General features: G+C 43.5%; 2 protein-coding genes and 1 pseudogene across 3 annotated transcripts; 1 reads left to right on the top strand and 2 right to left on the bottom strand.

Moving 5' to 3' along the window:
* Positions 1 to 2,517: 2,517 nt before the first annotated feature.
* On the bottom strand, positions 2,518 to 8,408 carry Resp18 (regulated endocrine specific protein 18). Of its 2 annotated transcripts, none has more exons than XM_005330560.4 (6): positions 8,179 to 8,408; positions 6,020 to 6,124; positions 4,956 to 5,088; positions 4,693 to 4,732; positions 4,484 to 4,573; positions 2,518 to 2,669 (listed from the first exon to the last, which is right to left on the bottom strand). In XM_005330560.4, the coding sequence occupies exons 1-6, from the start codon at positions 8,282 to 8,284 to the stop codon at positions 2,619 to 2,621; spliced, it is 525 nt and encodes a 174-aa protein (XP_005330617.2). In that variant the 5' UTR covers positions 8,285 to 8,408; the 3' UTR covers positions 2,518 to 2,618. The 2 variants fall into 2 exon arrangements, with proteins under 2 accessions (XP_005330617.2, XP_077874184.1); XM_078018058.1 differs by lacking the exon at positions 8,179 to 8,408 and adding an exon at positions 8,025 to 8,145.
* A 5,850-nt stretch (positions 8,409 to 14,258) lies between these two features.
* Positions 14,259 to 15,318, top strand: LOC106145047 (SKA complex subunit 2 pseudogene; annotated as a pseudogene).
* A 26,590-nt stretch (positions 15,319 to 41,908) lies between these two features.
* Dnpep (aspartyl aminopeptidase) lies at positions 41,909 to 51,242 on the bottom strand. The gene is made up of 15 exons (XM_005330511.5): positions 51,097 to 51,242; positions 50,413 to 50,506; positions 50,241 to 50,329; positions 50,017 to 50,130; positions 49,641 to 49,766; positions 49,300 to 49,430; positions 48,943 to 49,018; positions 48,715 to 48,825; positions 47,960 to 48,037; positions 46,941 to 47,024; positions 45,763 to 45,923; positions 45,383 to 45,422; positions 45,176 to 45,277; positions 42,385 to 42,552; positions 41,909 to 42,050 (listed from the first exon to the last, which is right to left on the bottom strand). Exons 2-15 carry the CDS (start codon positions 50,498 to 50,500, stop codon positions 42,000 to 42,002), a joined length of 1,419 nt encoding a protein of 472 aa, XP_005330568.1. The 5' UTR covers positions 50,501 to 50,506; positions 51,097 to 51,242; the 3' UTR covers positions 41,909 to 41,999.
* Between the last annotated feature and the right edge of the window lie 282 nt (positions 51,243 to 51,524).

Raw genomic sequence — 51,524 nt, forward strand, 5'->3', positions numbered from 1 at the left:
TCTGACTATTCTTTCTTTTTCTTTAAGATAAAGGCATTAAATATACATATTTTAAAATAGATGATGTATGGTTCTCCTTGAAAGTAATTAAGATCATTAATTGGAAAGAAAAAAAAATCTAATGAAATTTGGAACCGCCAGGTGACAGGAGCTGCTTAATCCAGTACTGTCCCTGTTCCCCGCGATGGCACAGCACAGAGATGGCGTTACATGCTGTAGACAACAGAGAGTACCTGTAAGGATCTGTAATGTGGACAAAGGGCCCTCTTCAGAATGAGCACTGGAAATAGGTCAGTTCACTCTCTAGGGACGGTGTCTATACAGCCTCTAACAAAACCAGGCTGTCCCAAACCCCTGGTAATAGAATTGTTTACCTTTATACAAAGAAAGCTGGGAAAGCACCAAAATCTGCATGTGGTGTGTGCCCAGGCAGACTTCGAGGGGTTCATGCTGTGAGACGTGAAATCCTTATGGGATTGTCTAAAACAAACAAACAAAAACAAACAAAAAAATATGTCAGCAGGGCCTATGATGGTTCCATGTGTGCTAAATGTGTCCGTGACAGGATCAAGAGTGCTTTCTTTATTGAGGAACAGAAAATTGTTGTGAAAGTGTTGAAAGCACAAGCCCAGAGTCAGAAACTAAATAAAACAATGAAGCTTCTTTGAGCAATAAGAAAAAAGAAAGAAAGGAGCAGTTCAGCTCGTTGTGCGTGGCCTTGTTGGTCTTGTAGGTGAGCAGGGTCAAGGGGCTCTTCTCATGGGGCAGATTCCTGAACACCCACAAGTGCATGAAGTTTTTACCACCAGTGTTCACCTTGATGAAAAAGTTTGTGCCTGCTACCACCTGGCTCTTGAAGGACACAGCCTTTAAAACAGGGAACTTCTGGTTTTCTTTTTTCTTCCAGCTGGGACTTCACCTGGTTGGTGATGTCCTGCGTCTTTGCTGTGGCCATCTATGTGGCTCTGGGAACCTGGCACATACTGGTGGTGGAGCGTACAGCCAGGTGAGAGTATGGAACCAGGCTGATAGGACCAAATGGCCCTTCCTGACTATTCTTAACAATCTTTTTATGAGGACAGGAACCAAATACACTCATAGAATCAGGCACAGTGGAGCATAGGCTTACCAAAATGCAAGAATGAATGAGAAAGAAAGTTGTAAGGGGGGAAAGACGGATGAGTGGCTATGGTTAGTTGATTCGTTGAGAACTGGGAACAAAGGGATATGACTGGTCTAGTAGTTTTGGGTTTAGCTATGTCCTTGAAGTGAGGGTAGGCACAGCGGTATAACTGAGACTCTGTGTTACCAAGAACTAGTCAGTAAATTTCTCTGGGTTGTTTACCTGGGTGAGATGTGGTGTGGCCATGTCCCAATTCCTTAGAGCAGTCCAATCTTGATACCTGCCTGTTTGCTTACATCTATGAGTATCCAATGAATATGAAAGTGCTTTGAGGAAAATAAAGTTCTGTAAATAGGACCTTCTTGTGTTCAGTTGGGCTGAGTATGGGTCATCAGATTACCCACTCTCTTTTCCTGTTCTGTTTTGCTTTGGTACTAGGGATTCAACCCAGGGGTACTTTACCACTGCGCTATACCTCCAGCCTTTTCTCTTTTGAGACATGGTCTTTCTATGTTGCCTAGGCTGACCTCAAATTTATAATTCTCCTGCCTCAGCCTCCCAAGGAGCTGGAATTATAGGCATGAACTTCTATGCCTGGCTTCCACTCCCTTTTATTGAAAAAATTTATTTATTGATTGATTCTGAGGATTGAACCTAGGGCCTAGAACATGCTAGACATATGCTCTACCACTGGACTACATCCCCAGTCCTCCCACTCCTTTTTAAGATGTTAGACTATCAGAAGCAAACCAGCAATTACCCTTAAATGTTAAATGTGTGCATACTTTGATCTCAGCACTGCTTGGTTAACCCTTGGGGCACAATGGATGGGATAGCTCTGTCAGGGCTGGAGATCTTTTTTTTTTTTTTTTAACTTTTTTTAAGAGAGAGAGAGAGAGAGAGAGAGAGAGAGAGAGAGAGAGAGAATTTTTTTAAATATTTATTTTTTAGTTTTCGATGGACACAACATCTTTGTTTGTATGTGGTGCTGAGGATCGAACCCAGGCCGCACGCATGCCAGATGAGCGCGCTACCTCTTGAGCCACATCCCCAGCCTAGGGCTGGAGATCTTCATAAGATCTTCGTAAGACTGCAGGTCTAGGCCTGTGTGGCATGAGGGATGGAAGGATGACTGTGGCAAATATGGAGCCCATTTCCCCATAACTTGAAGGAAGGACAACTGGACCACACAGCTTGGCTAGGATGTAAGTGGGGAAGGCTGTCATTCCAGCTGTGTCCCACCTTCCCTATTTCAGGAATAACCAATGGAAGGAAAACCAGACAGAAGCCAGCCTTCTACCAGCCTCAAGGACTTACCCCCACTTCTCTCTCTTGAGAGTCTTTGACCAGTTCCCGCCCCCCAATTCTGCTTCAAGACAAGCTCACAGAAAGAATCACATAAAGGTCCACTTTAATGATATTTGGGTCATCAAAGATCTGCCCCTCTGAAGGGCAATGGTGAGGGCACTGAGGAAGGAAAGCTTCATATGAGGTCTCAATCAGCAACAAGGCTGTGGCCTGCAGTAGGAAGTGGCCCAGAGTATTCCTGAAAGAGAAGAAACAGGGATTAACCTGGAGTGTTAGTCCCTCTCACATGTCCTCCTTTTCCAAATGCTTCAATAAAGTAGGATTTAAGTAATTCTTTTTTGCAATGACTCAGCCCAGCAAGTGACAGCTTGATCCTTGGCTCCCACATATAGTTCCTCTTCCTGCTGTGATTCTCCCTCAGGTTGGGGGCTGGAGAAGAATGGCAGCACTTTGTTTGCATTCTTGAAAGTACCACGGCAACCAATTCCCCACAGGTAGGTCCTTGTCACTTATCTCTGATTATGTTGCCCCGGCAACCAATCCAGGTTTAAGAAGCCCAGCTGCCACTTTATGGGAGTAGAAGCCGGTTTCCTGGGAGAACATGAAGGGCTGAAATGCAGGTGGCCTCTAGATGAAGGGTGTGGCCAGTGGAGGGACCACCCAAGTCCAAGCTACCTCCATCTCCCTGGACCAGGTCAGCTGGCCTCTCCATTTTCATTCTTACTCTTCTCAACACTGATTCTCCAACATCACTAGAGTGGCCTTTTAAAATCATATGTAATGTTACAATATTCCTCTCCTTAAAATACCCTAGTTAACCTCCTATTGTACTTAGAATAATATCCAAACCTTTCACTGTGATTCGTGAGGCCTCAAGTGATCAGTCCTGGGCCGCCTTCTCCAACTTCATCTTATGATAGTGACTTTTCTGTCTGTTCCTCTGATATACCTTAGTATTCTAGTCTTAGGGCACTTGTGGTTGCAATGATTTCTGCCTGGGATGTCTCTCCTTTATATCTTCTTCTGGATTTCACCTTCTGATAGTTTAAGTCTTAGTCCAAATAAAGCACTATGGAGGCATCTGATGTTTGGAACAGCCCCACCCCTGCTACAGTCCTTGAGAGGAAGAGCAGGACCTATGTAGGGGAAAGAACTGGAAATCATGAGACCTGGGTCCAGTCCTGGCCCTGCCATGAACATTTTGCAATCTTGACTAAGTCTCGTAACCATCCTGGGCCCCAATTTCTCATCTATAAATATAGGTGGGAATATTAGATGGGTGGTTTCCAGTATAGATTCTGAAGAGTTCAAAGATCCCAAGGATCTTTGACAAGGAGATATCTCCGAACCTTACTCAGGTGACTTGCCCAGGCCACAGAGTAGAGCAAGGCAGGGACTAAATATGAGGCCTCAGGGTTGTGTTTCCCACTTATCCAAAGGAATTTTGCTATCACTTGATGAATACAAAGGAGTATATGGTAAAAGGAGGACCTTCTTATCTAATTTTGAGTACTCTGAAGATTTCAATGCCTATTGTAAATTCAATGGCCAAGTGAGTTATGGTGGCTTACACCTATAATTCCGGCTGAGGCAGGAGGATTGTTAAGTCAAGACCTCAACAACTTAGTGAGACTGTCAACAACTTAGCAAGACACTGTCTTGAAACTTAAAAAAAGTAAAAAAGGACTGGGGATGTTGCTCAGTGGTAAAACACCTCTGGGCTCAATCCCTAGTACCACCACTACCACCACCACCACCACCACCACCAACAACAACAAACTCAATGGTGATGCATGGTCTTGTAGTTCATCTCCTTAGAAGTTCTCAGCACCTGCACCATGTCCCATTCCTCACCTCTCATATGGATGCCTTATAAGTAGTCTTTGAGAGATACAGGAAAGCAGAACTACCCTTTGTCAGGGAAAGGAAAAAAAATTTTTTCTTCACTTAGTTGTTATCACCCCAATACCCATTTTCTCTTTCATACCTGCCACTCTTATTTAAACAAGTCCTTGATGATTCCAACTTCCTTAGAAACAATGAGTCCCTCACCTTGATGGGATTGGTCACCTCTTGTTTTAGGGCCTTTGGAACCACTTTGGAGGTAACGCACTGATCTCTGTTCAACTTGGACACTGGGCTCTATAGGCAAGAAGGCAGGAGTCAGAAAGGAGGCAGAAAAGGATTAGAGGATCCCAGAGGGAAAGTGATGGGTTCAAAGTCAGGGAGTCATAATTCCTGGGAAGATGCATGAATCTCACCTTGGGAAATAAGAGTTGAAGCTTTTCCTCTTGCTTGCCCCTAGAAGACACAAGAATGACAGTGGGCCGAGGCTTGCTAACCCACCAACCCCCCTTTTCAGGTATAGCTAAGTATCATGGGATTATTCCCTGATGGTCCCCAAAAGGACTTCTGAAGCAGCCACCCATAGTACTCCTGGTAGCTCCTACTCACCATTTTAGGACTGTTCCTTCCCTGCTCTGTGACTGCCAGATAGCAAGGGCCAACCACAGGCCTCACATACCTCATTGCAGTGGTTTTAGTGGGGAAAACTGCCTTTCCATCCTTCATGCATGCATCTTGGGGGTGAAGCAGGCTGATGTGCTTCATCTTTTGGGTCATCACATCCTGGGTGGTGTCTTCCTTCCAAAACAGACCTGCAGGGTGAAAGGATGGAGTGAGTTGCCACTTGGAACACTGACAGGGATCATGGAGAGGTTTCCCTCAAGTATGCATGGGATCACATTGTGTGGAGAAAATTAAATAAGACGTGTATAAAAGATGCTTAGCTTAATGCCTGGCATGTAATATTCAATTAAAATTCTGATTAGTTTCTTTGCTGACTCATTTGATGCTACCGTGAGGATTTAATGAAATTAGGAATGTAAAGAGTATTTAGAAAACTCAGAGGCAGTAATTCTCAAGCTTTAGGATGCATCAAAGTATCTTTCAAGGCTTATTAAAACTCAGATTCCTGTTCTCAAAATTCAGAGTTTCTGATTCAGTAGGTCTGGGATGGAAATCAAGAATTAATATTTCTGACGAGTTCCCTATTGATGCTGGTGTTGCTGGTCTGGGATGCACTTTGAGAACCACTGCTCTGAGACATGATAAGCACAGTAGGCATTAGCAGTAGTGATATGAACTTAAGGCAGATTTTCTATCTGACTTTCCCCTCCCCCATTCACAAAATTCTGCTCTAAGGAAGGGTCAGCATCTATCTCCAGTGGACTCCCTTTTATTCCTCTCTTCTATTTGTCAGATACTTTTCCCTGCTTCCTACACAGAGGCTGAGGTATGTGCATGTGCTTCTGGCTGAGTTCTGGCTCAGGAAAAACTCAGATAGTGCCAGGGAGTTGAGTCCCCAGGAATTTGATTAAGGCCTCTCTCAGGAGTTTCTTCTAGAAGCATCTGCAAGGCTATTCCAGAGTGTTCAAGTGCAAGTAGCTCATCCATCTAGATCCATCTCCACTCCAGTTTCAAGTAGAGACATTTGACAAAGAGAAACTGTCCCCAGGTCAGATAGCTCCTCAATGCTTGCCCCATATCTGATCAGGCCCCAACCTCGGCTCTTTGGCTTATACTTACCTTGAGGTACAATTTGGTGGAGTATGACTTGTAACTGCCGGAAGACTGAAGCAGTAAATCCTTGGACGGGCCAGGGCTGTCCTGCTCCTACTTGGCTCTTACAATCTAAGGGCAAAATAGTGGAATCAGCAAGCAGCTTGCCCCGAATCCCAGTGGAAGAGACGCAGTTAGCTTCTCTTCCCCCGCATTCCTGAACCAGGCCCTTTCCCCTCTTCAGGTCCTCTTTTTTCCAGTTCCCCTTCCCCCCATCACCACCTGCCCTGTTCTTCAGTCCCTGGGCCTCATTCACCCTTGGTGTAACTTCCAGATAGGAACCAAGCTTATAGGCAAAGAGCAGCCTGTGGATGTTCAGGTGAGGAGAGGCTCAGAAAGCTACCTCCTAGGATGGATAATCGATGGATGGTGTAGTACTGGAAGAAGGTGAGCTCCCTCTTAGAGAATCTTTAGAAGGGTTAAGGGGAAGACTTGGAATTTTTAGAGAAAGTATCATCACCTCAGAATCTTCAGGAAATTGGATCCAGGACCACCACCCCCACAACAAAATCCACAGATGTTCATGTCCCTTATAGAAAATGGCTTAGTATTTGCATATTACCTATGAACACTCTCCTGTATATTTTAAATCATCTCAATTACTTATAATATTAAGCAAAATGTAAATCGTTGTTTACTGTATTGTTTAGGGACTAACAAGAAAAAAACCTGTACATGTTCAGTACAGACACATTTTTTTCCAAATATTTTTGACTCACAATTGGTTGAATTAGAAGATACAGCACTCCCTCAAGTAGGACACGCAGACCCGGAGGGCCATCTGTATGGATATGTATAGGAATTGAGAGTATGGATACTTCTACTGAAAGCTAGAACTGTGCATAAGGGAAAGGGAGATTTGAAGAAATACAGTCCCTAATGCCAAACACACCTTTCTTATTACAGATAGATGGGATAGGAAGTCCACTGAGGGCGGGTGTACTGGGGATTGAACCCAGGGGCGCTTTACCGTTGAGCTATACCCACAGCCTGTCTGTCTGTCTGTCTATCTATTTATTTTAAGATAGGGTCTCGTTCAGTTGCAGAAGCTGGCCTCAAGTTTCTGATCCTCTGCCTCAGCCCTACTGCGTCCGAACTTTTTTTCTTTATTTTTAAAACAAATCTATCATGGAATTATCATGAATCTTTCTAGGCATGTCTTAGAAAAGGGAATTCTTCCTCTTCATATGGAGCCCTAATAACAATTTCCTGGCCTCAGGAAGGAGTGAAACCTCCAGAACTCCATGGTGAAGCAAAAGAGCTTCAGGAAACGGAGATGATTCTCTGAGATCCTGGAGCGGTGACAGGAAACGCCCCGCTGAGACCCTGCGAGCGCCTGGCGCTGCCCGTGGTGCTGGAGGGTCGGTGAAGCCTGACGTGGAGGCGGAGCTGGGCTTGGCGGTCCTTCCCCAGCACCCTTCATCACATCCGCCACCAGGCCTCCTCCCACAGCTCTTTGGGAGTCTTGTGCGTAGATCTCTAAACCCAAGATCGGGCCGGAAGAGTGGGCGCCAAACTAGGAGTCTGCTGCTCTCTCCTCCACGTGGTCTGGGCATTCTCCGCAGTCCCTCTCCAACCGCGTGAGTCAGCGCTGCGGCTCCCGCGATGGCGCAGAGCAGAGTGGGAGGAAGAAGGATGTTCTCCTTCCCCTCCCTCCTGATTTACCCGTCGTCACCCTTCCTTCTTTGGAAATCGGATCACAGTCACTAGACTGTGGTCCTACGCTGAGCCTTGGTCCGTCTCTCGACGTAGCCTTCTCTCTGGAGCCAGGACCCCATACCCGAAGACCAGCCCTCCTGGTCCCTTGCCAACACCTAACCCAGGCCATCTCTTCCCCGGCCCCTCAGCAAGTCTGGCTTCTCCTGTAGCCGCCTTTTCACCCATTTGTCTTCCTGACCTCCTCCCGAATTCCCAGTCTTCCCTTGAGCCCGCTCCCCTTGGGTCCAAGACACCACAGACATCCCAAGTCCACCTCTTTCTGCGATGCTCTCTCTATACATTCCTCTCTTCTCATGGGCCCGAACACATTATTTTCCTCCTGATTTTCCTCGCCTTGAGGCCTCCTGACCCTCTTCTCAGAATTGCTCTGGCCCTGCCCGCACCCCCCCCCCAGGTCTCCTCCTGACCGTGGCCACTAATGTCGCTGCAGCCCCCTGGACAGCTGTTCAACAGCAAGAAGCAGACGAGCAGGTGGAGCCCCCCGGGTCCCCCAGGCAACAGCCGGCGCTGCATCCTCTCGGGATCTACGCGCTCACTCCCCCGCTCTAAGTCCTAGTGAAAGTGGAGACAGCCGGCAGAGGGACTGTGCGGGGCTGTCTGTCGCTTTCCACCGGTTAGAGACGCGGGATCTGCGTAGCCCTCCTGTGCAACTCGGCCAATCGCTAGCGGGCCCTGCCCTGGAAGACGCCTACCCAATTTCTCCTTCCCCTTATCACCTCCCTCCACCGCGCACCTTCTGGAATTTCCAGTTCCGTTCCTTTTTATAATTTTTAAAAATTATTTTAAAAAGTTGTAGATGGACAAAATACCTTTATTTGCTTATGTTTTATGCGGTGCTGAGGATGGAACCCCCTGCCTCACACTAGCTAGGCAAGCGCTCTACCATGGAGCTACAACCCAGCTCCCCTATCCACCCCACTCTTTTTTTTTTTTTTTTAACAGAAACTGGGTCTCAAGGACCACCACCTTTATTTCCAGTGCACCAGTCCAAAGTTAGAGAAAATAATCGCATGTAAGATGTAGGTGGGAAATTGTGCCTACCTCATGCGTGTGTTGTGAGTCATAAATATGAACTGAGACGGAACAGTAGATCCTCAATGAATTCAGTATATTTTTGTTATCCTTGACCGTTATTTTATCCTCAACCATCTGAAAACCTTTAGCAATCATATGGTTCTGACCTGCAAAATATATTGCACATCCATCCACTTTTTTCCACATCTTTTGCCATCTCTCTAGTCCAAACCACTGTACTATTTTATAGAGGTCTTGCAATAACTAACTGGCTAACTGACCACTTGCTTCCAATGTGTATTTGTATGATAGGTGTGAGCTTTCTAAACCCTGGACTGGCATTTCAATATAATTTTTTTGTTGTACTCTGGACGTTTTAGGTTGACATTGTTAACGCTCTGAGTTACATTATCTATCTTTAAAAAGGGTTGTTTGTTCTGGAAGAAAAATAATTTTTTTTTTTGTAGAAAGCCTTGATCCTACAGCTGGTCAGAACAGGAGTATTTCAGTTCTGCTTTTAATCCTCAGCCATATCCTTCAGTCTTGGGATATGGTAATTTCACCTTAGGTGTGGTCCTTTCAGAATTCTACAGGAAACCCCAAGGTGTTTACCAATGCCCTCTAATTTTATGGGTTCTGAACTCCAGACTTGGTCTCCCTAATACTGTGGCAGCTGACAAAAATCCCTGTTCAGCTATCTGGCTTTCATATTAGATTCTTTGAAATCTCACCCTGTACCTGTGCCATTTAGAAGATTGATAAGGATTTGAGGAGAATTTGTAAGTAAATTTTGGAATCCCTCTCTGTAGATCAGTCATTTTCCCAAATTTTGACCTCAGTTTCCAGGTGCTGTGACATTTTTGTACACCCAACTCTACTTCTCAGCCAGTAAAATGTCCCTCCTGTAGTACACTTTCTCTGTGTACTACAGTATGAACTGTGAAGTATCTTTAGAGGGAAATCCTGTCAAATATGGGCTTCACCTGGTGAGGCTTCCCTTTTTCAAGGATTATAGACCCTCTCATTTTTCTTGCTTTTGGTTGGTCTCCATGCTTACATACAGTTATTTTTATTTTTATATTTGGTCTGGAGTATATATTCAATGTTAATAGGAGGATCTGACACAGCTGTTTTGCCCTGCCACAAACTGGAAATTTATCTGGTTATCAGTGATTGTGTGCTAGACATATTATTTTTATTTTTTATTAGAGCATTATAGTTATACATAGTAGCTGGGTTCATTTTGGCAAAATCACACCTACATGAAATTTGATTTCTATCCTCATTCTCCCCACTTTCCTTCACCTCCTCCATCCCTATATATTTTTAAAATTTTTAAATTTCTTCTTTTTTTTTCTACATGACAGTAGAAATATTTTAACTTATTGTACGTGATGTGGCGTTGCATAGTCATGTACGCATATATGAAAGTAGGAAAGTTATGTCCGATTCATTTTACAGTTCCCTCTTCATATTCTCCTTCCTCTACAGATCCTCCTTTCACTTGTTTATTGATTGATTTTTAAAAAATAACTTTTTATTCTATTTATTTATTTTTTATGTGGTGCTGAGGATCTAACCCAGTGCCTCACACATGCTAGGCAAGTGTTCTACCACTGAGCCCTAGTCCCAGCCCTATTCATTGATTTTCGATAGGTACTTTCTATATACATAAAGGGGAAATTCCCTTTAGCACATTTTTATATGTACAAAATGTGATTTGTTAAATTCATTCCATATTTCTTCCCTTTCCAGTCCTTTCTTCCTCACTCTTGATCTATTTCTTCTATTCCACCTACCTTCCTTATATACTTATTATATTCAATTCCTCAACACCCTGTTTTCTTTCCCTTCTTTTGTTCTAGCTTCCACATATGAGAGAAAATAGTCAATCCTTGACTTTCTTTTTTATTTTTCTTTTCTTTTTGGTACTAGGCATTGAACCCAGTGGCACTTAGCCACTAAGCCATATCCCCAGCCTATTTTATTTATTGAGACAGAGTCTCCCTAAATTGATTGCACAGGTCCTTGCCAAGTTGCTGAGGCTGGCTTTGCATTTGCAATCCTCCTGCCTCAGCTTCCTGAGTCACTGGGATTATAGTCTCAACTGCAACTCAATCAACCCTTGATTTTCTGAGTCTGGTTTCTTTCACTTACCATTATGGTCTCCATTTCCATCCATTTACCAGAAAATGCCATTATTTCATTCTTCTTTATGGCTGAGTAAAACTCCATTGTGTATATATACCACATTTTTTTGATCCATTCATCTATTGATTGACAGCTGGGCTGATTCCATAATTTGGCTATTGTGAATTGTGCTACTATAAACATCAAAGTGGCTATATCACTAAGGTATGCTGATTTTATTTTTATTTTTTTGATAAATACCAAGGAGTGGGGTAGCTGGGCCATATGGGGGTTCCATTTCTAGTTTTTTTTTTTTGAGGCATCTCCATACTGCCTTCCAGAGTGGCTTACTAATTTGCAGTCCCACTAACAATGGATGGCTGTTCATTTTACTCCACAGCCTTGCCAAAATTTATTATTCTTTGTGTTCTTGATAATTGCCATTCTGACCAGAGTGAGATGAAATGTTAGTGTTTTGATCTGTATTTCCTGATTGTTAGAGATGGACACATTATTTCTAATTATTTTATGGAAAAATTTGAGGCCGAGGAGCAAGTGAGTATGAACCTGCTTTGAAAAGTATAAAGCTCCTGTTGGCCTTCAGGTGGGATAAGCACAGTAGGTATGTTCTTCTCTCTCTTCTAAGCTTTCAGTCTGCCAGAAGAATACCTATCAAAATATGTGCATAAGCATTGACACTGCACTTCACTTTTGCCATTTATTGCATGGGGACTCCAGTGCTGAGGGCAATACCCTCAGAAGACAAGGAGGTTCTATTGAACTTGGGGTCCACAGGGAGGAAATTTCTTCCCACAGGATAAAAGACCCCCATGGGAAGATGTGTGGGATGACATCAGTCTGGCAATCATAAGATAGTTTATGGTGCTCTGCCTGTTCTCAGGATCCTTAGGTTGATACTGTCTCATTATCTTATCAATAGACAACATTTGGAATGGAACCTATATTATAGGTGTCTTAAAATTGTGCATCTCCCTTTGCTTAACTTACTAAAGAATACATGTATTAGTACATTGCACAAGGTTATTTCCATAAGTGAGCAAATTTACAGAATTTCAAGATTTTTGAGTGAAGATTTGCAGATTTCCTAGAAATTTAGGAATTACAATCTGGGGAAAAGCTAGCATAGCGCTTTACCACTGAGCTACAGCCCCAGCCGCTTAGATTCCATTTGTACCAAGGAAATGTGCTATTCCTTTCCCCCTCCTCAAATGTCCCCTCTGTATCTGTACTGGCCTTACATATTTTACTTCAGAGGCTCTGGCTGAGGCCCACTCTTTTGCTTCCAGATAGGTTCAAAGAGTTTCCAGGAAAAATCCAATAGCAGTTTTTCCTAGAATGGTCCCCTGAGGGATAGTGCAAAGACAGGGAGGCCTTGATCTGTTAGTTTTACTTAGAGGAAAGAGCTCAGAGAAGCTCTAACATGAAAGGAAAATGATGTTTGGAATTTGTGTGTTTATATGCCGGGTTTCCCCCTCCACAGTATAGAGCAGGCTGTAACTGTGGTCTTGGTTAGGGCAGATCTTGAGGCACAGGGACTCAGCAATTACCTGACAGCTGGCCTCCCCTTGGCTCCCAAGTCCTGATTCCCCTGCCCCACCCCCCACACCAACAGCCCCAATTCCCAATTTTCCATTAGGTATAGAGCTAGTCGAGGACCCTGAGCCTGGAGAAGAATGGCAGATTCTTGTTTTCATGCTTAGTAGCACCATGGTAACCAGTTTTCATTGTGGGAATCAGTCATTTAATGCTAATGATGTCACCCCTACTGCCAATTCAGGCAGAAGAAGCACAGCTGCCATGGTGACAGGATTCAGAAGCAGGTGTTTTTTTTTTTTGTTTGTTTGTTTGTTTAACATATGAGATTCTAGAGTCCCCTGAGGCTCAGGCTGCTCTGGCACAGCGCATGGCCCACTGGAGGTGCTCAGCTGGACTGCTGTTGCCTAGTTCAAGCCATCTCAGTGTTCCTTACTCAAATACAATTCTTCCTAACAAGTCTAGCCATTCCATTCTCATCCATATCATATGTTCTCCAACACTGTTATGGTAGCTTTTAAAATTATATGAGATATTCTATTCCCTTCCGTAAAATCCCCAGTGATTTTCTTCTGCACTTTGCATAAGCTCTAGACCCTTTACTATTATCTGGAAAGCCCTGTATGGTCAGTTTTGAGATTATTTCTCCAATCCTATTGCCTATCACTGGATATTCTTTTTGATCCTTTAACGTGCCCATTTGAGAACTAAAAAAATACAGCAACTAAAATAAAAGATCAATGGATGGGGGCTGGGTTTATAGCTCAGCAGTAGAGCACTTGTCTCCCATATGTGAGGCACTGGGTTCCATCCTCAGACCCGCATAAAAATAAATAAAATAAAGGTATTTTTTTAAAAAAAGTCAGTGAATGAGCTCAAAAACAGAATTGGAACAATAGAAAAGTCAATTCACTTGGTGGCGATGGATCAATAGAAATGATTCCATCAGCCAGGTGATGGCACATGCCTATAATCTCAGTGACTGGGGAGGCTAAGACAGGAAGATCACAAGTTTAAGGTAAGCTTCAGCAACTTAGTGAAACCCTGTCTTAAAATGAAAATAAAAAGGGCTGGGGATGTAGCTCAGTGGTGAAGCACCCCTAGGTTTGATCCCTAGAACCAAAATAAGATTTGATTATCATAATCAAAATCTCAAACAACACATTGCTTAGAGGAGAACAGTGATTTATTTTGTTTTGTTTTTGATATCAGGGATTGAACCCAGGGGCACTTAACCACTGAGCCACATCCCCAGCCTTTTTCTTATATTTTATTTAGAGACAGGATCCTGCTGAGCTGCTTAGGGCCTGGATAAGTTGCTGAAGCTGGCTTTGAACTAACAATCTTCCTGCCACAGCTGCAGGGATTACAGGTGTGAGCCACAGCACTCAGAGAGAACAGTGGTTTGAATGACTGGATTTTTCTTTTTAAGCCATTAGGACCAGAAGGAAGTGGGATAACATTTTTAAAGGGGTAAAATCCAGTTATAGTCTTAAAGGAATTGTCAGCAATAAAGCCTCAATATCAAACTTTCTGTATACAGAAAAAACATATTTTAGGAATGAAGGTGAAACAAAAATGTTCTTAGGTAAATAAAAACTGAGGTAATTCATTGCTTGCAGAAACATTAGGAGTGAAGGAAGACCAACAGAATTGGTCAGTATCTGAATAAATATTACAGATATTTTTCCCTTCCTGGGTTACTTGAAATATGGTTGGTTGAAAGCAAAAATTATGAGTTTTCAATGCATGTAGATGTAATTTATTCTAATTGACAACTGCAACATTAATGGAGGGTGTAGAAGAGAACTGTATGCTGGTAAAATTTCTGCATTTCACTTCAAATGATAAAATAGTGATTATAAGTAGACTATAAAAAGTTAGGTGTGGCTGGGTGTGGTGGCACACTCCTGTAATCCCAGAAACTCAAGTTTAAAGCCAGCTTTAGCAATTTAGCAAGGCCCCAGGCAATTTAGTGAGAACTTGGGTTTGATTCCCTGTACACACACACAAAAAAAATTAAGTGTGTATATTTATAATCCCTAGAGCAACCACTGAAAAAAATCTACACAAAGATGTAGTAAAAAGCATAATAGAACTCTTCTGGAGGTGGAGATGGATAAGCTCAAACTGATAATCCAGAAAGCTGACTTTGATTAGGATTACATTCAGAACAGGCTGGGATATGAAATCAAGACTAATAATCCTGATTCAGCAAGCCAGAAAAATCCAGTTATAGTCTTAAAGGAATTGTCAGCAATAAAGCCTCAATATCAAACTTTATATGCACGCTTAAACCAGTTGCTGTTGAGTGGAAAGAGACTAAGAGCTACATTTATGCTACTTAGAATAACACTATGACCATGATACAAAAAATACAAAAGCAAACAGACCTGGAGCTGTCACCACTGACTGAAAAAGAGAAAACTGTGAAAGCTCAATTAAAATCTCACATACCAGACATACTTGTAAAAGGAAACTAATGCAGAGATCTGTTCCAGAGAAATGGAGGATGTTTTGTTAACATTTGATAATTAGAGTTGGGGGACTGATAAAGGAGAAGGAGCTTTGGTTTGAGTGACAGGGTATGGATGCCTTTAATATCAGTGAGAAATATAAGAGCAGATATTATCTGTTTAAAATTTAGCCAAAAGAATTGGGAGTGAAAGGATTTATACACACACACTTAGTTTTATAGTTTTAACTAAGGAAGTCCCTTAATGCTATTTTGGACCTGTTTTTGTTTTTGTTTTTGTATAAGTTGAGATAATGTAGATATTCTTGCCTTTCATAAAAGAATGTTTATGTATATTTCAATCAATCAATGTTTGCAAAAGTGTGTTTTAGAAATTAAAGAACAGGCAGCATATTTGTTTTATATATACATATGTACACACAAAGATGTGTGTGTGTGTGTGTGTGTGTGTGTGTGTGTGTGTGTGTGTATAAGACTTACAGTTTTTGAAATGTCAATCCCAAATGGGAATCATTATTGGTGAGGTCACTAATATATGATGTATAATCTCTCACAAAACCTAGCTGATATAATGTTGGCTTTTCTGTGATAGCTTCACTTTTATATACTTTCCCCCTATTCCTTCTGCCTGCCTATGTTGAGCAACACGAACTTGTCTGCAAATGCTGTTTTAGAATGTCCCTGTGGTATTTCAATAATCCCTTTGTTTTCTTTCAGCCTATATTTGTAATTGCTTTTATTTGTTTTTGCAGCACTAGGGATTGAACCCAAGGCCTCACGAATACTGGTCAAGTACTGTACCATTGAGCTACACCCACAGCCCTGAAATTGTTCATTCTATTTCAAAGAGAGTCAAGTGCAGTGGTGAATGCCTATAATTCCAGCTACCCAGGAGACTGAGGCAGGAGGATTTTGAGTTCAAGACTAGCCTGTGCAATACAGAAAGACCCTGTCTCAATTAAAAGAAAGAAAGAAAGAAAGAAAGAGAGAGAGAAAGAAAGAAAATGAATAATACAATAGATGTAAATCCAAACATATTGATAATTGTACATGGCCTAAATACATCAATTAAAAGACAGGGATGTACAGAATGGCCAGGTGTGGTGGTGCACACCTGTAATCCCAGATACTCAGAAGACTGAGAGGCAGGAGCAGTGCAAGTTCAAGGCCAGGCTGGGCAACCTAGAGAGACCCTATCTCAAAATAAAATAAAACGTGTTAGAGGTGTAGCTCAGTGGTAGAGTACTTCTGGGTTCAATCCCCAGTATAGCAAAATAATGAATAAATAATAACCCAACAATGTATTGTCTATAAAAGGTTCACTTCAAATATAATAATATAAATGGAGAAAGATGGGTCATGCTAACACAAAAAAAAAACTGAAGTGGTTATATTAATACTAGATGAACTGACTTTTAGCAGAAAGAAAATTACCAAGGATAAAGAGGAATATTGCCTAATGATAAAAGGGTCAGTTTATCAAGAATGCATATGGCTTCAAAATATAATGATGCAAAACAAACAAACAAACAAACAAAAAAACAGTATTGAAAGGAGAAATAGGTCCACAACTATATTTGGATACCTCAACACTCTTCTCTCAGAAATCAAACAAACAAGTAGGTATAAAAGTAGCAATATGTACAAGAACTGAATCCCACCATTGCACAATTGATTCTTATTGGTATTTGTAGAACACTCCACCCCCTAAACAGCAGAACACACATTTTCCTCAAGTATAATATGGGACATTACCGGTAGCCTGGATATTAAAAAAACCTTAGTAAAATTTAAAATAATTGAAATTATGCAGAGTGTTCTACGACCACAATACAACTAAACTAAAAATCAGTAACAATGAAGTCTCCAAACACTTGGCCACTAAAAAAATGTTCTAAATACTCATGGGTCAAAAGGGAAGTTTTAAGTGAAATTAGAAAATATTTTGAACTGAACGAAAATGAAAGTACAACATATCTAAACTTGTGCAATGCAGCTGAAGCAGCTGAAGGAATGCTTAGAGTGAAGTGTCGGACATGAAATACCTACATTGGAAAAGTCGTCAGAGGAAAGAACTGAAGAGCAAAATCATAATCAATATAATTGAAAACAGAAAAAGAGCCAGATGCAGTGGTGTATGCCTGTAATCCCAGCAGCTTGGGAAGCTGATACAGGAGGATCACAAGTTCAAGGCCAGCCTCAGCAATTTAGTGAGGGCCTAAACACTTTGTCTCAAAATTAAAAAAAAAAAAAAAAAGGTGGAGATGAAGCTCAGGGGTAAAGCACCCTTGGATTGAATCCTCAGAACCAAAAATAAAACAAACAAAAACAGAAAAAGAGAAAAATTGATGAGGCAGAAAGCCATTTTTGTGTTTTTACACCCACACTCATAAGGGATGTTGGTTGGTCTTCGGTTTCCTTCCCTTGAGGTGTCTTCTCCTGATTTGGTATCCAGGCAATTATGGCTTCATATAATGAGTTGGGAAGTGTTTTGTCAACTTTTTCTTCACTGTGACGAAAACACAGCACAAATGTAGAGGAGGAAAAGTTTATTTGGGGGCTCACAGTTTCAGAGGTCTCAGTCCATAGACAGGAGGCTCCATTCCTTGGGGCTCAAGGTGAGGCAGGACATAGTGATGGGAGAGTGTGGTGGACGGTGGCAGCTCACACGATGATCAGAAAGCAGAGAGAGAGAGAGACCCCACTCACCAGATACAAAATATATACTGTTATACCAATACCGAGACCCTCAAATAACTCTCAGACCACACATTGCCATTCCAATTAAGCCTTTATTGCTGGCCAGTGGCAGACACTCTACTCTCTAAAAGCAAGATGGTCAGAGTGGCATGCACCCTTCAGTTTGGCCTCATATTTAAGTCAAAAACCACAAAAGCGACGTTTGGGGTTTTAGCCAATGCAAGCAAGCCAAGTCAAAGAAGTGGGAGATTGCAGTCAGGTGGCAGGAGTCTTAGCCAATCAGAATAAGCCCAGTTACTCCAGTTACAGAAAGAGAAGCCCAGATAGATAGTTCCAACTTCTTGAGGGTTTCCACAACAAAAGGAAAAAACAACTTGCCCCAGTCATGACCTTTCTGGTTGGCATGGCTCTTTCACAAAATGGAGTTACTAAACAAAATGGAGTCACTACAGTCAAGACTTCTGTCTCATCACAATACAGAAAGACACCCTACCTGCCTTCAGTTACTACTCAGTTAATCCCTACCAGGGGATTGATTCACTGATTGGATTAAGGTTCTTACAACCTAATCATTTCTCCTCTAAGCCTTCATGCACTATCCCATACGTGAGCTTTTGGGGGATACCTCACATCCAAACCATAATAGTATAGAAAACCATTTGTTTTCATTTGGATTTATCTAAGAGGAAACTTGAGGCGAGGATTCAGTACAGGTGGTCTAGGTGTCAGATTGTCCTTGAAAGTACAAGTGGAGGGAGGGGACAGTGAGAGAAAAGAAGGAGAAAAGCCAATAAGCAGAATGTTGGTGAGCAGGTCACTGCTGTGGGTCATTGGGAATCAATCTTGCTGGGACCTTTGAGGATCCATGTAAAACTTGACTTATCTCACCAAGAGAAGGATATTTATCCACTAAATTAGTCCTTAACTGTCAGGAGTTGTCCATGGGTTGCATGTGGGTCACTATGCCTGGAAGCCTCATGGATAGAGACATCTGGTATCTGGGAATGACCAATGGACCTTTCCTCTGGTAATTTGCCCAGGGATAATGTGAATCTCTATTCCACTCTGCCACAGCCTACATAGCACCCAAGATGGGTGTCACCTGCCAAGATGTCAATCAACCTGCTGACTGTAAGACATCACCAAGCAAGAACTCTGCCCTTGAAACTTTATCCCTGACTTTCATGTACCCCTTCAAATAAACTACTGGAGCCATTTTGTCTTTGTCTAGTTCTAGAACCCATGTGGACTAGATCTATCAGGAGTTTTGCCTTTTGTGAATATATTTTTGAGTATTTGTGTTTTGTTATTCACTAATTATTTGAGATTTTAAATTTTAGGGTGGCTTAAACCCTCCTGGGCAGGAAGAAGAAACCTCAGTGAGACTCTGGCTGTCAATCTAACATGTTAGGTGTTGCCTCTGGTGCTGTGAAATACCAGATATGTGAGGACCATTTGATGCCCAGTTATATGGATTCTCTTGGTATTCTTAGGGCTTGAGGAGGAGGTGTTCAGCATGTACCAACTTTTTGTTGGGCTCCAGGATATGAGGTAGGGCATCTGTGTGGCCTGCTGCACAGATGTTCAATGTCTATTGCATGATGTGCTGGATGTGTGTCATTCTTCCCTAACTGGTCTTCACTTACCTTGAGGCAGGAACCATGTATTGTAATGTCCAAGTACAATGAAGTACAGATATGCTGAATAAAAGAGAATCTATATCATGGGAAAAGGGTATGCAGTCAGGGTCCAAATCATTGAATAAATATGACTAATTGAACATCATGTTTAGCTATGTCCTTACTAGTAAGAATGCAGGGGAGAGGACATGTATTGGCAGTATTTGTATACCAAAAGAGTGTCTCTTGATTTCCCCACATTCTATAAGTGGGTGGACTGGAAACACCCATGTGCTTCCTTTAGTTAGGATCAGATGAGCTGAGTACGACCATGCTTTGAGAAATTCAGAAGCAGGGAACATGCTGGAGTTTGGCTGGACTGAGCACTGGTCTCTCATTCCTCAGTGTACTCTTCTTTCCCAGAGACAATTGATCAAGGTACCAAATATTAAATGTGCATAACTTGTGGTTGCAGAATTCTCTGTGGATTCTTGGATTGAGGCTGGTATGACTGCCCTGTAGGGGATCCTAGAGCTGAGTGGGTACCAAGGACGTTAGAAGGGGCAGAGCAGGGTCCTGGCCTGCCTGACTTGGGGTCTGGACGAAAGGATTTTCTTCCACAAGGGGAATGAAGAGCAGTTAAGATGCATTTGAAGAAGGTAGTGGCCTGGCTGTTATTCCAGACGTGAATCCATTGTACTATTCACCTGCATTAGAAATGACCAGAGGAAGGAGAAAGGCATCTGAAACCAGGGATTTAGGCAATCAGAGACTGTGCTCTTTGTACCTCATTCCCATCTTTCCCATGTTTTGCACCTGCCCCTCTTGCTTTGGAGGCTATGGTCACCCAAAGCCTACCCATCCTTCCTCCAGACAAATCTGTGAAAAGAGTTGGCTTGAAAACCAACTTCAATAATCCATACTTGGGTTGACCTGCGATTGCCCTCCTCAAGAGCATCAGGGAAAGTATGAGGTATGGGAACCTTCCAATTCAGTTTTAAACAGCAATGAAGTTGTGACTCAGAGGTGTGGTAGCAAAGAAATCCTAAGATGGGAAGAAACAAGGGGTTTTCAATTAATATACCAATGCAGGGGTTACTACTCCTTCTCTTTGGTCTCCCTCACCAAATACAGAACAAATTTCAATAGCAGTCTTGATCTGAATAACTCCTGAAACAGGTGACTCAGGCCCTTCCCTAATCCGCTGTCTCTAATTCCACCTCCTCCCCAGGATTTTTCCATTAGATGCCTTAGGGACTGATCAGGTCCCCTGAGCCTAGAGAAGAATGGCAGTTCCTAGTTTGCATATTTGACAAAACCATGGCAACCAGTTCCCATCATGGGTCAGTCACAGAGCTAATGATGTGGCTCAGCAACCAATCTAAGCTAAGAAGCCCTGCTGCCATGGTGACAGGGATGGGGACCAGTTTCTCTGAAATGGCTAAGAGGCTGAGCACCTCCAAGGAGCAGGTTGCACTAGGTGGAGTCCAGATAGGAGCTTTCCATGTTATGCTGCCATCATCTCAGTCCAAGATCCAGATCCCATCTGGACAATTTAATAGTCCCAGATAGGTTTCTTATTTCCACTCTTGTCCACTTCATAATCCATTTTCTGGCAGCATCAGTGTATCTTTATAAAATGTTTATTCTGTTGTTTGGCTCCCATCCTTAAAAATTTCCAAGGGATTTCCCTGTGTACTTTAAATAAAATCCAACCTCCTGTGCATGAGCCATAAGCCCTGAGTAGCCCTGGACCTTTTCTCCAAGCCCATCTCCTACCATGGGCCTATGCTGTTTGTTCCTGGAATGTGCCTGGAATCTCATCTGATAGCAATTGTATTGAATTGTGCTTACCTGAAATGTAAGTGACGCAGGAGTCTCAGGCTGGACGATGACAAGGTCAAAGCCAACCTTGGCAATTGAGCGAGACCCTATCTCAAAATAAAACAAAAATTTTTTTAAAAAGGGGTGGGGATATAGCTCGATGCTAGAACACTTGACTGGCATGTGTGAGACCCTGGATTTGATCCCCAGTACTTGGAAAAAAAAAAAAAAACAGTCTCTTTGCCCTGGGACTCTTGCTCCAGGTCTTCCTTTGGCTGCCTTCTAGTCATATAAGTCTAAGTTCAAATGTTAACTCCTCAGACATTCCTTAGAGCAGAAAGGTCTACTGTGCAAACCAGTCCGGCCTCTCTTGGGGTCCTGAGAGGAGGGTAGGCTGTGGCCAGGAAAGTCTGGGAGTCAGGGGACCAGAGTCCATCCTGGCTCCACACTTAACCTCATTTTCCATCTATAAAGATGGCTGGGGGTACCAGGGAGGCAGTTTTTAATCTGGGCTCCAAAAGGCTCAGAGGTCCCAAGGAGATGCCTGAGAGCCTTGCCCAGGACATGCTTGTCTCATGTCCATGGAGACAAGCAAAGTGCAGCTGACTGTGAGGGACTCTGAGCGTCATTTAAGGAGAGTGACTCTTTCTTTCTCCAAGTATAGATACAGATATGTATATGGATAGGAATAGATGATAGATAGATAGATAGATAGATATAGATATAGATATGGATAGATAGATTCAGTCACCCCTCAGACCCTCAAGGGACTGAGTGGAAGGGCCTGTCCACAGATACCAAAATCTAGGGAAGTTTAAGTTCTTTATCTAGCATAGCATAGATTTTATGTACTTTAAATCATCTCTAGAGTATATATAATATCTAATACAGTATAAATACTATGTAAATAGCTGTTATATTATACCATTTAGGGAATAATGGCAAGAAAAAAAAAGTACATGTTCTGTATAAAAGAATCCATTGTAGGCCTATGTTCAATCTGCAGTTAGTGGAATCCACAGATGCAGACCCTGCAGACATGGAGGACTGACTGTATATAAAAACACACATGTGCATATATTATGTGTGTGCATCTATATGTAAGCATGAGTGAGGTGGAGATTAGGGTTGTGTTCTACTTAAGATTCTGTTAGCAAAACAGAACACGTTAGTATTTTCAGACACTGGAAATCTCTGAATTAGATTTCTTTCCGAGGGTTGTGCCTATGCTTGCTCTTAGAGAACAAGAGGCCACTGGGGGCCTCCAGCGTCTGCAAGCCGCCACAATTGCTGAAATCTATGAAAGGGTGACTGTGAGAGACAGAGAAAGTGGGGGCGCCCTCCAGTGGGAAAATGAAGAAGTTACCTTCAGTCTGGAATTGCGGACAGGCATATTCCTACATTGTCTTTATTTATTTATTTATTTAAAAAAATTGTTTTTATTGGTTGTTCACAACATTACAAAGCTCTTGACATATCATATTTCATACATTAGATTGAAGTGGGTTATGAACTCCCAATTTTACCCCAAATGCAGATTGCAGAATCACGTCGGTTACACATCCACAATTTTACATAATACCTTATTAGTAACTGTTGTATTCTGCTACCTTTCCTATCCTCTACTATCCCCCCTCCCCTTCCCTCACATCTTCTCTCTCTACCCCATCTACATTGTCTTTAATCTTCCTTGCAGCTGGGGAGAGTGGGCATTATTACCACGTCTATTTCACCCATACAGAGAAGAATTTGAAGAGCTTAAAAAATGTGTTTAAGGTTACACCTGGGTAGCAGCAAAGCTAGGCTGGGTCTGTATGGAATGTACTGTTCCTTCTGATCCCACTCTTCCAGAAAGTTCTCCACCAGGGTCTGCACTCAGTGGAACCCTGTCAATCCTCATTCTGCCAACACCAGCCCCCTTTTTTCAATGCCTCCCTCTTCAAACAGGCCTTAAACTCAAGTTTTCCTTGTCCTCTGAAGATGATTTGAGAGGGGGGGAAAAAGTCTCCTCTATCTTCCTTCAAACTTGGCTTTGAATAAACAAACCTATTTTCCCGCCAATTTGACTCCTATATGTGGAACATGAACTAGCCTCTTGCTCCTGCATGGTAACAACAATTTGATAAATGAATTGTATCTCAATAATATGTTATTTAAAATCACTAATAACTTTATTTAAATAAACGCAAGCATTATAGCTTAACGGTTTTTCCCAAATTTCAGGCAGCCCACAGGATTTTTTGGCTTTTCTTGTGCCATTGTGCTGTTATTGATTTACTCTCTAAGAAATATAAAGTAAAATTATTTTTAGGGCTGAGGATGTAGTTCAGTGGTAGAACACTTGCCTAGCATGCACCAGGGCCTGGGTTCAACCCACAGTACCGCAATAAACCGCCACACATAAATGGAAAATCAGTGTCTCTTCACATGAATGAAAATTAATTGTAAAAAATAAAGACAATTAAAAACAAAAAGAGAAATGAGAGAGCACCACCCCACCCAGCACCCTACTGTAGGAGACAGAGCTTTGGGAGTGAGTAGAATCTGAGACAATGGTCCCTTGACTGAACGCTCAAGGGCACCATCCCTGCTGTCACCAGTGCTGAGACCCAGGGCAGGATGGAGGGGGCTTGGTCTGGAGTTGACTCCAAAGCCAGGTGAGACGGAAGAAGGTGAAAGAGCCCAGACCTCTGAACCGGTGTGATGTCCCTGTGTCCTCCCTGGGGATGGTGGGTATTGTGAAGTCTAGAACTCTGGCCTCATCCTGTACTGCTATTCCCCTGGCCCCTCTCTCAAGTAGGTGCGGCTCCCAGGCCGAAGAGGAAGCCCTGGGCCCAGTCAGGACTCATCCCGAGGTCAGAACTGGACGTTGGCGGGCTTGGCTCTTTCTGCCTTGGTCGCGGCTTCCCAGCATGTCTGCTTCTCCCAAGGCCCCAGGGCTGGGCTCCAGGTCCCTTGGTCCACTCTGAAGTTCCCCTCCATTCCTGCTGCTGAACCTCTAATCTTCACTTAAACTGGCTTCACTTGCCTCCCACCCCCTCTTCTGTTTTAACCTCTGCCTCCAAGACGCCCTCTAACTTTCTCTCCCTACCGCACACTTTTTCCAGAGTTTCCAAGCCTCGGGCACCCACTGCCCCACCACCACGCCTCTCAAGATGCCCGTTGGTCCTTCTCCCAGGTCTCCTCCTCATCGTGGGAATTAGACCCAGTGGAAAAACAAAGACTCAGACGCATCTCTGAGGCCCCCAACTCACTGTGCCACTGCACCTGCCTGGCTGGAACCCAGAGAGGGGGTGATACAATCTCTAGGTTGACAGTGACAAGGCCCCAACTTTGGTTCTTCCCTGTCTTGGGGTCAGAGTACTGCTTTTAAGAGTGGCCTGTCTCCTGAAAATAGTGGACTCCTCTCTAGAATCCCAAGCGGACAAGGCTCCACTACATCCCCATGCCTTACCTCTACCACACCTTCTTCTTATCACAAGGATTAAAGAAGGGGAAGGGCGCTTGATTCAGCAAGAACTGCATATTGCCAAATGGCACCTGGGAGTCAGTCTGGAGTCCCTTACTTGTTAAGGTGTTGTGCTAAGCTGAGATTGCCCCGGGGTCATATCCACCAACCTGAAGGCAGCTTTTTAGCTTCTCTGTGCCCCAGTTTCCTCATCTGTAAGCTGGGGCTGATAGTATTAAGGAGTCTGTGTGTCTAGTGCCAGGAGTCCTTAGGATTAATAAATTCAAAACTGTGAAGCATTTAAATATATGATTAAATGGCAGGTGATGGGCCCTTGGTGTGTGTTATTAGCTTTCACAGTTCTTGTTAATTTATCTTTTCTGTCATTGGTACTTCCTCCAATGATTTTTCCTGCTAAAATTTTCTCCTATCAGTCCATATTTTTCAGACCAAGTACCACCACCTTTGTACAAGCCACCATCTTTCACCGGTTACTATGATGGCATCTTTACAGTTATGGAATCACTAGAAGGTTGGGGGGATCATCTAGGAGCCTAGAATCATGTCTGGCATACTGTAGGTGCTCAACAAATAATTGTTGAATGTTTGTTGTGTGACTCTTGCCTCACTATAACCTATCAAGCACCAGGCAATGCTTCCTGGAATATCAATTAAAGCGTGTTACTTCTTTGCTTTACACTCTGCTGTGGATTTTCTTAACACTTCTGAATTATCACTAAATCTTGGACCTCTACCTACAAATCCAAGCACAGTCTAGCCTTGCTTCCCTCTCCAAACTCATGTCCTCTCTGTCTTCTTCTCCATGTTCCAGCCTTCTTTCCATTCTTTGAACACCTGAGCTCTTCTGAAGATCTTTCCCCCTTCTTCTCTCCACCACTCTACATCACTGTTTGTTATATTAAAATTCTACTTCCTCAGATAGCTTCTTGTCCCTATGAATCATTATCATGTCAATGCCTTCTTGACTCTTAGTGTTTACACTGACTTATTCCCTTGTTTACTTGTTTGTGTCTTCCCTCTCACGTGGAAGTTCCATGGGGACATGTGTTTACTTTATTATCACACCCTCATTATCTGGCTCAGTAAATATTTGTTGAATAAATGAATCAGACTTGGGTCCTGAGATGGCTACCAGATATCTCTACCTCTGTTCTCTCATCCCTTAAGTGGGCACCTTATTAAGTGACTGGGCACATGAACTGAAATGATGGACGTGAAAATAGCCTTGTGTTGTTCAAACACATTGTGAGTCAAATTCTGCTTCGCTTCAGCTTCAGTGTCCTAGGGATTCAAACACCTCCATCATGTCCCACACATGTGTGAAATCCAGAGGGGCAAGAGCCCTGGTGGAGAATCAGGAGCAGAACCCAGGAGTCTTGCTCCACAGCTCAGCAAGGAGAAGGGGTGAGACAGCCCAGCTACTCCTAGAGAACAGAGGTGCCTACCCTGATGGGGAAGGGCACACCTTGAGTCTGACCCACCAAAGCCTTGGCCTCAGAGGTTCCTGTAGAGCTTTCTTTCTGTCTGTGGGTCATCTCAGCTGGGAGACACTGAGGCCAGGGTGGACTGTCATTCTGGTGCTTTTTCTTGGATGCCCAGTGGGAGTTGGTTTCATGGTGTTGAGTCTACAAGACCCAGGCCACGGCCTTCTGTTAGGAAGCAAGTCTTCCCTCAGGGACATAATCACCCTGGCAGGAATCTCCTGGAAAACATCTCCCCAGAGATGTATAAGACTCTGAGGGAAGCTCAAGGGGGTACCTGGATGTGGAAGAGTCTTGGACTCTTTGGGGGTGGATTCTCAGGGCTTGTGCATGTGTGTGCACATGTATGCCTGCGTATCAATGTGTATTGCAAGCAAGTATATTTGTGTATGTTTATATGCATACATATAAACATGTGTATGTGGCTGTAGACTTGTGTGTATGTGGGGGATGTATTTGAGTATATGGATATGGTATGTGTGTCTGTGTGTCTGAGTATATGCAATATATTTCTATTCATTTTCTACTGCTCTATTGCTGTGTAACAAATTCCCCCAATTTAGACGATTAAGAATAACAAACATTTATCATCTTATAGTTTCTGAGGGTCCGGAATCTAGGATTAGCTTATCTGGGTGCTTCTGGCTGAAGTTCTACTGGAACGCAGTCAAGATGTGGACAGAAGCCACAGTGATCTAAAGGCTCAACTGGGGCTGTGGGATCTCCTTCCAAAATGGCTTACCTTACCCTCCTGATAAGTTGGTGCTAGCTTTTGGTAGGAGGTCTTGTAATGCCAGATTCGTGGGACCCCAGTAGACCTCCAGGAGCTGAATCCAATGCAATCACACAACAGTCTTTATTGCAAGCTCGAGCCTGGACTCACAACCATTTCCTACACTGCGGTCCTGAGGAGTGAGTCCCGGTCCTTTGTTCAGTGAGATTTTATAGGTTTTGGGGGATACTCTATGTGTCACAACATCACACAGCAAATCATTTTATACTGTGGGAAAATCAAATAACAACTCTTAACATTGATTAGCACATTCGTTGGCAGGAACAAGTCGAGTAGGGGTGATTGGTTAGTTCAAGTGGTGGATATGTTTGAACTGATTGGTTTAGGCTTCGAGGGGTTGCAAGAATGTATATGTTAAACTGCAGGGTTGCCTAATCCTGTTATCAATCACCAAAACTACTGGGAGGGTCACCTGGCATTTCAGGTATTTTCCCTGTCTCAGGTGGGGGTGACTATGTGCCTCAGAGCGCTCTGTGGGTTTCTCCAAGGACAAGGGTCACCCCCCTCTCCTTTCAGACAGGACTTGAGGTAGAAGCTGGTTTCTTAAAAATGGAGTCACATCAGTTTCTCAATCTCAGTTCCTTGTTCCTTGTCACATCTTCCCATATGGCTGATCAAGTGTCCTCATGACAGCTGGTTTCCTCCAGAATGAGTAACCCCAGGGAGAAAGAGAACAAGGCAGAAACCACATGGTTTTTTAAATAACCCAGTCATGGAAGTCACATGCCACCCTTTCTGTCATGTTCTATTAGTCAAATAGACCATGAATATGTGCATATGAATTTATATGTATATATGCCTGTGTTTATATAGGTGTATTTGCAGTATGTACATGATAAGTTAATATGCATATGCAGGTGTATATGTGAGTATATGTATGTGATTTTTTTTGTTTCCAAGCATTGAAAGTTTATGTGGGCATGTATGTATACATGCCTGTCAGTATGTGTGGTATGAACATGCATGTTTATGGATGTGTGTGCATGAGCTTGTGCATGTTGCATTCATGTTTATGAGAGTGTGCTGGTACACAACAAGCTTAGAAATGTTACCTACTTATGTGGAGGAAAGCCTGAAGCCAGGAATGGAGAGACCCAGAGAATCCCTTGGTTCCTGGAGTAGCATGTGGATGGATTGGACCCAGAGCCTGGGACAAAGTCTCCTTTGCCTCCAGGGTAAATGGACCTGCATTTGGCTCTCCTTTATTAAGGCTTTTGTTGTTGTCAATTTTTATTTGAACTTTTCAACTCTTCTTGGGGGTGAGCAATGAGGGAGTAGAGGAGGCTCCACCTCTGTACAGGTTGAGAGTTCCTAGGGAGCAGCAGCCCCTGGAGGCAGGCCTGGGGGAGAGAAGGGGAGATAGGCCAGGGAAAGGGAATTCTGCTAGAGAGCCCTATTGACCTCCTCTCTTCTCTGCCTAGGGCTGATCCCAGGCCTCTGGGCCTTATTGGGCAGGAAGAGGCCTTTTTTTTTTTTTTTTTCAAAACTAATTTAATCATCTCAGAATGTTTCTGATGCCAGCTTTTGTGTTTAAAGGCCTATCTGATTTTTTCTCTCTTTTTTAAAACCTCTGTGAAAAGTAATGCAGATGAACAAAAGTGGATGAAATATAAAATTACAGCTCAACAGATTATTAGAGTGTGAGCACCCACATCATACTCTCCATGTCATACTGTTCAGGACACAATACTCCACACTCTGGCTCCCTGCATGCTTTAAGCTGAAGGAATCTGGGGAACAGCAGGTGGGGGTGGTCTCTCTGGTATCTCTCTACTCTCAAGGAGGTGATTAGGCCCTCATGTGCAAGGTATTCTCCCTGTGCCTGGAGGAAAGGAGCTTTCTTATCTCCAAAGACCCAGCAAGAAGAATCTGAATAAACAGGCTTTGCTAAATTCCCTCAGCTTATTACCCTTGGTTCCTGCTCTTTATGTCCCCAACATAGCTTTTCACAGCTCTCCCTATTCATTGAAACTACTATTAAAACCCTCAAGTTTAACTGCTTCTTCAAGTTTTCATTTCATTTCCTGTGTCACATAAAACTCGCATTAAATACATTAGTATGCTTTTTCTTGTTAATCTGTCTTTTGTAACAAGAGTTCCAGGTAATGAACCTAAGATGAGAGTGAAGGAAAAGATATTTTTCCTCCCTTATACGAGGCAATCTAATCCCACTAATATTCTGGAAATGCCTCCTGTTCCTTCCAAGCTATTCCCTTCCATGCCTGTCTCCCAGAACTAATCCCTGTCCTGATTTCATGGTCATAACATTCTTCCTTATCTTGTTTTGAAACATAAGTACACATTTCTAGAGTGCAGTATATAGAAGTGTAATTATAGTGTATTTGTTTTCTTGGGTTGTCACAATAAATTATTACAAGCTTGGTGACTTAAGACAATAGCATTTGTATTGCCATGATTCTGGAGGGCAGAAGTCTGAAGTCAGGGTGTCAGCAGAGCCAAGCCCCCTCTGAAGGCTCTAGGGAGGATCCTTTCTTGCCTCTCCCAGCTTCTGGTGCCTCTTAGCATTCCTTGGCTTGTGGCAGCTTCACCCGGCCCTCTGCCTCCATCCCCACATGTCCTTCTTCCCTGTCTCTGGGTGTCCAAATCTCCCTTTCTGTTCTTTTATAAAGGTACTAGTCATCCCTAAATCCAGGATGGTTTCATCTCAAGATCCCTTACTAATTACATCAGCAAAGACACTGTTTCCAGAATAGGACACATTCTAATGTTTCAGGTGGACACTATTCAACCCACTACACACAGTTCTGCATTATTTTCTGCAGATGTATTTCATTCTACATTATATTTTAAAGACTCATCCACAATGTCAAATATATTTCATTCATTTTAATTGTTGTATAGTCTTATATAATCAGATTGCAATTCAGAGTTGGGTGTACTGAGAAACTAATAAAACTTCAACTTTAGAGGTCCTTTTTTTCCCCTTAAACTTCAAAACATTTGCATTTGTGTGTGTGTGTGTGTGTGTGTGTGTGTGTGTGTGTGTGTTTTATCTGCTGGGGATTGAACCCAAGGCCTTGTGTGTGCTACACAAGTGCTCTACCACTCAGCTAAACCCTTAACCCCTAGGATATCTTTATTATCCCCACAAAGAAACCTTATATTTTTGGCCATCAAGCTCCCACCCACCTCTAACTCTCCTACAAGCCATAGGCAACTTACTAGTCTACTCTCTGCAGACATAGACTCACCTGTTCTGGTAAGGGTCCTCATTTTCACAGATCCCTTCGAAGGCTCTGAGACAAACCTCAGCAATATATTTATGTGATTAAAAAAAATTGTAGGATTTGCAAAAGTAACTTGTTAGGATATAGTTTTTCATTCGGTTATGCCTTTTTCTTGCCTGATTGCCCTGGATAGAACTTCCAGCATAATGTTGGAAGAAGTAGCAAGAGCAGGTACCATCCTTATCTTGTTTCTGATCTTAGAGGTAACACTTTCAATCTTTCACATTAAGTAGTATGTTAGTTGTATGTTTTTCATGGATGCCCTTTCTCGGGCTGAGGAAGTTCCCCTCTATTTCTGACTGTTGAATATTTTTATCATGAAAAGATATGGGATTGTGTCAAGTGTTTTTCTATGTCTATTAGAAAGATCATGTGGTTGTGTCCTTTATTCTATTAACATGGTATATTGTATATATGCTTATATCTATATATTGGTGCTGGGGATTGAACTCAGGGATCTTAACCACTGAGCTACACCCGGGACCTTTTTATTTCTTGTTTTGAGACAGGGTCTCTCTAAGTTGCTTAGGGCCTAAGTTGTTGAGGCTGGCCTTGGACTTGTGGTCATCCTGCCTCAACCTCCAGAGTTGCTGGAATTATAGGTGTATGCCACCACTCCTGGTTATTATACTGATGATATATTATACTGATTGATTTTTGTATATTGAACCAACATTGCATTCCTGGGACAAATCCCACTTTGTCAGGGTGTATAATCCTTTTTACTGTGGCTGGATTCAGTTTTGTTGAGAATTTTGGAGTTGATATTCATAAGTAATGAATTCCTTCATTTTTCTTTTCTTGAGATGTCTTTGTTCAGACAAAGACATCTTTGTGGTATTAAGATAATATTGGTTTCATGGAATAAGCTGGGAAGTGTTCCATCTTCTTTTGCTTTTTTGAAGGGTTTGTGAAGAATGGGTGTTACTTCTTCCTTAAATACTTCGTCTCATTTTAATCAAATATTTGCTTTCATACTAAATTTTGTATTTATTGTTTTTTATTCTTCTACTTAAAGAGGGTTCCACCAAGTTGTGTGTCAGGCCCCACAAAACTGGTGTCTCTACTGGTGTCCACTGTGGTATTTATGGACACTTGGGTTGTTTCCAGTTTGGAACTGTTAAAAACAGTGATGTTATGAACATTTTTTTGCACATATTTCTGGGTGCACATGCAAATGCATTTATAGAGAGTGTATACCTAGAGCAGAATGCCTGGGTAAATGGGTATAATGTGAAACTCATGTCCCCAGTTCTTGCCAACCTACACTTTCTCTCACGTATAAGAGTCCCTATTTTCTCACATCCTCACAACAGTTGGTAAAATTGTTACCTATTATGATGAGTATTTAATGGTGTCTTATTATGGTTAATAATTTTTTTTTTTGGTGCTGGGGATTGAACCCAGGGCCTTGGGCAAGCACTGTACCAAGTGAACTATATCCCCAGCCCAATAAAATTTTTTTTGAGGTGTTGGGGGACTGAACCCAAGGCCACACTCTACCACTGAGCTATATCTCTAGTCTTTTTATTTTTTATTTTGAGACAGATTCTTACTAAATTTCCTAGATTGGCCTAGAACTTGGGATTCTCCTGTCTCTGTCTCCTAATTCCCTGAGATTATAGGCATGAGCTACTACACTAAGTCAGTTTCATTTTCCATATAGATATCCAATTTTCATAGCCATTTTATTAAAAAAACTATTTGAATTGCCACTTTCTCATAAATCAAGTATCAGCTATTCATGTGTCTCTATTCTGTTCTATTGGTCAGGTTATATCTTTAAACCAATACTACACTGTCTTGATTACTATAGCTTAGCAATAAGCTTTGAGAGAAGACTGGACAGTTGATTTATTCCAAAGCATCTTGAACATTTCTATATCGTATGTATATATGCATATATTAAACATATAATATATGTATGTATGTATGTATTTATGTATGAGTCACAAAAATGAAAAGCAAAGAAAAAGAAAGAACTCGTTGACATTTTTATTAGGATTGAATTGAATCTATATATCAATTTGGAAGATAATTAATATTTTTATGAGTTTGATATCCATGAAGAAAACTTACCTTTTAAATTACTTGGACCTAATATTCTCTGTAGAGATCTTGCATATCTTTTATAGTTATTCACAGATAATTAATTTTTATGCTTGGTAGAAGCAAACCTTTTTAAAATGTCATTTTCTAACCATTCATTGCTGGTAAATATAAATATAATTGATTTTTCAGCTAGCTGTCTTGATAAACTCTCTTATTAATTTGAATAATGTATCTTTGGTGTTTTCTACACAATAGTTCATATCAAAAGGAAGTTTTTCTCTTTTCTTTCCGACTCTTTATTCTTATGGTCTTTTTGTTGCCTTTGTATTGTAGATCCGTGGTTTTGAACTAAGGCAAAACCTATTCCATCAGACATCTTTGTCTACCTCTCAAAAACAGACCTGGTCTGAGCAGGAGAATTTTACTTGGGTAGTAAGGGAAAACACTGGTAGGGAAGTGGGGAAAAGAAATTAAGAAGGAAAGGTGACCAATACTGTAGTGAAAAATGAGGGTCAGGACACTAGATCTGGAAGCAACACTTTATTAGTGGCACCGTCCCAGAGGGATAATTCCCAAAGTCTGAGCTCCAAGCACAGCAGGGCTTTAACTTTTATACATGAGCAAGTTTTGGGTACAACAAGGCAAGAAAGTTGGTAAAATTCTATTGGAGGGTGCAGTCTACGTTCCTTATATGGGTAAAAGCTTGTGACAACTTAGGAACTCTTAGTTCTTACAGCTTAGGGACTTGTACTGCATAAAGCCTAAAGGGGCATTGTTCTGTTCCCATTGCTTTGTTTCCTGCTTCTGCTGCTGCAGTTATCTTTAACAGGCACTGAAATGTCAGTATGCAGGGCTGCTGTGTGCAAAATCACAGCCTGTCAGCTCTGAAACTGCTAAGGTTCCCTTTTTGCTGTATCACAATACAGGGAAGTGTTACTAGGCTGAACTCTGGAGCTTCTCTCCTGGAGAGACTCTGGGAGCCAGTGTGAACCACACACCTCAGGGTTGTCATACCCAGGATGTGAGGAAGCTGGGAGATTCAGACCAAGTCTAACCAGTCACTGGTTAGACCTGGCTCATCCAAATGCCCCCAGAGTGGAAAACAACAAAAGGAAGCCCTTAGGCAAAGAACTACAGATAGGTGCAGCTGGCGGTGGGATTGAGGGCACTGAAGGGGTAAAAGTGAGGGGTACAGGAGGTTACCCACAATGTCTTCTACAAACACCTTCAACAGTTTACACTGTTGTAGAGGCAAAAAAGGCAAGGCACCGAAGATAACAGTTTTATTTGGCTGCAGCCAGGTTCAGAGGGCACAGCTTTTGCTGTCATCAATCAATCCCTTGAACCCTGAGTTCAGATAGTTTATACCCAGTTGTAAGAGGAGGGGCTCAGAAGTTCACAGTCTGTAGAAGTTCACATAAAGGCAGCTTTTTTTCTTTCACTGTTCTGGGCAAGTTAACCCTTGAGGACAGCACCTAAGGAGAGCTTCTTCTCCCCTTTCTTTCCTCCCTCTGCCAGCCACGGAGCCTAATTGGTAACTTCTCTTATCTTAAAAATGTAGACATCTCTGTGAAGCCCAGATCACGGCCAGAGGCCTTGTTTACATATTTCTACAAACCACTACACTGGATACATGTTTGTGAAAAACTAGTAAGGGGTGTCCAGCACCTGGCGTGCTGATTTCTTCCAGGCCAGTGGCCAAGTAAAACAGGGTAACACAAAAACAGGAAGTCAAGGGTTGAATGTTTTCTCAATTTATGTATAATGTTAATGCACCAATTAAAAACAAATAAACAGAGGCTGGGGTTATGGCTCAGTGGTAGAGCACTCACCTAGCACATGTGAGGCCCTGGGTTCGATTCTCAGCACCACATAAAAATAAATAAATAAAATAAAGGTATTGTGTCCAACTACAACTAATAAATAAATAAATAAACAAACAAACAATTATAAGGAAACCAGTAGAAGAAGAGGATTGGGGGAGGGAAGGGAAAGGTGAAGTACTGGAGATTGAAAAGGAGTAAATTATGTTAGATGCATTTAGAAATACATCAAAATAAACCCCACTCTTACGTATAACTATGATTCACTAATAAAAACATAAAAAGCAAACAAATAAAAGTTTTAAAACTCAATTAGCATAATTCTCCATGTTAGGCATGCACTTTACCATTGAGCTACATCCCCAGTTCAACAGGCATTTTTCTTTTTTAATATTTTTTAGTTGTCAATGGACCTTTATTTTGTTTATTAATATGTGGAGCTGAGAATGTTTATTAATATGTGAGCCCAGTGTTTCACATATGCTAGGCAAGTGCTCTACCACTGAGCCACAACCCCAGTCCCCAATAGACATTTTCTGATGACTAATGTTGAGCCATTTGGATGTTCTTGTGTGTGAAGCTGCCATTCAAACATGTTGCCTATTTTTATTGGACTATTCATCCTGTGATTATCAACTTTTATGTTGAATACACACATAAAAAAGATTTGTATTCTGAAAGTATGTGCATGCATGAAATGGTGTAGTCACTTTGTAAAACTGTGTAGTAGTTGGAAAGATAAGCATGCATTTACCTTATGATCCGGCAATTTCACTTCTAGATATATATCCGAGAGTAATAAATTTTTTTATTAGTTGCTCAAGAAAATACAATGATCTTGACATATCATACATTTGATTCAAATGGTGTATGAATTTTCCATGTGTACAAATTGCAGGATCACATTGGTTATACAGCCACGTATATACATACAGCAATACTAGTGTCTGTTGTATTCTGCTGCCCTTCCTATCCCCTCTCCCTTCCCCTCCCCTCCCCTCCCATCACCTCTCTCTACCCAATCTACTATGACACATTTCTCTCTCTTTTTTTTCTTCTACCTCACACCATCATATATGTATTTTGAATAACGATGAGGGTCTCCTTCCATCTTCCATGCAATTCCCTTTCTCCCTCCCATTCCCTCCCACCTGTCTTCCCTGTTTAGTGGTAATCTTCTTCTCATGCTCTTCCTCCCTACTCTGTTTTGAGTCATCACCTTATATCAGAGAAGATATTCAGCATTTGTTTTTTAGGGATTGGCTAACTTCACTTAGCATAATCTCCTCTAATGTCATCCATTTCTCTGCAAATGCCATGATCTTGTTATTTTTTAGTGCTGAGTAATATTCCATTGTGTATAAATGCCACATTTTTTAATCCATTCATCTATTGAAGGGCATCTAGGTTGGTTCCACAGTCCAGCTATTGTGAATTGTACTGCTATGAACATTGATGTAGCTGTGTCCCTGTAGTATGCTCTTTTTAGGTCTTTTGGGTATAGCCCAAGAAGGGGAATAGCTGGGTCAAATGGTGGTTCCATTCCCAGCTTTCCAAGGAATCTCCAAACTGCTTTCTAAATTGGCTGCACCAATTTGCAGTCCCACCAGCAATGTACAAGTGTACCTTTTTCCCCACATCCTCGCCAGCACTTGTTATTGTTTGACTTCATAATGGCTGCCTTTCTTACTGAAGTGAGATATTATCTTAGAGTGGTTTTAATTTGCATTTCTCTGATTGCTAGAGATGGTGAGCATTTTTTCGTGTACTTGTGATTGATTGTATATCCTCCTCTGAGAAGTGTCTGTTCGGATCCTTGGCCCATTTGTTGATTAGGTTATTTGTTTTTTTGTTGTTTAACTTTTTGAGTTCTTTGTATATTCTGGAGATTAGAGCTCTATCTGTAGTGTGAGGGGTAAAAATTTGTTCCCAGGATGTAGGCTCCCTGTTTACCTCACATATTATTTCTCTTGCTGAGAAAAAACTTTTTAGTTTGAATACATCCCATTTGTTGATTCTTGATTTTAACTCTTGTGCTATAGGTGTCCTATTAAGGAATTTGGAGCCCTACCCCACGAGATGGAGATTAGGGCCAACCTTTTCTTTTATTAGACGCAGAGTCTCTGGTTTGATTCCTAGCTCCTTGATCCATTCTGAGTTAACTTTTGTGTATGGTGAGAGAAAGGGATTCAATTTCATTTTGTTGCATATGGATTTCCAGTTCTCCCAGCACCATTTGTTGAAGATGCTATCCTTTCTCCATTGCATGCTTTTAGCACCTTAGTCTAATAAAGGTTGGTTGTAATTTTGTGGATTGTTCTCTGTGTCCTCTATTCTGTAAAATTGGTCTACCCGCTTGTTTTGGTACCAGTACCATCCTATTTTTGTTACTATTGCTCTGTAGTACAGTTTAAAATCTGGTATCACTATACCACCTGTTTCACTCTTCCTGCTTAGAATTGCTTTAGCTATTCTGGGTCTTTTATTTTTCCAGATGAATTTCATGATTGCTTTTTCTATTTCTTCGAGGAGTGCCTTTGGGATTTTGATTGGCATTGCATTAAACCTATAGAGTACTTTTGGTAATATGGCCATTTTAATGATATTAATTCTGCCTATCCATGAACAAGTATATCTTTCTATCTTCTAAGGTCTTCTTCTATTTCTCTCTTTAGGGTTCCGTAGTTTTCGTTGTATAAGTCTTTCACTTCTTTTGTTAGGTTGATTCCCAAGTTTTTTTTTTGTTTGTTTGTTTGTTTTTTTAGGATATTGTGAATGGGGTGGTTGTCCTCATTTCCATTTCAGAGGATTTGTCACTGATATACAGGAATGCCTTTGATTTATGCGAGTTAATTTTCTACCCTGCCACTTTGCAGAAATCATCTTCTAGATCTAGAAGTTTTTTGGTAGAACATTTTGGGTCTTCTAGGTATAGAATCATGTCATCCGCAAATAGTGCTAATTTAAGTTCTTCTTTTCCTATCTTTATGCCTTTAATTTCTTTTGTCTGTCTAATTGCTCTGGCCAGTGTTTCGAGAAATATGATGAATAGAAGTAGTGAGAAAGGGCATCCCTGTCTTGTTCCAGATTTTAGAGGGAATGCCTTCAATTTTTCTCCGTTTAGAATGATGCTAGCCTGAGGCTTAGCATAAATAGCTTTTACAATGTTGAAGTAAGTTCCTGTTATCCCTAGTTTTTCTAGTGTTTTGAACATAAAGGGATGCTGTATGTTGTCGAATGCTTTTTCTGCATCTATCGAGATGATCATATGGTTCTTATCTTTAAGTCTATTGATGTGGTGAATTACATTTATTGAATTACATTTATACTGAAGTATATTGAACCAGCCTTGCATCCCAGAGTAATAAATATTTTTCCACAAATGTACTTGTGTAAGAATGTTTATAGGTGCTTTATTCATAATATCCAGGTATCAGAAACAATTCAAATCCTATCAGTTGGAGAATGACTAAGCAAATTGTGGTATATTCACATGAGGGAATTCAGTAATAAAAAGAGAAAAAAAAATATTTCCACATGGCAACAGTATGGAGATATTTCCAAAGTAGTATGTTGATTAAAAAAAAATAGGTTAAAAAACCTATAAGTTTGCATATATGAAATTCATGACATTCAGAAACAGATTAGGAGACTGTGCTGTGGCCCCCACCTACCAACGCATGGCTCTCCTGGCCGGCTTCCTTCTAGTGACAACAGCCAGGTGTGGGAAGGCCACCACCAAAGTCCCTGCAGGCCTGGTTACACCAGGAGTACCCCTGCTAGCCTCCTTCTCTTGATTCCTCTTTCACTCTTGTTATATTCTTACCAATCCTACACCCCAGAAACAGATCAAACAAATCTATAATGATGCTTTGTCAACCTTTTTGGTTTGGGGGTATCTCTTATAAACAAATAGAGTTTTTATAATTATTCAGTCTGACAACATTTTTATTTTGACTAAAAATATTTAGTCCACCTATTTTTCTTAACTGGGTATGGAATCTAGGAACACTCTACCACAGAGCTACATCCCCAGACCTTTTTATTTTTTGAGACAGGGTCTTGTTAAGTTGCTGAGCCTTGAGCTTTCAATCTTCCTACCTCAGCAGCCAGAATTGCTGGGATTACAGGCATGGGCCACCTGTGCTTGGCCTACCTATTTTTTTAAATAGCAGCTTTAGTGAGAAGTAATTAGTCTACCTATTCTTAATGTTTAACTAGATATATTTTGGTCTCAGTCGATCATTTTATTAAGTGCTTTCTCTTGCTTCACCTACCCATTTTTTTCTCATTTTTCCCCTTCTTTGCTTTGAATTTTAAAAATTTATCCTTATGGGCTGGGGATGTGGCTCAAGCGGTAGCGCGCTCGCCTGGCATGCGTGCGACCCGGGTTCGATCCTCAGCACCACATACAAAGATGTTGTGTCCACCAATAACTTAAAAATAAATATTAAAAAATTCTCTCTCTCTCTTCTCTCTCTCCTCTCTTAAAAAAAAAAATAAAATAAAATAAAAATTTATCCTTATACTTTTAGCATAGAAGCGTTCAACCATAGAAAAAAAAATTGAAAGAGTACAATGAACACCCATAATGTCCCCACCTACAATAAGTACTTCTGAACTTGTGTCAATAAATTTTACTTTATTTATATTGCACACACATATATATGTATATGGTTTTGCTGAACCATTTGAGGTTGCAGAATGGATTGATTATTTTTTATTATTCCATTTTCCACTCAATTAATTTGAAGCAGTATTAGTTTTTTAGGCTGCTATAACAAAGAATTAGAAAAATGGATGCTTAAAACAACCAAAATTTATTGTCTCACAGTGATGGAAGTTAGAAGTAGAAAATCAAAATGTCAGAGGGCCAGGCTCCCTTTGAACCCGTGAGCACACTCTCCTTTGCCATTTTCTGGCTTCTGGTGGTGATGGTTTGCCAGCAGGCTTTAGCATTGCTTCATTTGAACTGTATCACTCCACTCCTGTTTTTACATGGCATTATCCATGTGTCCTCATATCTTCCCTCCGTGCATGTCTGTGTCCAAATTTCCCATTTTTATAGGGACACATTCGACTTGGATTAGGGTCCACTCTGATGATGCCACCTTAACTCAATCATTTGCAAAGAACCTGTCCCCAAATAATGTGGACATTGACACGTACTAGGATTTCAACATCCTTGGTGGGTAGAACACCATTTAAACCATCACAGAAACTATATACTCTTTTTAAATGATTTTAGTGATTGTCCTAGCACTTGTGATATATGTCCTTAACTTACTTAAGAACAAGATAGATCAATTTCTTCACATGCAGAGTCAAAGGCCTTCTGACCTTTAGAAAATCCTTTAGTGTCTGCTGATTGAAAAATTTCTCATTTAAATAAAAAATTTTTATTTAAATAAAATTAAATTTCATCTTTATTTATTAAGGATAATTCCACTGGGGATGGAACGGGCCCAGGGCTCCATAAATGTTTGCTGGTTGAAAGAAAATTTATGATGGGAAAATATGCATGTCTGTCTCACTGAGGTTTTCCGATCTAACCAAACTAAGTATAAATGAATATGAAGATAGTGTTTAGCTGTCCTTCAAAGTAGCTGGTGGGATGGAAAAGGCAAGCATGGTGGTGTCTCTGACCTTGTTTTACACAAGTCCAAGTAACTTCTTGGACTTCCTTAAATAGGTTAAATATGCTATGGCCAAATCCTAACCCCTTTAAAAAAACCCTGTGAGAATCCAAAAACCCTGTGAGCTCAATTTGAAGGTGTGTTGAGAAGTGTAAGGCCCCTTGTAAATGGGAAATTCTGGTTTGGGGGGCTGAGCCTAAGTGTTGGGGCTGATTCTTCATTCCAAGATTTCCAGTTCTCAGGGAAAATGAGAACTGGAAATAGTTACTGATATTTTAAATATGCTTAACTTTGATTGCTTAAGCCCCTTTTATCCCAAGGAAAAAAAGAAACCAACATGCACAATGGTGTATGTATAAACATAATCATCCCAGTGTTGTTTAGAATTGTAAGCAAATGGAGAAAAAAAATGTCCATTAAGGACTGAAAGAGTAACGGTACCTCTGTACAAGGCAATACTGAGTAGCAATTATAAGGATATTGATTTTAAGATAAAAATTTTATTTCATATGTAATGTATGAACACATTCTACTGTACAAAAAAAAAAAAATAACTACAAAAAGGGTAAGGCCCTTTTGTCACTCCCAGCCCAGAAAATCACGCTGCAGTTTGTTTCCCATTTTATCAAGTGTTTATCCTATATATCTACATGCATATTTGCATATTTACAAAATACATTTTGTGGGTCAGTGGGTTTTGCACAAACCCCAACATGCTCTATGGATAGTGTTGCAATTACCTCTACTCAACACTGTGATTATGATCTCTTCATGTTTAGCATGTCTCAACAGCTACACCCTAAGGATGTTTCATAGTGTACTTTGTTTTTGCTTTTACTGAGGAAACTAGATGGATTTTAATTCTTTTCACCATTGCTAAATTAAACTCATATGTTACTATGGTTTGGATCTGGAATGTTCCCAAAGGTTCATTCTCCAATGCAGCAGTGTTCAGAGGTAGGGCTTTTGGAAGTGACTGGGTCATGAGGGCTCTGACCCCGTCAGTGGATTATCTACTGAGTTCACAGCTGACTAGGCTGTTAGGAGGTAGGGCCCAGCTGGAGGAAGTGGGTCACTGGGAACCTGCCTTTGAAGGGTGTACTTTGTCCCAGGACCCTTCCTAGGTTTCTTCGCTGCCATGAGATGAGCAGCCCTTAGCTCCTCTGCCATGCCCTTCTCTACCAGGGTGTTCCGCCTCACCTCTGGCCAAAAATACCGGAGCCAGGAGAGGAGAGACTGCAACCTCTGAAACCATGAGCCTACATAAATCTTTCCTTTTATTTTTCTTAGGTATTTTGTCATAGCACCAAAAAACTGTCTAACACATATGTAGTGATATGAAAACATCTCCATACCATATTATTTTAGAAAACTTAAGTGGTCATATTTATATAGAAAAAACATTTTTTTTTTAATCAGGGATTGAACCCAGTGTTGCTTTTCCACTAAGCCATATCCCCAGCCCTTTTTTTATATTTTATTAGAGATAGGGTCTCACTGAATTGCTTAAGGCCTTGTTGCTGAGACTGTTTCAGCCTCCTGAGCCGCTGGGATTACAAGTGTGTACTACTATGCCTGGCCTATATAAAAATTTTTACAGGTATCAAAAAAAATTAGAACACAAGTTAGTACAATTATTTGGGAGGCAGAGGGAGGTTGGTTTCTTTAAAAATATATTTTTAGTTATAGGTGGACAAATATCTTTATTTTTTTTTTGTGTGGTGCTGAGGATCGAATCTAGTGCCTCAGGCATAGTAAGCTAGCGCTCTACCTATGAGCCACAACCCCAGCCCAGGGGGGTTGGTTTATAAACAGACTTTGACTTAATTTCTTTGGTGATAATCCTTTTTCCTGATAGTGTGTGCTGTCATGTGATAGCAGGGACTTAAGAAGAGAAGGATGATAAACATGGGCTCCTGGAACTTCTTGCAGCTCCTGGAAGGGGTTGGGGACGGTGGGAAACAGCCTAGGCAGCCCAGTGCAGTTCAGAAGAAGCCTAATGCTAATCCCAGAGACCCTAGAGGGCAGAGCTGTGCTCTCAGAATACCCTGGGAATGAAAGAAGCCACAGTCCAGGGGAAGGGAGGGCTGGGGTAAGAGAAGTGACCTTCTAATTGTGACCCACTGGCCTTCACCCACCACTTTAGGCATGTGCCTAAGATACAGAAAAGAGGTTTTAAACAGGACTCTTAGCAGCTCCCAGGAGCCATGGCCTCCTCTACCTGCATCCCAAGCCACCCTGTGCTCTGGTCCCAGAGGTTTATGCCAAGCTCAACCCTTACCCCTACAGTCTCCGAATAAGCACAACATAGCATAGCGTGAGTGAAAAATCCACTTTAATAATCCAGCTTCAGCTCAGCTGAGACTTTCTCTGGTAAAAGGGGTAAAAGAGAAATCTTGCCAAGATCCTTCAATCCACTACGAGTTTACGGCTCAGGGAGGGGAACAGCTCAAAGAAGCCCTACAACAAGAGGCAACATGGGATTCGGAATTAGTGAGTGACCAGATGGAGGACCCCATCCTCACCTCCTAACAATATTAGCCCCAGCAAGAGACTTCACCTGTGCTTGAAAGCTTCCCTTCTCATACCTCATCCCCTCCCCATCCTCTTGTTTTCTTCAGGGAATGGTCAGGGTCCCCGAGCCTTGAGAAGTAGGAGGACACTGTTTCCCTATGTGGTAGCACCATGGCAACCAGACCCTATCACCTAGGCCAGCCATTTAGTGCTGCTGCCCCAGCAACCAATCCAGGCATTAGAAGGGGAAGGAGCCCAGAGACCTTGGGGGTGGGAGTACCTTGAAGAGGGTGAGGGTCTGGAGCACTCCTGTGGTGCAGGCTGTCTCCCGGATGGAGTGCATGGCCAGCTGGGGGCTGCCTAAGTCCAGCACCCGCAGCCCCAGCCGAGAAGCCAAGATAGGGCCAATGGTGGTACCACAGGAGACGTCATTGCGGACCATGAAGTCCTGGAGAGAGGAGGAAGTTCATGAGCCATGTGCACTATATGCTCACTAAGGCCAAGGAGGAAGCCACCTTAGAACTACAGGGTTGGAAGGGCCTGAGAGATGGTTCACTTCTGCCCTTTGGAGCATGAAAGTTACCAGTGTGAAATCACAAAGCCAATACTAAATGGCAGACCCCAGAGGACAAGCTATTCTGAGTTAGTCCCATTCTATTTGCACTGCCACCACCCTCACTTCAGTTACCATCATCTTACCTCCCATATTCCATTCCCCACAGAGCAGGCAGGGGATTTAAAAACCACTTATCCTTGTCACATTCATGTATACCATCACCCCCGCACACACAAAGAAAAATCACTCAGTAGTTTTAGCATTTTAAAAATAAGCTGTTACCAATCTGAAACTATTTTCTTCATATATGTTAAAGAAGAAAACATAAGGAAATCATAATATAATGCTAGATACACCAACATATTCAGAAGGCAGGCAATGTGGCTCAGGGGTAGAGCACACACTATGCCTGAGGGCCTGGGTTACAGCCCCGTCACCACAAGGGGGAAAATAATTTCAACCAGGTATGTCAGGTGCATGGCTGTGGTGCCAGCTACTCAGGAGGCTAAAGCAGGATGACTGCTTGAGCCCATGAGTTTGAGACCAGCCTGGGCAATATAGGGGGACCAAATTTCAAACAAATAAACCAAAAAAAGATTTTCAGTGTAAGAGAGAACAGAATTATAAAATCAATACACTAAGTGATAGCTATTTTGAGTAAGAATTACAGTATTAACTCATGATTTATAAAATACATCTATTTTTCTAGCTATTTTCATGGAAGTGATCTCTAAGAACTGTCTCCTTGCCATATGCGGTGGCATATTGTAATCCAGGGACTTGGGAGGCAGAGGCAGAAGGACTGCATGTTCAAAGCCAGCCTCAGCAACCTAGCAAGACTCTGTCTGAAAATTTAAAAATATTAAAAATGGACTGGAGATGTAGTTCAGTGGTAAAGCACCTTTGGGTTCAATCCTCAATATCAAAAAATAAAATAAAATGAAAGAGAAGAAGGAAGGAAAGAAAAGAAAAAACCATCTCCTTTCCTCCATCCAACAATGAACTCTTGGTGCGCACCCGGACCTTAGTCTCTAATACCATTGTTCACCCAAAGCAACTAAGTCAGGGGAGCTAACTTCACAAGATGAGCCTATTATTTAGTTTTCTGTTTTTCCTTTGTGTGTGTGTGCTAGAGATTGAACCCAGGGCTTCATGTAAGCTAAGCGTGCACTCTCCTGCTGAACTACATCCTCAAACTCAGAGTCTAAAATTTCTTGTGTCAAGAAATAAGGATGGGGCTGGGGCTGTAGCACAGTGGTGGAGCATGTGTGAGGCACTGGGTTTGATCCTCAGCACCACATAAAAATAAATAAATAAAAATAAAGGTATTTAAAAAATAAAAAAGTAAGGAAACTTTCAAGAGTCATATCAGATGGGCACAGGAGTTACATTAAAAAGGCTCCCACTGGTCAAAGTTATGACAATTTGAACATCAAATATTACAATTATAGTGGACTGGATCATAAAAAATCAATGAAACTTCATGATTCTGATAGTCATAAAAGGAAAAGAAAAATTGATATTTTCTAAAGTATATATGTCCTGCTTCTGCATAAGCTACAGGAGAAAAATCTCTCAGTGTCTTTGCACTGCCTTAGAATAAAACCCAAATGCCCTTCCATAGCCCCTGAAGCCCTGCATGACTAGCCGAAGTGGGCTTCTCTCCACTCCTCTTGCTCTCCCCTGGCTTTCTCTCCTCCTACTAGACCAAGCTCATTTTTGTTCCCTGTGACTTTCAACTTGTTCCCTCTGCCTGGGATGCTCTTCCCCGGACCCACCCAGAGCTGCTTTTCCTAGTAGTTGAACATCACTTCCTCTAACAGGCCTTCCTGAGAATGAAATCACCTGCTCTCCATGGGTCAGGGTAGGGACACTGCAGCACTGAGCTGGGAGTCAGAATGCCAGGGTCCTAGTCCTGATTCCACTGAAACTTGCTTGCTATATTTGTCACTGTCCTGCACTGAGCTTGGTCCCTGACACACAGATAGATAAAAAAATATATGGAAATATATGTGTACGTATTCTCTCTCTCTCTCTCTCTTTCTCTCTCTCTCTCTCTGAGAAAAAAGGGACTAGATGGATGATTTAAGGGAAGAGGGAAAATGAGTAGTTGGGGTCTCAGGCTACCCGAGCCCCGGGAGGAAGTAAGGGTGTATAAGAGAGACACAGGAAGAGGACGCTATGGGGGAAAAGGCAAGACTAATCCACAATGTGCCAGAAGCATACTGAACCTTTAAGCCTCGTCAAAATTTAACAAAGTAGGCATCATTATCACCCCCACTTTATACATGTGGGAACTGAGACTCAGCCAGCTTAGGAGACCAGTCCAAGTTCACAAGGCTAGCTCCACAGCAAAGCCAGCACGGTCTGTATCCAAAACTCCCATTCTGCCACGTACTGGGATCCCCATCCACCAAAAACCATGTACCAAGAGCCCTGCTCTTTGGGGGCCCATTGACTTGTGTCCCTACCCTGCTCCCTCTGTCACACCTTCCCAGGCAGGGCCTGCCCTTACCTGCAGGGGCACCCCAACACTGCTGGCCACCTCTCGGATCAGAGCCTCTGAAACTGCATTGGAGGAATAGCGCTGCTTGCTGTTCACCTTGATCACAGGACCCTGGGGAGAGTCCGGGGGAAGCAGAGATGGTGGTATGCTCAGAAGGAATGAGATGAGGCCCAGGGCCAGCCAAGGCCTCGCATCTCAAAGAAGAGAGCATCTCACCTTGTGAAATAAAGGCCGGTGGTTCTCCTCATGCTTGTCCCTATAAGAAACAATAAGGGCCAGGATGGCGCACAGCAGTTGGCCTGTCAACACCCACCACCCTTCCTCAGGCAGAGAAGGGATCACATCATTCTTTCTATCTCACTTAGTAGGACCTCAGAGTCACTCTAAACACAGCTTACCATGCAGCCTCTAGCAGAGATGGAAAGGAATTTGTAATAAAGCCTATTCAACACACCTGGGTTAGGTATCGAATGACTTTGACCCCCTTGGAGCACCTCCAGGCAGAATGAGGATGAGGAAGGGGAAGGGGAGGGGGACAGGACATCCAGGGCTGAGCCTGGGTCTCTGTGTGAAGACTGTCTGTACAGGAGACTCACATGTAGTTGGGATGCACAGCATGGGCCATGTCTGCACTGATCATGAAGGACTTGGGAATGGCTTCCTCAAAGGCTGTCAGGTGCTGGGATGAGGATGAGATCCGACGCAGCACCAGTTCTGTCAGCAGAGACTGTGCTCCCTGGGCACTCTCTGAGCCCACCTGGGGACACAGAGACCTGACTCTGGGAGTCTGGACATGGGCCTGAGCCAGGTGGCCAGCAAGAAAAGTCCAACATCCACATTAGCCCAGGACCCGCTTAAGTTATTGGGTGGGTTAAGGGGGTCCTCAGCAACGTCTCCAACCCTGGATCACTACTGAATTGCTGATAGTGGGCTGGGGCAAACTAGTTTCCAGTCACTTATAGGCTAGAAATAGCACTTACTGATGGGTTTTCTGTACTGAGTTCTCTCTCCCCTACCACTTACATCTGGGGCTCAACAGAGGTGCCCCAGCACAGTGATCAACATCCCTTTATGCATATGACAGAGACTGCTGACTATCCATAGTTATCTTTTATAACAGAACACCCAAGCTGTAACTAAGCATCTAACTACCTAGCTACAGATGACATTCCCAGCCTCCCTTGCAGCTAAATATGGCCATGCTAGTTCCATGCTCATAAGCAGTGATGAATGCCCACCTTGTAGGGCACAGACATCCATCCCCTCTCTACCCTCCTCTCTTCCTGCTAACAATGTAGAGATGATGGTAAAAGTTCAAACTGCTACCCTGAATCCTGATATGGAAGCCAGGTGTGTGGGATGGCAGAGATCTGTCCTGAAATGCTAACACTGTTGGACAGTTACATAGGAGAGAATTATCTCCCTGTCAAGTTCTACTACAGCATCTCCAATTGCAGCCTAACACACACATGCAGCACAAAGACCTACTATTTACTGACTCCTTGGGCTGCAAGGATGAATTGAGCAGAATGAGCCCAGTTGAGGGATGAGCTTGCCAATTGGCACAGAGGGATGTGGAAGATGGGTCACACTGGAAGAAGCAGATATCTGCTGAGCCATTAGGGGACACCAAGTGCTAAAGAATCACGGGTAGCACCCCCACCCCCATTTCTGAGGTCTCCAGAATAGCCCTGGATCATGGTAGATAGGTGTATGGCACAAACTGGCTGCCAACGACTCCACAGAGGGGCCCTTCCTCAAGCTCTCCACGTACCTCTTCATTATCATAGAGTGTGATCATGCGCACGTTGGGCTCCATGGCCAGGGAGGAAGGGGCTGCACAGGAATCAATCAAGGCCTGGATGGGCAAGAAAACAAGTGCATCATTCTTGCCATTCCTTCTTCCCCAGCTTAGCCCACCAGAATCTGGGGGGCCACACTCCGTTGTCCATGTTCCCTCTGAGGGAAATGAGTTAGACTCCCACTGGCCTCCTCTCTTAGGGCCTGGCAAAAGGAGTGGTGGCAAACTTTCCAACTAGGATGGAGAAACCAAAATCAGGGTGCTCCCACCCTTCCCCCACAAAAGGCAGGAAGAGGATGTCGAAGGTGGAGAGAAGGAGGTAAGATCATAGTGACTTTGAGCTTCACAGCACATGGAAACCACGTAAACTGCTCGGCCTCAGTTAACAAACTGAAGTCTGGAGGGGTGATCATGACCTCCGGCTGTCTGGCTGGAGAAGCGGATGCAGTCCGCAGATCTGCCTCTGGTCTCCAGTCACAGGATGGGCAGAGAAGGAAGGGTTGAAGAGGGCAGAGGTAGGAGTGAGAGCAAGAGGAAAGAAAGAGGCCTGACTGGGATGAAATAAAGATAGGTAAAATGAAGGAGACCAGAAGGAAGAAAGACAGCCCCACCGAGATCCCAAGGAATGGAGAGAAGGCTAAGTGGGCTCAAGCCAGGAACAGGGTGGGGAAGCGGAAGGAGGCGGATAATATTGCCTGGAAGGGTTATTAACTTGAGGGAAAGCAGCAGAAACAGAGTTAGGAGAAGATACCACAGCACCCTAAATAGGAATTTATTCAGCTTCCCCTTACCTCAGCCCCTGACTCCAGGCCAGTGCAAGGACAGGGGCCATGGGTAGGGATGCCAGGGTTACAGTCTTTGGGCCCCTCCCTGTGGTCTACCTCAGCAGACTGAGAGCACGGCCAGGGCCCTCTCTTACCACCTGTTGGAGCTCGAGATCATCCCCCCAACTGTCCTGGAGTGTGAGTGCCTGGAATACCCCAGTTCCTCACCTGCAGGGCACAGAAGCAGCTGTGCAGATTGTCCAGCCGAGGGGCAAAGATGAACTCATCGTAGGCTCCACCCAGGACCTAGACACACAGGACAGGCAGCCCGACCTAAGTCTCCTCCCTGACTCACTGGCTTCTGCTCCCGAGGGCCTGAGCTGAGCCAGCCTTCTCAGGTTCTTATGCAACTATTCCCTGGCCCCAGCTTAGGGCACTGTTCTCCTTGCTATGCAGACTCAGCAGAGAACGCAGGATAGGGCAGGGCTGCCTGGAAGGGAAGCGCTGTGCTCCCTGACCTCTTCCAGTGGGACAAGAAAAGGGAAAAATGGTCGGAGGGGCGGGGGGGGAAATCCAAGGAAGTAAAAAACAGAAAACCAGTTGACAAACAAAAGCAATCTCCTATTGTCATCAACTGGGAGGTAGAGAACAGGTGGCCACCTCTAAGCCTCTTGCCCCTAGAGGTTCAGTCAGTGTGGGTCAAAGAAGACAGGGATCACCTGCAGCAGAGATCCCCAGAAATCTATGAAAAAGTCTGATTCCCAGATTCCCCAACCCACAGACAGTCCTAGTAGGCAGGTCTCTGATCAGGGGACCTTGCCTATTTGAGAACCACTGAAAGCAGCGGGGTAGTGTCTATTGAGAAAACAGAAATGAGAGTAATTGAGGGGCTGGTGGAGGGATGAATGCTTCAGGGGACCTACTAGGGATGGCTGGAATCCTGGAGGTCCCCCCACCCACAAGTTCTTGCAGCTATTCCTTACCCCAGGCTGGGTGTCTGCCAGGCAGAGCTCCATCTCCAAGATGTCTTCACAGCTCAGCCCTAGATGGGCACAGAGCAGGGACATGAGGACCGAGTGGTGCCGTTGTTCATCCTGCAGAACAGAAGATATTGGGAGAAGGGTCTGCTCCTCCTCTTCTTTGCCCCTTCTCAGAGGACGGGTTGGTACTCCCTCTGTACACCTTCCCCAGGAGCAGGGCAGCCTTCTTACCGTAGCATTGGCAGACCCTGACTCAGGAGTCCCTTTCTCCAGCTCCTCTTGTACTACAGTGGCAAGAATGGGAACTCTGTGGGGAGAGGCATGAGAGGGTACCATGAAGAGGGCTAGAGAGCATGGCAGGGTGGAGTATCCATAAACGTGGGCATCTCCCGATGGGAAAGTGCCCTTGCCCTTTGATTTTCAGCCCACTCCCCAAATGGCAGAGCTTGAACATTAACTGGGGTCCAACAGTGGAACTTGACTATGGCCATTAAGCATAGGTCACCCAGGTCCCTCTAAGAGGGCCTTCTGTCACCTGGTGCCATACCCATCCCTCCCTGCCACAACAGTCTCCTGCTCCAGTCTCACAGGTGTGTCTCTGTGTTGGGCCCAAAGTTCTCGTTGATGTTGCGCTGCAGATGGATGGCCAGATGTGGGATGCGAAGAATGGGCCGGTCCACATGCACCAGCCGCTGCTCCAGATGACCTGAGGTGGGGCACTGTGGCCCACAGGCCAGGTCAACCCAGGGTGCCAACCAACTTTGGTGGGTCAAAACTCTCATTCATCCAGACTAACCACACTGGTCTTTCAGGTTGCCCCTACCCCTCTATCCCAGGGGCCTCTCCTCTAGTACTCTAAAGGAACATGATATTCAATCTTCAGGGAGTTGAAACCCAGATCCTCCCCAGTCCCCAACCCTGGTCCCCACCTTGAAAATGACACGTCCAGCCAAGGTCAGGTCGCGGTCAAACCAGGTGCTCCAGATCCCACCACCATAGGTCTCTACACCAACCTGCTGGAAGCCCCCCTGGCTACGGCGAGACCGGCGTTTCACCTGACCATGAAGACCGGTAGGAAGTCAGAAAAGGCTGAATGACAAGATTTGGACATGAGACAATACAGAGGAAATACAGAGGAAATATCAGCATCAGATGAAGGTCCAAAGCGAGGAGGAAGGGCAAGACAGTTCTACCTACTCCTCTGCTCCAAGGGCTAAAGCCCCCCAATTTGTGCCTCCTGGCTTTCTTTTGTCCCCACAAGGCCCCTAACACCTCCCCTCACTCCAGTCTTCCTTAGCTCCTTACCCGGAGGCAGGGACTGTCCGTGTGGGCCCCAATGAGGCTGAAGCCATTGCCAGGAATATACTGGCCGCCCACGGCAAAAGCAATGATTGTAGAGGAATTCCTGGTCAGGAAGTACTGGAGAAGGCGGATGAAAGACAGGGGTGTGAGTTGCTTGGCCAGCTGGCACACAGGACTTGAGAACCAGCTAGGGATCTACCCATCTGTTCCCATCCCATCCCCACTACCTTGCTTTCGGGCTTGATATCCCAGCTCTCTGTCTCCTTGAGTTCACGGAAGCCAGCCTGAAGGAGGCGGCTGCGGCACTCAGCCACAGCTGTAAGAAAAGGACCCTCTCACAGCTATGGAAATTGGTGGGGGGCACACCCTCCCTTATTCTCCCTTGTCTTGGTCAGTTACCATGGAAAGGAGAAGGACTCCGGTTCACGAACTTGAGGAGCTCCCGGGCCGCGGCCTGCACCGCCTCCTTTCGGGCCCTGCCACTCATGGCCACCTAGGGGAGGGGGGCGCTCAGGGTCCTACCAGGTCTGGGACTCCTACCTCTTGTAAGGGCTCCGGCGACTCACCGCGCCATGCCCACCCCCACCAGCTACTGCTCCACGGCTCAGACCTCTGCTTTCGCCCCTTTCCCCACTGACAGACCCAGACCCCGGGTTAAGCCTCTCTGGGCTGAAAGCACCGTTCTCCCGCCAAAGGACCGCCAAACAGTAGCTACTCCGCGTGGCCAGCCCTCTAGTTAGAGCTTTAGCCCGGCCCCCTAAGTCCCACCCCACATCCCCAGCCAAGAAATCCAGATCGGTAGCGGAACTCTCGAGCTCCCAGGAGAGCCCCTAAATCTGAACCCGTCTGCACCGAGCGCATGACCCCATCCCAGAACCAAGAAATACTTCACCTCCCCCCACAACTAATTAGTCACAGGACACCCCTTCCAACTCCAGTAAGGCCCGATCACCCGCAGCAGGGTTTCGGTTTCGCTTTGGGTCAGTCCTGCCCCCATTTCAGCGTCCCGCAAGCCTTAGGCCCGAGTGGGCATCGGGCTGGGTCTGGAATCGAAATTTAAGCCGACGGGCGGCAGCCACCTACCTGCACAGCCTCACCGTCACGATCGTTCACCGGGCCCACACTGGCCCACACCACTGGCCACCCGGACCCTATCCACCCCCGCTCCCGCCCCGCCCCCGCCCCGCCCCCTGTCAGGCCGCGTTATCAGCTCCTCTCCTTTCTTGGCCTCGTCCAGACCCCGCCCCCACCGCGGCCTCCGCCACGCCCCTCGTCCGGCCACGCCCAGTCTCAGCACCAGCTCCGGTCCGGCCGCGGCTCGCACTGTGTGCTCCGCCCCTCGCTGGGCCGCGCCCCGGCTCCGCCCCTGCCTCGTAGCTCGCCCCGCCTCCTGTCGGACCGCACCCTCGACCCGCCCACCGCTCCGCGGAGGGCCCAGGCTAAGGCCCAGGCTAGGGCCGAGGCTAGGGCCCTCTGGCGCCCCGGAGGTGTTAAGACAGCCGCTAACCTGC

This window comes from Ictidomys tridecemlineatus, chromosome 7, assembly GCF_052094955.1.
Source record: "Ictidomys tridecemlineatus isolate mIctTri1 chromosome 7, mIctTri1.hap1, whole genome shotgun sequence".
NCBI classification, from domain to species: Eukaryota; Metazoa; Chordata; class Mammalia; order Rodentia; family Sciuridae; genus Ictidomys; species Ictidomys tridecemlineatus.

Bases quoted from the DNA above. Each gene is read 5' to 3' on its own strand.
- Resp18 (XM_005330560.4), bottom strand. From the start codon at position 8,284: ATGCAGCGCCGGCTGTTGCCTGGGGGACCCGGGGGGCTCCACCTGCTC. The intron at 5,089-6,019 runs GTAAGTATAAGC...TTCACCCTGCAG, and splicing joins CCACCAAATTGTACCTCAAG to GTCTGTTTTGGAAGGAAGAC. The intron at 4,574-4,692 runs GTGAGATTCATG...TCTTGCCTATAG, and splicing joins TTCAACTCTTATTTCCCAAG to AGCCCAGTGTCCAAGTTGAA.
- Dnpep (XM_005330511.5), bottom strand. From the start codon at position 50,500: ATGAGTGGCAGGGCCCGAAAGGAGGCGGTGCAGGCCGCGGCCCGGGAG. The intron at 50,131-50,240 runs GTAGTGGGGATG...CGCCTTCTCCAG, and splicing joins ATATCAAGCCCGAAAGCAAG to TACTTCCTGACCAGGAATTC. The intron at 45,423-45,762 runs GTGAGTCTCCTG...TGTTTCTTATAG, and splicing joins GCTGTGCATCCCAACTACAT to GGACAAGCATGAGGAGAACC.